Here is a 72,089-nt window from a genome sequence, read left to right on the forward strand (position 1 = left end):
TTTGATAAGGACCAAAAAACATATATATTAAGGGGAAGCAGATTACCTTTTTAACTAATGGTGCTGGAAAAACTGGATATCAACCTGCAGAAGAATGAAGCAAGATTCACTCCATACACAGGAATAAATTCAAGGTGGATTACAGACGTTGAGGTAAAACCACAAAATATCAGGATCATCATGAGAAAACTGGAACAAAGATAATAAGCAGGGACTACATGGACTATCACAAATATAAAAGTATACACACCCAGAGGAAGATAAAATAGACAAGTGGGACTTACTAAAGATAAAATCCTGTGTGCATCAAAAGACTTCATCAAGAGAGTAATAAGGGAGCCCACAGACTGGGAAAAGATAGTTAATGACATGTCAGAAAAGAGCTTATTACAAAATCTATAGAATCCTGCAAGTTTCCAATATGAAAAACTAACAAACAAAAATGAATAGCCCACTGAGGAGGTGGGCAAAAGATTGAACAGAGATTTCCAATGGAGGAAAGCCAAAAGGCCAATAAGCATATAAGAAAATGTTCCTGATCATTACCTATCAGAGGTTTGCAAACTAAAACAACTATGAGATACCACCTAAAACATACAAAAATAGTCCAATTCAAAAAGAAACAGAAAGAAACAAATGTTGGAGGGGGTCTGGTGAGATAGGAACTCTCATTCACTGCTGGTGGTGTTGTAGATACGTACAGCCACTGTAGAAAGTGATTTGTTGATATCTAAAACAGATGGAAGTCAAGTTATCATATGATTCAGAAATTCCACTACTGGACATATAACCAGAAGAAATAAGAAACAGACCACAACCAGTCATTGATCTTCAATGTTCATCACTGCACAGTTTACATCACACACACACACACACACACACACACACTGGCAAAAGCCTAAATTTCCATCAACAGATGAATGAATGGATGAACAAAACTCTTGTATGTACATACAGTGGAAATACTATGCATCCCTAAAACTAAAAAGTGATGAAACGATGAAACACCTCATTTCTTGAAAAGAATTGAAGTATATTATGCTGAGTAAAGTTAGTCAAGCATAAAATGGCACGTACAACATGAGTCCACTGAGGTTAATTCGAACAGTAGAACAGGCGTAAGGGAATGTGCACACAACACACAATTCTCAGACTGAGGACCAGATATTCTGGCATGATCCAGACCAAAAGCAATGATTTATGCATCATCAACAACAGATGCAGATAGAACCTATTCTGAAAGGCAGGGGAATTTGGGAAGAAAAAAATATGGCAATGAGGAGTCAGGGCACTAACCCACCTGAAGGGAAGGTATTGTTTATACCAAGCTGTCCTTTGAAATTTTCTGTTCAATTCTTTACTTCATCATTTATTTTATTTACCTTATGTGTTCTATGGTTAAAAGTAAGTTTCAGAGTCTTCTGACATCCACTTTGATCATTTTTGTTTTAATTTTCTTCAGCTACAAACGGAACTTATTCATGATCTGTGCAGTTAGAAAGATGCCTGGGGCCGACTTGGCAGCAGATCATCAATTCCATCATCTCTTCTCGCAGATACTGTCAAGTTGATTTCTGAGCATCCCACCTGGAGAAATCCATGAGTATCGTCACCGTTTGTGTTGTTGAAAAGGGGTAGTACTATGAAGAAGTCATTAACTTGTATGACTCTATCATGTTATCTTCAGCTTCTCTCTCACGGTCCTTATTTTCCAACTATTCATCCTTCCTCATTGTTTCCATTGTTTGTGTTCCAATTGCCAATAAGTATAAATGTATCTTGATTGCATATTCAATCAACTTCAGACTGAAAACTTTTGTAAAATTCTTCATTTCCTTCATCACTAACTTTAGTGGTTTGTGCATAAATTTCAATAAGAAGCATATTGACTGTATTTCTTTCTATGCTTACAGATATGATCGTATCACACAGTGTCTTTCAAGATAGATCTGAAACATCCCTTTTGATGAGGAATGCTATGTGAATCCTCTTGAAGTTACCATTGCTGCCAGAGTAAACTATGTATCTGTCTGATTTTAAATGGCCAATAACAGTCTATTCAGTTTACTACTGTGTATGATACTGATCTTTGTTCATTCCACTTATTTTTTTATGACTATAAGTTTTCCTGGCTTCATGTATTCCAAGTTCCAATTTTAAAAAAATCATTGTATTTGGGGCTGGTACAACTCTTATCACAATCCATCCATCTATCCATTGTGTCAAGCACATTTGTACATTTGTTGCCATCATCATTCTCAAAACATTTTCTTTCTGCTTGAGCCCTTGGTATCAGCTCCTCATTTTTCCCTCTTCCTCCTCACTCCCACCTCCCTCAGGAACTCTTGATAATTTATAAATTACTCTTATTTTGTCATATCTTACACTGTCCAGCGTCTCCCTTTACCCACTTTTCTGTTGTTCATCCCCGAGGGAGGAGGTTCTATGGAGATATTTGCAAGCATTTATTCTCATTTAGAGTCACACAGCCCAGACTCTACAAGTAAATGGAAGTCCCAAAGGCTTTATTTCATCTGAGTCCCTATGGTTGACTCTACTTTGAGAAGGCAGATCTTCCTTTGACATATTTTTAGTGCCTTTAGACTTGAAGAACTAATCATTTGACACTATCTCTGAAACTATTGTGCTGCTCTTCATAAGGTTTTCAGTAGCTAATTTCTCAGAAGTGGACATCCACTTCATTCTTCATAGTCTGTTCTGGAGACTCTGCTGAAACCTGTTCACTTTAGGTGACCCAGATTGGACTTGAAATATCAGGGTCCAAGCAACACACCAGCCACCAGAGTATGTAAAGTGGCAGTCAATAGCTTCCTTTAAACCAACAGAAAAAGCATAATCCTATGAGGTCCTGCATATATAACGTTAGTCTATAGAGCTATGATTAAATCAACTTTTGCTGTTTGATGCCACACACTTATTGAAGTGTTTGAAATGGAAATTCTAGGAAACTTAGAAGCATAATTCAGAAATTTAAAGAATAACATGTCCAAATATATTATTGAGGTTTTAAAATTCACCCCAAAACACCAAGAAAAATAATATGTTTGCCAAATGATAAAATTGTGTCATGAGATAGAGAAACAAATATTGTCTAAAATTCTAAAAATATGTCATGATCACTAATTTAATATCTTATTAAAATTTGCATGAATCTGTAGAGTTTTGCATAATCTATAGCATCATATTTAATGAAGTTTTTGTTGCTTTGTGAAGAAGGGGATTAAAGTAACTATGTTGGTTTTGCCAAGATACTCACAGCTCATATAAATATATTAAAATTAATCAAAACATAAAAGCATGCTTTAAAACAAAATTCTATTTTCTATTATCCAATCATAACAATTAAATATATAATATCTCAGGGAAATATATAGAAACTTATTTTGTATATGCTTCACAGGTAGTCTTTGACTCATAATAGGATTTCATTTTGACCACTTGTCCATTATAAGTTGGTTCTGATGTAAGTTGACTACCTTATTATTTTTAAAAATTAAAAAAATAATTTTAGTTTATTATTAACTTTATAAATGTTATCTTTGTTTGGGAGCTTGGAAATATTGCATCTGAGAATGATGACATCACCAAATTATGCATTGCAACTTTGTATTGCAAAATAATATATATTAGTTATATACAATATACAAAAAGAAGAAAAATGAAGTTAAGTGAGGTTTAGTGTAATTTCATATATCTTAAGTCAGGGAAATTTTGTATGCTTTTGTTCGCTGAATGGTGTAAAGTGTTAATTATTTGCCTACTTGTTGAATGGTTGCTATTTACCATCCAGATAAACCTCAAAACACAGTCAGTGGTCTGACTCTGAGTATTGCAAACTCTATTGAACTGTCAGATTTTGGTATATGTATATATATAATTGACTTGAAGGCAACTAACAACTGTAGTGTGTGTATTTTTGCATAACGTGTTTTTATGGAATAAATGATAATAGAGTTGTTGAGCATGAGGCATTTTAAGCTTCTATTTGTTTATAATAGATCTCTGTTCACTATGTAGTTTAAGTTAGATTATATTCTATGTAAATTGGCATTCTATGATGCTCACCCTTCCGACACAACTGCTGAAGCCAAAGAGGGTGAACAAGTAAATGTGGTGAAGAAAGCTGATGGTTCCCGGCTATCAAAAGAGATAGTGTCTGGGGTCTTAAAGGCTTAAAGATAAACAAGCGGCCATCTAGCTCAGAAACAACAAAGCCCACATGGAAGAACACATCAACCTGTGTGATCACGTGGTCCTGAGGGATCAGTTATCAGGCATCAAAGAACAAAAAATTATATCATTGGGTGCACACCTCCATGATATGATCGCTGAGAAGAAACGGGTGCATAAGCAAATGTAGCGAAGAAAGCTGATGGTGCCAGGCTATCAAAAGAGATAGTGTCTGGGGGTCTTAAAGGCTTGAAGGTGAACAAATGGCCATCTAGCTCAGAAGCAACAAGGCCCACATGGAAGAACCACACCAGCCTTTGCAATCATTAGGTGCCAAAGAGATCAGGTATAAGGCATCATAAAAAAAAAAATCTTACCATAGTGAATGAAGGGAGAAGTGCAGAGTGGAGACCCAAAGCCCATTTGTCGGCTACTGGAGATCCCCTCACAGAGTGGTCTAGGGGAGGAGATGAGTCAGTCAGGGTGCGATGAGGTACCAATGAAGAATACAGCTTTCCCCCAGATCCTGGATGTTTCCTCCCCACCAACTACCATGATCCGAATTCTACCTTGCAAGACTGGATAGAGCAGAGGTTGTACACTGCTGCATATAGGAGCTGGAAGCACTGGGAATCCAGGGTGGATGATATCTTCAGGACCAGGGGTGTGAGGGGCAATACTGGGAGAGTAGAGGGTGAGTGGGTTGGACGAGGGGAATGGATTGCAGGGATCTACGTGTGACCTCCTCCCTGGGGGACGGACAGCAGAAAAGTGAGTGAAGGGAGACGCCAGATAGGGCAAGATATGACAAAATAATAATCTATAGATTATCAAGGGCTCATGAGGGAGGGGGGAGCTGGGAGGGAGGGGAAAAGAAAAAGAGGACCTGATTTAAAGGGCTTAAGTGGAGAGCAAATGCTTTGAAAATGATTAGGGCAAAGAATGTACGGATGTGCTTTATACAATTGATGTATGTATATGTATGCATTGTGATAAGAGTTGTATGAGCCCCTAATAAAATGTTTTAAAAAATAGATTATATTATATAGGACAATTTTTGTTACTACAAACATTCTGAAAGTTGAGCATATTTTTTAAAACAGTATATAATTTAAGAAGAAATGTTAAATGACACATGGAATATTACTAGTTTAAACTATTAAAATGATTTATTTTTTAAAAGTTGGAAAAGTTTACTGATTTTCTTGTTAGATTAGTTTTTATGTGTGAAAATATAGCATATCAAGATATATACTTCAATAATGTTTATTTGAGAAAATATTATTCAATAACTTTCACTTTTCTGACTACTTGAATAACTTCTTTTTCACAGTTCAAAATAATATTTTAGATATTTGTCACTTATCAAATTGAAATAATACACATAAAAAAGAACAATAAAAAGGACATTCTGATCCTCAAATAGATTATACTTTATTTAGTGAAATCAACACATAGAAATTAAATACATTACACAACAGCATCACTAATGGAATAAAACTCTACATTGTATTGAATATGGGGGAAATTTACTTTTGATAATTTAAAGAAAAATGTAGACCAACTGCAAATGATTTTGTCAATACACCCTATTATAAGTTCTTGCTAAAGAATGAAAAATATAACAGAGTTATATCAGCCTTATAAAAAGACAACACTTTAATTAAGAAAAGTTATGAAAGACTCCTCTTCAACCTAGAAATACTTTCCCTATTCAGGTAAATAATTTAGCTTCTTAGAACTGAAGGATGCTGTTATTACTGAGCAAAGGACAATAGTTTATTAATCGATTTCAAAACTTTCTCGGAAAGATTGTTTTATTAAACTCTTTTCTTTATTATAAAAAGAAATGACTACTGTATTTCTAAGATTTTGTTTACTTGCTCTGAAATCAAAATAAGAACTCTTGTTGGAGACTAGTATTATTAGAGTGCTTCATTTGTCTCAAGTGTTAATTTTCATAATTCTGTGACTGTCAAAACTTCTGGAAAAATTATAATATTTTTATATTTCATGAATCATTAAAAATTTAGTCAGTGGTAGTTTATATGAACATTTAAAATTTTCAAATATAAATGAAATTTGGGTGATTTTTAATTAACATTTCAAATTAAATGATTTTTTCACAATTGTTAAACAAAGTGTTTTTCGTATTTAAAGCAGTAGCTCTTTTCCTGTACTCCCTATACAATGGTAAAACATATAGGTCTGTGGAACAGTTCAATTTCTCACTTTTTTTTTTTGGCTTATATGTTTATTTTTTTTCTACAACAACAACAACAACAACAACAACAAAAAGAGCCTTAGCAGAACTAAGGAATAGGAGTATGACTGCAAACCACAAAGCCAGCAACCATCCAACTACTCTGAGGGAGAAAGATTCGACTGCTTATCAAGATTTAAAGTCTCAGAAAACTTATATAAGGTTGCTATGAGGTAGGATCAAGTCTGTGTCAGTGAGTTTGTGTTCTACAAAAAGTTTGCTGCAAAGACTAATTGAGAACTAGTGTAGGACTTGGGAAACAATATATTTCTAGCTTTATAAGGTGTATACATAACAGTCAATGTAGTCTGAGTGGCTTAGTGGGTAGCATGCTTGTCTGTTAACTGAAAGATCAGCAGCACTCACCCACCAGTGGCTGTGCAGGGCCGAGAAGCTTTCTGTTCCCATAAAAATGTGTAGCCTCAGAAACTCACAGGAACAATTCTACTCTGTCCTGTGGGGTCGACTAGATAATAGTGATTTGGATTTTGTCTTTAGTATAGGCAATATTTAATTCTTTCCTACTTTAAAATTTTTATTGTATTCTTGCCAAAAGATTTAATTTACTACTTGCAGCCATCTTTATTTTTTGGAGCGTATTGTCCCATACACGTTTGAAAATTGGACAGTTAGTTAAAGAATATGAGAACTAGTTTTGCTTCATTTGTCTAGTTTTATAATCCCTTTTTCATCATAGTCTGAGCTGTCTAATAATTTTTAAAATGCCCTGATTCATGATAACCCATGTGTCAGAAGAGAACAATTTTCTATATGGTTTTCAAAGACAGTCAATTTTCTTTTCTTTTTTTTTTCAGATCCCAACTTTATTTATCATTTTATTAGGGGCTCATACAACTCTTGTAATTCATACACACATCAATTGTATAAAGCACATTTGTACATTCACTGCCCTCCTCATTCTCAAAACATTTGCTCTCCACAAAAGCCCCTGGCATCTGATCCTCATTTTTTCTCCTCCCTCCCTGCTCCCCAATTCCTCTAAAACTCCTGATAATTTATAAATTATTATTTTGTCATATCTTGCCCTGTCCGACATCTCTCTTCACCCACTTTTCTGTTGTCTGTACACCAGGGAGGAGGTCACATATAGATCCTTGTAATTGGTTCCCCTTTCCAACCCACCCTTCCTTTTCCCTCCCGGTATCTCCACTTATACCAGTGGTCCTGAATGGATCATCCGCCCTGGATTCCCTGTGTTTACACTTCCTATCTGTACCAGTGTACATTCTATGGTCTAGCCAGATTTGTAAGGTAGAATTGGGATTATGATAGTGGGGGAGGTGGATAGTCAATTTTCACAAGTAGATAGCCACACTTTTTAAAGATTGTTCTGGATGAATTTAAACCACCAACATTTATTTATTTGTTTGTTATAATCCTTTTATTGGGGGCTCACACAACTCTATAACAATCCATACATACATCAGTTGTATAAAGCACATCTATACATTCGTTGCCCTCATCATTCTCAAAACATTTAATCTCCACCCAAGCATCAGCTCCTCATATTTCCCCCTCCCTCACCACTTCCCTCACCATGAACCCTTGATAATTTATAAATTATACTATGTCATATGTTACACTGTCCAACGTCTCCTTTCACCCACTTTTCTGTTGTCCATCCCCCAGGGAGGATGTTATATGTAGATCCTTGTAATCGGTTCCTTCTTTCCACCCCATTCTCCCTCTTCCCTCCAGGCACTGGTCCTGAAGGGATCATCTGTCTTGGTTTCCCTGTGTTTCCAGTTCCTATCTGTACCAGTGTATATCATCTGGTATAGCCGGATTTGTAAGGTAGAATTGGGATCATGATAGAGGTGGAGAGGAAGCATTTAGGAACTAGAGGAAAGATGTATGCTTCATTGCTGCTACACTGTACCCTGACTGACTTGTCTCCTCCCAGTGACCCTTCTGTAAGGCGTTGTCCAGTTGCCTACAGATGGGTCTTGGGTCACTAATCTGCTCTCCGCCTCATTCACACTGATTTGATTTTTTGTTCTTTGATGTCTGATATCTGATACCTTCGACACTTCTTAATCACACAGGCTAGTGTATTTCTTCCATGTGGGCTTAGTTGCTTCTGATATAGATGGCCGCTTGTTTACCTTCAAGTCTTTAAGACCCCAGATGCTATATCTTTTGATAGCTGGGCTCCATCAGCATTTTTCACCACTTTTGCTTATGGACCCATTTGTCTTCAATGATCAAATTGGGAGGTGAGCACACAATGATATTATTTTTGTTTCTTTGATGCCTGATCATTACTACACCTCATGATCACACAGGCAGGTGTGCTTTGTTGCTTCTGATATACATGGCCGTTTGTTTATCTTCAAGTTTTAAGGCCCTAATGCTATATCTTTTTAAAAAATCATTTTATTGGGGGCTCGTACAATTCTTATCACAATGCAATCATACATCCATTGTGTCAAGAACATATGTACATTTGCTGCCATCAGCATTCTCAAAACATTTGCCTTCTACTTGAGCCCTTAGTATCTGCTGCTCATTTTCCCCCTCACTCCCCACTCCCAACTACCTTATGAACCCTTCATCATTCATAAATTATTATGTCATATATTACACTGTCCAATGTCTCCCCCTGCCTTCTTTTCTGCTGTCCCTCCTCCAGGGAAGAGGCTACACATAGATTCTTGTAATCAGTTCCCCCTTTCTACCCCACCTTCAGGCATCGCCACTCTCACCACAGGTCCTGAAGGAATCATGTGGCCTGGATTCCCTGTGTTTCCAGTTGCTGTCTGTACCTATGTACATCGTCTGGTCTAGCCAGATTTGTAAGGTAGAATTGGGATCATGATAGTGGGGGCGGGGGGGGGGGGGGAAGGAAGCATTTAAGAACTAGAGGAAAGTTATGTTTCATCATTGCTACCCTGCACCCTGACTGGCTCATCTCCTCCCCACAAACCTTCAGGAAGGTGTGTCTGATTGGCTACCAATGGGCTTTGAGTCTCCACTCTGCACTCACCCAAATTTTCAATGATAGGATTTTGTGTTCCTTGATGCTTGATACCTGATCCCTTTGACAGCTATTAGTCACACAAGCTGGTGTGTTTCTTCCATGTGAGCTTTATTACTTCTGAACTAGATGGCCACTTGTTTATCTTTGAGCATTTAAGACACCAAGATGCTATATCTTTTGATAGCTGGGCACCATCAGCTTTCTTCACCACATTTGCTTATGTAGACGTTTGTCTTCAGTGATCATATCAGGGAGGTGAGCACCCATTGATATGAATTTTACTTCTTTGATGTCTGATAACTTGTCCCTTCTACACCTTTTGATCAGCCAGACTGGTGTGCTTCTTCCATGTGGACTTTGATGCTTCTCAGCTAGATGATTGCTTGTTTATCTTCAAGTATTTAACAACCCAGACCAGACTCTGTCTTTTGATAGCCAGGCACCATCACCTTTCTTTACCATTTGCTTATACACACATTTTTTTTCAGCAATCGTGTCAGGAAGGTGTGCATCATAAAATGCCAATTTAATAGAACAATGTGTTCTTGCATTGAGGAGGTGCTTGAGTGGAGGCCCAATGTCCATCTGCTGCCTTAGTACTAAACCTATAAATATATGCAAATAGATCTACACTCATAAATATACTTACATATGGACATTCCAGTCTTTAGACCTCTGTAAATACCCTTTGTCACCTGGTTTTTTCCTCTATTTCCTTTTACTTTTCTCTTGTCCCACTATTATGCTCAGCCTTCATTTGGGTTTCAGTAATTTCTCTCAGTTACCTTGTCCTTGCTGAATCCCTACCAGGCAATTCACACCCTCCTTGCTACTGATTTTGTGATCACTTATTTCTCCCCTGTCACTGGGTTGATCAGCACCACCTCCTTGGCCCCACCTCCCCCTCTCCCGTATGTCCCCGGAACCATTGGTCCTCTTGTTTTCTCCTTCAGATTATTCATCCAGTCTATCTTATCTAGATATATTTGTAGAGATAATAGTATGCACCAAAAATCAAGTAATAGCAAGATAGGTGATGAGGGAGAACACAGCAATGACAACAAAAAAGGAAGTCAATTACCCAGAGAAGAATAAATTAATTAAAAGGAATTTTTTTTAAAAAAAGAAAGAAAAACCTGTAAATACATCAAGTTCTGATTTTTTTTTTTTTTATCTCTAGGCATGTCTGTCCTTCAGTCAGGTCCAATGGGGTATCATGCTTTGGTCCCAGAGTCTGTCCTTTGTACTCACTCCCTCTGCGGCTCCATGTTCTGCTCCCATGATTTCTCTGCCGCACGCTTTTAGTGGTTTGCCTCAGTGTCACAGGGTCATTCTAGGCTACTCCTGACCCTGAATTTTCAGTGTTGTCCCCCTTAGAGACCTGAGCCATCTAGGGACAGTGTGTCCCATAGTGGGATCAGCCATATTGTCCACTCTATTAGTTCTTCAGAGTGGGGATATCATCCTCCAGGCATGATGGGCAAGGATGTGCTCCACTCTTTCTTCCTCCCCCTTCATTTGCTCCCATGTGCTCTGATCAGACATGCTCCTCTCCCCTAGCAGCAGCTTCAGTGCCATCCATTCAAGTAAATTCTTCTGAGGTGAGGGGCAGTTGTCCACATAGCTGGTATTGGGGCTGAGCACTCAGGCCCCTCCACTGTCTCCCCACTCCTTGCGGGCACACTGCATTTATCTGGCACTGGCTTTATATGGGGTCTCTCTTTCCCTGTGGAGATACATACAATACCCTCCCCTTGGGTGGCTCAGTGCCCTATTCCCACATCAAACATCTTTTTTTTTCTTTCCCCTTACCTTCCTCCACCCCCATTTTAGTTGGCTACCATATGTACCCCTGGATTCGGTCTGGCCCCTGCCATACTACCTGGAACTCTGGAGTGTTTGTATACAGTAACTTGTTCCCTGTGCCCCTTTAGCATTTACCTTTCTGTTCTCTCTTTTTTATACACATATAAACTTAACTCAGCGAACTCATGTTATACTTGTGGTTTTGTGCTTGGCTTACTTCACTTAGCATAATTTCCTCCAGTTCTTCCCATGAGTCAATATGCTTCCTGTATTCATCACTATTTTTAGCGATGCATAGTACTCCATTGTTTGTATGTACCACAGTTTTTTAATCCATTCGTCTGTTGATGGAATTTTGGGTTGTTTTCAACTCCTTGAGATTGTGTACTGTGCCGCAGTGAACATTGCAGCACAGATGTCTGCCCGTGGTTTGTTTCTTGCCTCTTCTGGGTAGATGCCCAGTAGAGGGATTGCTGGGTTGTATGGTAATTCAATTTCCATCTGTTTGAGAAATCACCAAATTGATTTCCATAGTGGCTGTACATACCTACAGGGCCACCATCAGTGGATGAGAGTTCCTATCTCACCACAACCCCTCCAACACTTGTTGCTTTCTGGTTTTTTTGTTTTTTTTAATTGGGCTATCTTTGAGGGTGTTAGGTGGCATGTCAGATGTTTTGATCTGCATTTCTCTGCATGGCTAATGATGAGGAACATTTTCTTATATGTTTATTGGCCATTCGGATTTCAGGCTCAGTGAAACTTCTGTTCAGGTCCTTTGCCCACCTCCTCAGTGGGCAATTAGTTTTTCTCTTATTGTAAGCTTGCAAAGTATTCTAGATGTTAGTAATAATGTGTCATTGCTAAAGATGTTTTCCCAGTTGGTGGACTCTCTTAATGCTCTCTTGATGAATTCTTTTGATGTACACAGGTGTCTTATTTTCAGTATATCTCACTTGTCTACTTGTGACTCCTCTGTATTTGTATCCTTCCCTATTTCTGATAGCCTATGTATTCCCTGTGCCAAGGTTCTCAGGTTTGACCCAATTCCCGCCTTGATCGCCCTAATTGGGGTTTTATCTCAAGGTCTGTGATTCACCTTGAGTTTATCCTTGTACATGGAGTGAAGTAAGTGTCCTGTTTCATTTTTCTGAATGTAGATATCTATCTTTACCAGTACCATTTATTGAAAATGACATCTGCTTCCAATTTAATATTTTTGGGGCCCTTATCAAAGATCAGTTGCCTGTGTGCTGATGTTTTTATTTCTGGGAATTCAGCTCTTTTCCATTGGTCTTAATATCTCTCATGATGCCAGTGCCACATTGTTTTCACTACTGTGGCTCTATAGTATGTGCTAAAATCAGGTAAGCAAGCCCTCCAACTTTGTCCTTCTTCTTGAGGAGTTCTCTGCTATTTCTGGGCTTCTTCCCTCTCCACATGAAGTTGGTAATCTGTTTTTCCAATTCTTTGAAGAATGATGGTGGTATTTGTATCGGGATAGCATTGAACTTATATAGTGCCTTGGGCAAAAGTAACATCTTTACTATATTCAGTCTGCCAATCCATGAGCATGGGATATTCTTCCATTTGTTGAAGTCACTCTTGATTTCTTGATGTAGTGTTTTATAATTTTCCTTATACAAATCTTTTCTTTTTTAAGCCAGGTATATCCCTAGGTTTTTCAATTTGTGCTTGGCAATTGTAAAGGGTACTTCCTTTTTAATCATTTATTCTGTGGTCTTGTCTGATGTGTAGAGCAGTCCAATAGACTTCTGTTTGTTGTTTGGTATCCTGCCACTCTGCCATATTCTTCTATTTCTTCCAACACTCCACTTGTGGAGTTTAAGGGATCTTTTGAGGAGTTTTCCATCTTTTTCTATGTTCTGGAAGAGTTTGTATAGGATTGGTGTCAATTCTTCCGTGAATACTTGGTAGAATTCTCCTGTGAAGCCATCTGGCCTAGGGGATTTGCCTTGTCTATTTCTTCCTTTTCTATGGGTCTGTTGAGGTTGTTGACATCCATCTGGGATAGTCTAGAGAGGTATTGTGTTTCCTAATATTTGTCCAGGTCTTCTAAATTGTTGAATTCGTTAGAATATAGACCATCATGGTACTGTGTAATTATCCATTTGCTTTCATTAGGGGCTTTTGTAATGTCCCCTGTTCTATCCCTCATCCTTGCAAAAGTCGTTTGTTCCTTCCTTTCTCTGGCTAGGTTTGCCAATGGTCTATCAAATCTGTTAATTCTTTCAAAGAACCAACTTTTAACGACATTAATTTTTCCATAGTTTTCTTGTTTTCCCTTTCCTGTATCTCAGCTATGATTTTTTATTATATCTATCCTCTTGCTATTAGTAAGGTTGTTCTGTTGACTCTGCTCTAATTGGTGTTTTGTGTCAGCATATCATCCATGAGTCCCTTTTCTTCTTTAACGTGTGCATTTATTGCTATAAGCCTTCCTCTGTTAAATGCCTTTGTTGTATTCCCCCAGGTTTTGGTATGTTGTATTTTCATTCTCATTGGTTTTTAGAAACTTCCTGATTTCATCTCTGATATGGGCCAATACCTACTCCTTTTTCCATAGGAAATTGTTCATGCTCCAATTGTTTGTCCTTGTTTTCTTCACTATCCTTCTGTTAATTTCCAGCTTTATGGCACAATGATCAGAGAGAGATGTCTGTATAATGTCGATGTGCTTGACTTTACTTAAGCTTGACATCTGTCCCAGCATGTGGTCTATTTTCAAATATGAGTCATGTGGTCTTCAAAAGAATGTAAACTTTTTTGCATGTCGGTGGAAACCTCAGAATATCTATCAAGTCCAGTTGTCCAATTGTGCTATTTAGATCTGTAGCCTCCTTGTTGAGTTTCTTTCCCAATGATCTGTTTTTATCAGAGAGCAGTGTACTAAAGTCACTAACTATAATTTTTTGAGCCTGTGATCTCTTTTTTTCCTATTTTGGAGTGTTTGGTTTACGAATTTTGCAGGTCTCTCATTAGGTGCATATTTATTATGCTCACTGGTTCTTGGTCTATTGTTGCCTTGAGCATTATGTAGTGCCCCTCTTTGTCTCTTATTATGGCCTGTTTCTTGAGGTCAATTTGGTCAGATATTAAGATCGCTAGCCCTGCCTTTTATGCATTATCATTTGATTGGTATATTTTTTCTCCAGCTTTTAATTCTCAACCTATTTTTGTGTGTAAGCTTGAAGTGAGTCTCACCGAGGTAGCTGGGTTATGTTTCCTGAGTCACCCTGTTAGCCTCTACCTTTTAATGACTGAGTTCAGGCCATTGATATTCAGTGTTATTATATCTCTGTGGACTCTGTGATTTCATATTTTACCTTTTGTGATAGATGTTTTCCTATCTACCTATCTTATCTGCTTGTGTTGTGTGAGTGGTTTATGTTTGCCTTCTTTCCACTATTGAGCTGATGCTATCCTGGAGGTTGTTTCCTCTTTGTTGCCCTATGGGTGGAGTTGTTCTATGTGATGGTCTCTTATATGCCCTTGGTGTGTGTTGATCTGCCCATACTGGATCGGCAATGATCTTTTGTATGGCTGGATTTCTTTTTTTTTTTTTTTTTAATGTATTTTTTGAGGTTGTCCCTGTCTGTGAAGACTCTTACTTCTCCATCTATCTTAATAGATAATTTGACTTGATAAAGTATTTTTGAACTTGCGTTGTTCTCCTTCAATTTTTGGTATATGTTACACTAATCCCTCCTCTTCTAAATCGTTTCTGCTGATAGATCTGAACATACTCTTATTGCGGTACCTTTATATGTGAGTGTTTGCTTTTCCTTAGCTGCTTTTATGATCCTCTCCTTTTTCTAATAGTTAGATAGTTTGACAATTATGTGTCTTGGTGACTTCTTCCTGGGATTCAGTCTGCTGGTGTTCTTTCAGCCTCTTTTATGGTTGCTTGATTTTCATTTATTAAGCTGAGGAAGTTTTCCTCTAAGAATTTCCTTGCTATTTTGGCTGTTGACTTCTTTGTTGTGTCTTGTTCCGGTAGTCCTATTATTCTTTTTTTTTTTTAACATTTTATTAGGGGTTCTTATCACAATCCATACATATACATACATCAATTGTATAAACCACATCTGTACATTCTTTGCCCTAATCATTTTCTCTTTTTTTCTCCTTTTTTCTTTTTTACATTTTATTAGGGGCTCATACAACTCTTATAGTCCTATTATTCTAATATTGTTTCTTTTCATAGCATCAGATATGACTCTCAGGTTTTCTTCAGCTTCTTTGATTGTCTTATTTGACTGCTTTTCCAATTTGCTTAGGTCAGATTGATTGTCCTGCAGGTCACTGGTGCAATTCTCTGTCTCCTCAAGCCTATTCACAAGGTCTGTCAATTTGTCACTGGAGTTTGTTATTTCATCCCTTACCTCTTGTATTTCCCTTTGGTGCGTTGTCTTTATCTCCTCTATCATTTCACCTTTTTTCTGCATTGCTTCCCTCATATCCTTTATGACTTTCAGCAGCCTTGTGAAAATTTTTTTTGTGGCAGGTCAATATCTGCTTCTTCTATGCACATCGTTAGGTTCATGACTTCCTCAGGCATTGTTTTCTGTTTTTCCTGCTTTTTCATTGGAAAAGCTGTTAGAACTGGTTGCTGTTTACGTGTTGTTTTAGAGGAGCCTGGAGTAATCTTCCTGAGTCATAGATCCCTAGACTCTCTCTTGGGGGATTTGTATGAGTACTTCTATGAAGTACCTGCTGGTAGCTTTTCTGAGAGGTCAGGCTATTGCTATATCTTCCTGTGGCTTAACTCTTATCATAACTGTCCAGTATTCCATTATTTGGAATGTGTGTTGGATATTCCTCTCATGTGACACTGGTGGTTGTTGTGGGCCCAAGAGGGCGTCGCTTCCCTGGCTGATCTCTAAGTAGGCTTCCCAGTTCTTGGAGCACCTCAGCTGGTCTGTGGTGGTTTTCTCTCAACTGTGGTGCTGAGGAGGGTGTGCGCATATACCCTCTTTGTTGTAGAGCTCTGTAGCTGGCAGGGGAATTACAGTAGACAGAGAGATCGCCTTGGAGATTGGGTGGATGCTCCTGCAGTAGCATGGAGCCCCACACGTGGTGGTCAGGTGTTTCCCCCAGTCAATTGTAGGGCCTCAGGATTTATGCTGGAGATACCCCACTTTTTGTAGGGGGGAACTCCCTGTTGCTTGATGTGTGGTAGAGGACTGGTGTGAATTCCCCAGCTGCTTGCCAAGCCAATAAGAGCGGGTGGGAGCTCCCCCAGTTTGGCCTTCAGAGTTGCCCTAGGCAGAGCGGAGTGTCCTGGGGTCCCCTAGTGTCTTGAGACAGAAAGAGAGTGAAAGGAGAGGAAATGAAAGAAAGAGGAAGGCACAAACTGGGGGAATAATGCCAAGCAAACTGACACCCACTCACCTATGCACAACTAAAATGCACAGAGTAAACAAAGGTGAGAACAATAACCAAAAAAAAAGAAAGGGAGAAAGAAAAGAAAACAACTAAAAAGGAGAACTAAATCTGTTGAAGCTGTGGTAGGAAATAGAGATGAGCTAGAATGAGAAAAGAAAAGAACAAAAATGGTAAGAAGAGCACAAGGAAAGACAAAAGAAAGAGAAAAAAAGGAGAGAGAATGTTAAAAAGAGTTAAAGAAATAGCGGACCCTGTGCTGTGCTGTGTAGCACTGACTCGTCCTGTGTGCAGCAACCATTTCACTTTACTTGTATTAAAAAAATCAGTAGCCCTCAATGCAAACTCTAGAATAGCTGTTGCAAAAGATCATTTTAAAGTCTCAAAAAGATGGTGATGTCACTTTGATGACTGACTCAAGTCTTTTCAAACACCTCACATGGACAATTAAATAAGGAGACAAGACTTGATATATTTTATTTGTGTTGTTTGTAAATAATATTGAATAGAATATGCACTGGTCGAAGGAAAAAACACAGATTTAGAAGAAATGCAACTGGACTATTCCTTATAAGATAGAATGGTGAGATATGCACTCACTTTTTAGCAAGTCATTAAGAAATACCAACAGCTTGCAAAAAATATCAACATCATTTTGTAAAGTGTAAGAAAAATGAGGAAAAGTCAGTGAGATGGTCACAACACATACAGCAATGAATGCAATCTAGAACTGAACATGTACATGGCACGGGGTTGGGCACCTAGTTTAGTTTTCTAAATTACATTTGGAGACAATAAAAAACCTAATAAAGTAATTAATAAAAAACTTTAATGTGGTCTAGAAATTTTCCATTTAAAAGGCATGGTCTTGAAAGAAAATACACATGGCATATTTTTATACAGATACATACAAGCTATCATTTCAAATTAACTCAATTATTTTATGCATGCCATTTTAGAGGTCTGATATCTCTGATGGATATATATTACTTAGGAAGTGATGGTCACTCATTATTGGTTCTATTGATGTGAACCAAAATAGAATGAAGGAAATCCACAAAGCAGAGAACAAATGACAAGAGAGGACAAATGTCTCCATGACGTCCTTAAGTCAAATGCTCCCTGGCTGCTTCTACCAAACATGTGATCAGGGACACAATAGATGGATTCTAATAGAAAATATGGACCTGACCAAATTCTTAAAGAATCGGACCATTTAAGGCTAAAACTAAATCACTGCCATTGACTCAGTGGAACCTCCAGGGACAGAGTAGGGCTTCCTCTGTGGGTTTCTGAGACTGTCAGCTTGAAGGGAGGGAAAAGTCTCATCTCTCTCCCACAGTATGGCTGCTGTTGTCAAACTTCTGTTTGATAGCACTCCCCACACTATTGCTCCAAGTTACCCTAACAAGATCGAATCAAATAAACCTTTGAAGTCAATTTAAACTAAGTGATATGTTTGTTTATAGTTTATATAATAATCCTTGCACACTTTGATCTTCTAAAATGTTTCTTTTTAAGATTAAATGGACAAAAGCTGTGCTAATGCATAGATGAGAAGATTGGGGCTTGAGGAATTTAAGTTAAAAAAAGTGGGAAATAAAGATAATGAGAATTTTTCTCATAATGTGAAGAATGTAATCAATGTCACTGGTCACTATGGCTACAAACTGTCGAATGGGAATGGGTTTTCTTGTGTATATTTTACCAAAATAAAATAAAATATTGTTTAAAATGTAAGTAAAGGTTGTATCATAAAGGAGAGCTACAGTAAAAGAGAGCATTGTCACTGGTATCTGCTGGTGAAAAATTCTGGCTTCCATCTGTCTGTTGAAATTGGCATTTCTGTAACTCCTTCATCTTTGATAACTAGATGAATTACCAATAGAGAAAAACTGTGAATCAGAGCCAAAGGGGAAAAATAAAGAGAAGAATTGAAGGAAGAAAGCAAAAGCTATATTTACTGTACATCTCCAAATAGATGGAATTTTTTCCATGTTTGTGTGTGCATGCGTGTAACTTTAGAGGACTGACAGAATATAAAATATTTAAATACAGATAAATTCATGATGAATATAACTTATTAAAATAAAACAGCACATTATTAATGCACCATAACAGTATTGTTGTTATTAGTTAATTATTTACTAAAATATATAATGATACATTTAATTAATTAATTAATCAATTAATTAATTGAATCAGTTTCTTATTTGAGTGTGGATGCAGAAGTAACAAGAAAGGTTATTAAAGCAGAGATTTTTTTAAAGGCTGGTTTAACCCTTTAATATTTTTGGCAGATTTCCCCAGGGTTGGGTCTGCATTTGTGCATTTCAAAATATAACTTTGACTAATTTAAATGGAGCAAAAGAAGAGTGCACTCACCTACATTAAACTGACATTAAACAGCAATTTCAAGAGCTGAGCCTAATAGTACATACCTCTAATCCACTAAAGACCTGACCCGAATGGCCAGGAGCTTTTCAATTAAGTTTCATTGCTCTTCATTACATTACCTCAATATATGTCTCTGATGTGATTGTTTTGCTCCCAAAAGAGAAGTCAACTTTTGATAAGTATTTGGGGTAGCTTTGCTTTTTATATCATTTAATACTACTAAGAAAACATTAAGGTTCTAGCATCAGGTATTCAGTAATTATTATTTCTCCAATTCTTGCTTAGACGTTTTCATTAAATTGTTTCATCTTTCTATTTATGCCAAATCTGTCCCTGTAACTCTAGAATGCACATTGGCTATTTATTGTGACTAAACAGAGGGAGAAAAGTAAAGCAATCCAAAGTAATATGGTTATGTTTAAATTATCTCTTAGATCTTATGAAGATCTGTGTGCTGTTAACACATTAAGAGGTTCATTTCCCAAAAATATGTATGTGGGTCACATACAACAGAGGATACAAGTCTTAGTTACATGCTGATAGCAAATGCTATTGTTGAACAATATGTAGAATACACATTGTGTTATAAAACAGACCAGCTGATGAAGAAGTTAAATACATAGATATTTCTGCAAGATAGTGGTAAAATGTCGCAATGAAAATAGAGAAAGAACAGCTGGTGTGAATGAAATCAATGTGTACCTTGTTAAATAAAGCTCTTAGATGTTATACCACAATATCAGAAGTCAAGAGACAGAAAGCAAATACTATTCCTCCCATCTGTATGTGGTGAAATAATGACAGTGCTACTTATTGAGAAAGGTCCTGCAAGTTACTAGGTCAAAGAATGAAATTCACATCGCTACGATATTGAGCATATGCAAGGTAGGTTTTGCTAGAAAAAAAACATATTGAAATATACAATGTTGATATGTTATAGATTAAAAACTAAGAAATACTTTATATAACTGCCATTGTACTACATGTTTTTCCACCAACATATATATTATGATGTATGCAAATATGTTTAATCAAATAAAATAGGAAGAAATAAAGAGGGGGTAGTAAATACCACTTGAGAATATTAAAAGCTTCTAACTCAGAGGAGAGCATGGTCAATAAAGGTTTATTGTGAAGATTCAACTCCATTTTCAGATTTATTTGTTATTAGTGGAGAGAAATTATTCTTACGTACTTCATAACTCTTATATGTTTGAAATAGTTCCTAATAAATGTAACTCTATTCAAATTTTTGGACAACATAAGTTATAGGTTAAAAATAGTTGTAAATATGATAGCAGATAGCATTGGAATAAAGCCTGAATAAACAAATTGGAACTTCTCAAAAATCTGATATAAGAAGTGAGATAAATGAAGCAGTTGGCAATGAGAGCCTTATCTACATGGAGCAATGTTTTGCTTACATCTTAGCAAGAGTAAAAAGAAATCTCATCTGCATGAATGTTTCTTATATGATAAGGATGAACAGTCATGTATATTAATGAGATATTACTCTTCACATATCAACACGATCCTTCTTCAGTGACTTCTCCATTGCAGTTGTCTGCATGTGTGTACGGTCCTTGACACATGTTGTTAGGTGTTGCTGACTCCCACGTGTAGCAGTCCTAAGGAGACAAGAAGAACCACTATCTCATGGCTCCCTCCTGACCGTTGCTCCCTTTGAACCATTGCTGCAGCCCTGTTGGAATGTACATCCTTGAGGGGCTTCCTTTCTTTGTTGCTGATCTTCTACTTCCTGTGGATGATGAGCTCCTCTGGGCACGGTCTCTCCTCATAACATGTCCAAAGTCTGTGAGATAAAATCTTGCCCTCTTCATGTCTAGGGAACAATATGGTTGTACTTGTTCCAAGACAAATTTGTTTGCTCTCCTGGCAATCTGTTTACTTTTAATTTTCTTCCACAACACCCTAACTTAACTGAATAAACTCTTCTTCCGTCTCATGCAGATGAGACAATTGAAAACACCAAGACCTGCATCAATTGCACCTCAATTCACAGAGTGACATTCTTGTTATTCAATATCTTAAACAGGCCCTGTGCAGCAGATTTGCAATGTATCATTTGATTTCTTGACTAGTGCTTCTATGAGCATGGATTGTAAATACAAGTAAAAAGAATCCTTAACAACCTCAATGTGCTCAACATTTATTGAGATGTTGGATATTGGTCCACTTGTGAGAACTTTGTTTTCATTACAATAAATTATAATGCCTACCAGAGCCTTCATTTCTTGATCTTTATTAGTAAGTGCTTCAAGTCCTCTTTGCTTTCAGACAGCAAGGTTATGTTATCTGCATATCAAAGATCATTAAGCCTTGCTCCAATACAGATGCCCAATTGTTTTTCAAAAAGCCCAGCTTTATTTATTAAATACATGTAGTGGGAGAACAGATTAAATAAATATACTGAGAGAACTCAACCTTGTTTCATACCTTTACTGATTTTATATCAAGAAATATCTATTTATTCTGTTTTTCTTATGGATGAGATGCTTTCCCTCTTTAATTTGTCATTCCCCAAATAGTCAACAATATGATTTCAAGATTAAAAATGGTTAATAAAAAACATTTCACTTCAAAAAAAATTTTCACTTCATTAATAATGCCTAAGATATTTATCTTTACATATTCCATTACCCTTTTAACAACTTTCCATTTTCCTATATTAATACCCTTTGCATTCCACTTTCTGACTGTTAGTAGATACAAGCACTTAATTTTTAGTCATGCTACATTAATATAAGAAGGTTCAGATATCTTTACTCCATCCATATCAGGGTTCAAGTAGAAAGCAAATGTATTGAGAATGATAAGGGAAACAAATGTACAAATGTGCTTGATACAATGGATGCATGTATAGATTGTAATGAGTTGTACAAGCCCCCAATAGATGATTAAAAAAAAATAAACTCTGCTTGTGTTAGGAAGGGTTTTCTAGAGAAACAAAACCAGGACACTTATGATTATATATACATATAAAAGGATAGGTTTATACAGCGAGAAGGAATATAACAGCCAGTTTATCCACACAGCAGTACAGAGGGCTCAGTTCCACTCATTTTCGTGGAATAGTTAATATACTGAATGTCCTTTAACTCATATGGGCTGCCCGTCCAAGGTCAATGAAGCAGATTAAGCAGACAGCAGAGTCTTTCCCTCAGGTAAGACAGGCAGAGTCTGCCCACAGGCAGCAGGCAGCAGAATAGGTCAGCGACAGTTATAAGCATGGTAGTTTAATGAACAGGGCCCCAATGGGATCTATGGGATCACATACTCAAGCAATGTATGGTGACAGCCTCAAGCTCAGGCAATAAACATGCCAGCAGGGTGGCAAAGCAGGTCTTGAAGGAGCCCCAAGCTCTAGGAACACAATCCACAGATTGCCTTGGCCCACAGGTAGTCTAGCAGATGGTTGAGGCAAAGAACGGGCTAAAGCAGGAGCACACTTGTCCAATCACCAGGCATTCTGGCAGTCTTTATTAATCTCAGGTGCCGTCCAATCAAGCTGTGACCTGATTAAATTCCAACCACATATTCCTGTTGGCATAGTTGGCACAATAAATCTATCGCATTGTTTTAAGCAAGTAGGTCTTCTTCGGTCATTTTTGAATACCTTCCAACCTGAGTAGCTCATCTTCTGGTACTATATCTGACAATATTCCACTGCTAAGCATTTAGAAGTGGACAACCAATTTCTTCTTCATGATCTGTTCTTATTTTGTATTACCTGTTCACCTTGGGTAACCCTACAGGTATCTTAAACACTGGTGACATAGATTTTAGCATTACACCAATATGAAACCTACCACAGTACGATGAACGGACAAAAAAGGTGACTTAAAACATAAATATTTAGGTACTGTATGCATATGTGGGTGTATGTTTGACTACATGCTTCTAAATTATGTATAGTTCTTTTCACCTGATTATCTCGAGTTGTTTAGAGACTCATGATAAAAATATTGGTGTTTTGTTTTCTCTATAAAAGAGTTTAAAATTTCCACAATGTTAAAATATTATGGCAATTCAGAAGGACATTTCATCATATGGTGGATATGAAATACTAATCAAATCAAGATTTATGTCTTTATATAATTTGTGTGATTTTGGAGGGTCCTGTGAACTTTCTCATTGCTCACAGCCTCTGAAAACAAAAGATAAGTAATTAAATAACTTCTAAACTCCCTTGTGCTTTGAGAATTAAATGATCACTTCTTATCAATTAAGATAATTGGAGAAAAAAGTAAAAGGCTAGTAAGACATGAAAAGTCTTGCTTAGTGATTGAAAATGAGGCTTCAGTATATAGAAAGATATAATACTACTTTTGTTTTTGTTGTTGTTAAGTGATATCAATCCAGTTACAACTCATTGTAACTCTACATACAATAGAAAAACGACAACACCACTTGGTCCTGTGCCACCCTCAGAGTAGTTTCATAATTCATTGTATGGACTACTCTGCCATTTACTCTCTTGAGCATACTTCCCTTCCTAATGGCCTCTGTTCCAGGAAATTTGGAAGGCCCCGACTTGAGTTTCTGGACATGGGACTCCTAAGCACAGACTCTTCTTTCAATGTCTCAGTGAGAGAGGCTAAGAGAGGATCTAAATCCTTTTTTGGTTAGTTCACTGAAGCATGGACTGCCAGATGGCCTATATTAGACCAACTTGAGGTTTAAATTTTAGTAGTAAAGAATTATTTTAGTTAAAAACATAAAGTTGAAAGATGTACAAATGCTTCATTAAATTTTTGTGACAATTGTAACTGAATTTTGTATCTGACAATTTGAAGCTATGCAATCAAAATTCGGTAATTCAGACATCAAACTACACCATATATTAAGATTGTTATTACTAAATTTAAGTGGAAGAAGCAATGATAAATTGAGTGTACAATATATGTAGAAAAAATTATATGCCCAGGAATTGCTTAGTTAAACTTTAGCCTATGCTGCCAAAATTTTATTTTCCTAATTACACAAAATTACATATACATTTGCCTAAAAATCATGGATGTATTGCTTAAATTATTTTGAAAAAAAAGCACTTAGTTGAAAATCAGCACGGAATTTGCCATCTGTTTGCAGAGCAGCAATGTCAAGGCAAAGTGCTACCCTGTGGTACTTTTCCAAAACCCTCACTGAAATGCATGAGGCACATATGCTTGCAAATGTGGTTTAAAAATCAGAAGCCAATTAGTGGGCTCAACATCTCTAAACCTGATAGGGTTTTGCATTCCTTCCAAAATAAATATAGTTACAAAACTTTTTAACAGTGGTTCTCTTGCTAATAATAAATAAATTAGCATATATACATTTTGAGGATTACTTTGCCTTTTAAATATTATTCATATGCTAGACTTACAGTTATTTTTTTACTAGTTGTAAAACTTCACTTGTGGGCGGGGCTCGGATGCGGGCGAAGAGGCTGCTGCGGGAGCGGCCTGGGCCTGGCTGGGTGTCCCTGGTCCCCGCCCAGCCGCTGCTTCTGCCGCCTGACCTTAGAGCCCAGCCCCGGCCGGGCCCCGCGGGCGAACGCAGCCGCGTGCCCTGCCAAGTGGACTTCTACGCGCGTTTCTCACCGTCGCCGCTCTTCGTGAAGCAGTTCCTGGACTTCGGATCTGTGGATGCTTGTGAAAAAGCCTCATTTATGTTTCTAAGGCAAGAATTGCCCGTTAGATTGGCAAACAGAATGAAAGAAATAAGTCTCCTGCCAGACAATCTGCTCCGAACGCCATCAGTTCAATTGGTGCAAAGCTGGTATATCCAGAATCTTCAGCAGCTTCTTGATTTTAAGGACAAAAGTGCTGAAGATGCTAAGGCTCTTTATGACTTTACAGATGCCGTGATACGGATCAGGAACCGACACAATGACGTCATTCCCACGATGGCCCAGGGGGTGGTGGAATGTAAGGAGAGCTTAGGCGTGGATCCTGTCACCAGCCAGAACCTTGAGTACTTTCTGGATCGTTTCTACATGAGTCGAATTTCAATTAGAATGCTACTAAATCAGCCCTCTTGATTGTTTGGTAGGAAAGGCAGAGGCGACCCTTCTCATCAAAAGCACGTCGGGAGCATCACCCCAAACTGCAATGTAACGGAAGTTATTAAAGATGGCTATGAGAGTGCCAGGCGTCTCTGTGATTTATATTATGTCAGCTCTCCCGAGTTAGAACTCGAAGAACTGAACGCAAAATCACCAGGACAACCAATACAAGTGGTTTATGGACCATCCCATCTCTATCGCATGGAGTTGGAGCTTTTCAAGAATGCAATGAGAGCAACTATGGAATACCATGCTGACAAAGGGGTCTATCCTCCTATTCAAGGTCATGTTACACTAGGCAAGGAGGATTTGACTGTGAAGATGTGTGACCGTGGAGGAGGTGTACCTCTGAGGAAAATCGACAGACTCTTCAACTACATGTATTCAACCGCACCCCGGCCTTGTGTGGCGACATCCCGAGCATTGCCTGGTTTTGGTTACGGGTTGCCCATCTCCCGCCTGTATGCGCAGTACTTCCAAGAGGACCTCAAGCTGTATTCCCTGGAGGACTACGGCACAGATGCGGTCATCCACATTAAGGCCCTGTCAACAGAATCAGGAGAAAGGCTCCCGTGTACAACAGAGCTGCCTGGAAGCATTACCACGCCAACCATGAGGCCGATGACTGGTGTATCCCGAGCAAGGAGTCCAAAGACATGACCACATTCCGCAGTTCCTAGACACAGGTGGCACACCGGGACTGTCCAGATGTAGATTCTGTACTCTGTTCACAACTGCATCACGCCAAATACTTCCCCTGTCATTTTCACTATTAACCGTTTGGATAGACTGAGTGGAACCCAAATCCCATGTGTGCCTGTGACATCTCCTCAAGGATGAGACGACCTCTTTTCCACACTGACACCTTCTGAGTTAGTTGAACAGATTTTTAAACAGCTGTGTTTGGGTCAGCTCCCCTCTTTGTGGTGGACTTCAGAAGCACAGGTGTTTGGGGGTTTCTGTAGGAAGCTCTGTAGTTTTAAAATGTACTTCATGTTTGTAGCTGTCTGGGAACATTGTCTTAAGACTGCCAGCTAGCCATCTTTCCGTTGTTTGGGGCGTTCTGCCGATGACAGCTGAGGGCAGAGGACATTCATTCATGTACAGTTACTCACTACACGTGTATGAGCAATCCCTTTTTGAGTACTTTTCAGCATCCCCACGCATTGCTTTACCCCTGAAATCATGTAGCTGCTTTCAAACTCTCTGGAAAAGATTGTAACCCGTAGCTCTGTGGATCGAAGTCCAGGCCACAGATTCAATTCACTCCATCTGGGCAGGAAGTCAAAATGCAAGGGGGAATGTAACCTTAAAAACAAACCATCTAGCTGCCACTAAAATCGGAGGGGAGTCGTGGAGGACAAAGCACGGCTATGGAAGAAAGCTGGGGAGATTTTGAGAAATCGTTCTGCCAGATTCTACCACATTCTAAATACCGAATCAACGGCAAGGGGTTGGAGCCTGGGAGTTCACATTTTGGGAAGCTTCCTCAGGGAGCCTATGTGTTGCTTAGAGGACCACTCAATTAAAAAAACAAAATGAAGTGGAAAAAAAAAACTTCACTTGTTATATCCCACCTTTAAGAATCACTTTATTTATACACAGACATATTGAAGGGATTAATTTTCTGTAAATTACTAACATAATCTTCATAACATATGGTAGAGTTATTAGCCTTTCACTGCTATTCTATATTATTTCTCTTTGTCTTGATATCCTACTAACCTTCCTACTTCATATATCTCACCTTATAACCAAAACAATAAAAGAATACTAAAAAATCAGTGATTTTAAATCTGTGAACAGTGGACTTAAACAGGGCCTGGTCCTATAATATCCTCAGAATCATTGTTACATTTGAACTCATTGTTGCAGCCAATGTATCACTCTATCTCTCTGACTCTATTCCTCTTAAGAAAGCACTCATTATTTATTAAAACTTTAATTTTAGATATTACTTATGAAGTTTCATAACACATAGATGAGAAAAATAGATATAAAAAATCTTGAGTACATTGTTCACTATTCTATAGTTATAAGGCTCCAAGAATTGATGGAATATCAAATGAAATGTATCAACAAGCTGATGAAACATTTTAAGCATTCAGTTGTTTATTCTAGGAATTTGGAAGACCTGGTCAACTGACTGGAAGATATCCATATTTGTGCATTTTCCAAAGAAAAGTGATCCATAGGATGCTTAAGTTATGGAACAATAATATCTATATCACATCCAAGTAAAATTTTGCTGAAGATCATCCAATAATGGTTGTAACAGTACATTGACCAGGAGCTGTCTGAGGTTCAGCCCAGATTCAAACGAGGACTTGGAACAGGGGATATCATTGCTGCTGTCAGCTGGATCTTAGCTAAAAGTAGAGAAAACCAGAAAGATTTTACTTAAGTTTTCTTAACTATGCTAAGGCAATTGATTGTGTGTATCATACCAAACTCTTGATATCCTTGACAACAGTGAGGGTTCCAGAAAGCTTCATTGCATGTATGTAGAACTTGTACATGGATCACGAGACAGTTGTACAAACAGAACAAGGAAATACTGCATCTTCTCATCACACGTATTCAATTTTTTATTGAGAAACTATCATAGAAGCTGGAGTATATGAAGAAGAATGACTCATCCGGATTGGAGGAAGGCTTATTAAAAATCTCTGATATGATGATGTACTGACAGTGACTGCAACAATGGGTTGGGACACAACAATTGGGAGGATGGTGACAGCCTGGGCGTGGTTTCATTCTATTGTACATAGGTTGTTATGAGTTTGAACCAACTGCAGGGTCCCTAACAATGCCAACCAACTCGCATAAACTAAATGCTCATACTGAGTCTGGACAAACTTAGATATTGTTCTGAAAAGTACTAAATATACTGCCACTCAGAATGTCATTTAAGAAATTCAATTATTGAAATTATGAGTTATAATACATTTCAGTTATTTCCTTTTTGTATGTCGGTGTTTAAAAGTGTACCGGGTGTTTCTTGACCCAGTGAAATCTAAGAGAAATGGTCTCCCTCTCTGCTAGGACCCATATTTCTTGTTTTCAGAATTAGGTGAGCACATAAAAGTCTCCAGTAGTCTGAAAGTCCAAAGATAAAGCCTCACCCAATTGAGTCCCAAACTCATCCTTCACTGTTTTTCTTTTGGAATTACATGCATTTCACCTGAGTTCTCATCTCTGCATGTGACTGTACATTAGACTTAGCTTTCAGCTTCCAAGATTCCAAGAGAAAATAGAAAGCTAGCATTATGCAATATTTACATTTCCATACAAAAGTAATTATCTTGGCTATCATGTACAATGGAATTAGAACAGTTATTCTAAGTTTTCAGTATAAATATGCCTATGAATTTAATCTTAGTATAGTACATAAAGTAAAATTGATTGAAATTAAATATTCTATTTACATGTAAAAAAATCACAGTACATGTCTCTATCTCAAAGATATAATAGAAAATATATTGGTAAAATAAAAATGAATCTTGCCATTGTGTACTATATTTTCCTGGAATTAAATACTTTTTCATATGAACATTTGAAAGAAATAAATTAATGTCACTATCTTTGACATTATGCTTATGTTTTCAATTTATACTTGAAAGTTTGAAAACAGAGAAATAAATTATGTGGTTGCTCCACGTTAGTGCGAAGACTCCTCTGACACGGTAAAAATAACAACAGCATTAAGTTACTTAAATAATTTGTGGTGTTTGAAGAAAGCTCATTAGCACCTTGTAAATTTTCACATAGTCTGTGTTATAACTTCATTTCCAGAAGAGCTATCATAGCACAAAAACAAATCCCATGTGCAGTTAATAACTGAAATCTTCTCAGAATGATTTTGAATAGAAGATGCTACATAATAAAGAATAAATTCTCAGCTTGTTATATAGGGCTGGAACATTAATAAGAATTATGGTAGGTAAAGTTATTTCTTTTGTTTATTTGCCCACCCACTTAGAATATTAGTTTTATTCTACAGAGTTCCTGAAATTTATTAGATCATTCTATTGGAAGTAAAGCAAGTTTATTTTATGGTTTTATGTTATACTCCTTGAAATGCTCAATACAATTTTTCATGTACATATGGTCTTTGCTGGTTTTCTATTTACCATAAAATACAAAAGAAAATACAGTATTTTATAGTTATCTAACATTTTTAGTGTTCTGATTCAAAATATCGAAAATACATATACGCAAACACAGTTGCAGTGATCCAGCATTGATTCAGTGGCAGTGATTTTATTTTGGAGTTTTAATATAGATGGTGTGAGTAGAAATTGACACGATGGCAGCTGATAAATGAAAAGAAGAGCGATATTCATTTATTATTTGTCTAACTGCAGACTGATAAAAATCCTGCTGTCAAAGCTAGAACCCACCATTGGCACCAACAATCAGATATACCAGAGAACACACTCACTGGCATTAACACGTAGTAGCACTATGGAGTAGAGTAGAATTATCCCTGTGGGTTTCTGAGGCTATACATTTTTATGGGAGCAGAAAACCCCATCTTTCTTCTGCAGTGAGGCAAACTCGTTAGCAAACTCATAACCCAGTCTGGCACCAGAGGTCCTGTTGCAGGATATAGCCATTTGAAAATCAGACCACTTCAGATTACTGAGGAGACGGTGTAGCCGAGTCTCACTCTAATCACTGCTCACTCTGCAGCTTTACCTTTCCAGACCTTTACTCCAAGAATTCTGAAAAGATGATTTAGGAAACAGAAAGTAGGTAGAGTTGAGAGTCTGACTAAGCTGTTGTACATATTCTTGGGAACTCATATGGAAAGGCTACTCCCATGTTTACATATGGGTAAGGCTGATGAGTAACATTCACAGAGAATATAAATATCAAGAGTTCATTTACCTGTGAGAGGCTTGCTGAACATGAAAACCTCAAATTTGCCCTCTCATCATTTTCACAACTGCGGACAACCTCTTGAGAGAAACTGAAAAATAACTATTTGTGTTTGTGAAATAAATAGAAGAATAATAAGCATAACAAGAGAACACACCAGTCCCTCCTGCAGGAAGTAATGTCAGACTACTCACTGAGCCCAGCTAAGGGTGTGGTCTACACACTTGACTGCTAACCACAGGATCTATTCAAAGGCTTCAGCTTCTCTGCATGACAATGAGGCTGTGTACTCTCAAAGATTTACAGCTGCTGAAACCCTACATAGGGTCTTTATAAATTCCTCTGGCAACATCTTGGATCATCTGTTACTCTGTTAATATCTAGGTCTGTAGTTCAATCTACCAACTGTTGCTTGGGAGAAGTGAGGCTGTCTGCTCCTTTAAAGATCTAGTGAATTAGATACTCTAAGGGGCTGTTCTACATTTTCCTATGAACTGGAATCAACTCACTGGAAATGAGCCAGTTGGGAATCAACTACAGGGTAAAGGATATAGCTATACAGATAGATAAGTTTATTTTTACACTTTTAGATTTTATTCAATAAATATTCGATGCATTTTTCAAGTATTTTTATTGGTTTACGTATGTAAATGCTGGAAAATGAATAAGGAAGCCTGGAGAAGAATTTATTCACTTGAATTTTGGTGTTGATGAAGAATATTAACAATATCAAGAACTTCCAGAAGACAAAGGGCATTTCTAGAGGTCTACATGAAGGCATGTACATATGTAAACCTATTTATAAGGATAGGGAAATACATCTATTTACATATATTTATATGTTAAGTATCAAGGTAGCTGATGGACATTGGGACTTTACTCAAGTACTTTCTCAATACAAGAACACTTTATTCTAATTACCTGGCATTCTGTAAGGCCCACCTTCCCAACACAATCGCTGAAGACAAAATGGGTGCATAGAAATGTGGTGAAGAAAGCTGATGGTGCCCAGCTATCAAAATATATAGTGCCTGACATCTTAAAGACGTGAACACAACAAGAGGCCATCTGATCTGAGAAGCAACAAAATACACATGGAGGAAGCACACCAACCTGTGTGATCATGAGATGTTGATGGATCAGGTGTCAGGCATCAAAGACCCAGAACAAAAAAAATCATTGTGACTGAAGGGGAGGGCAGAGTGGAGACCCAATGCCTATTGGTAGACAAGTGGACATCCCCTTACAGAAAGGTCACAAGGAAGAGACAAGCCAGCCAGGGTGCAATATAGCACCTATGAAACATACAACTTTCCTCTAGTTCTTTAATGCTTCCCTCCCCACACTATCTTGATCCCAATTCTACCTTACAAATCTGGCTACACCAGAGTATGTATAGAGGTACAGAAAAGAGCTGGAAACACACAGAATCCAAAACAGATAAAACGCCTCAGGACCAATAATGAGAGTAATGATACCAGGTGGGTAAGGGGATGTTGGAGGGAGAAAGGGGTAATCAATCACAATGATTTACATATAACCCCTTCCCTGTGGGACAGGCAACAGAAATGTGGGTGAAGTGAGACATCGGTCAGTGTAAGACAAAAATAAATAAAAATTGATAAATTATCAAGGGTCCATGAGGAAGGTAACGTGGGAAAGAGAAGGGAAAAAATGAAGAGCTGATACCAAGTGGGGGCTCAAGTAGAAAGAAAATGTTTTGAGAATTATGGTGGTAACAGATGTACAAATGTTCTAGACACAATGTATGTATGTTTTGTGATAAGAGCTATATGAGCCCCCAGTAGAATGATTTTAAAAAGAAAAGAAAGAAGAACTGCCAGAAGAACATGAATCTGTCCTGGAGGAATACAGCCAGAAAGCTCCCTTGAAACAGGGATGCTGAGGCTTCATCCCAGGCACTTTGACATGTTACCAGGAGACAGCTCCCTAGAGGAGGACACGACGCTTAGTAAAGTAGGGGCTTGATTAGGGAAAAGGAGTGCTGCATGAGTTTGATTGACAGAGTGGATTTTATATCCAGTTATCTTTATGGATGTTTTATATACAACTGTGGTATGAAATACAATGAAAATTCTAGAAAGGAGATACAGGCTGCCGGTAAGAAAAAGTGTCATTGTGGAATTTATGTAGTACTAACCAGAAAGATAAAGATTGACAACGTAAACTGCTGTTATGTGGTGCTTTGGAGTGGGCTTCAATTCATAGCAGACCCTGTGTACAAGAGAACAAATTAGTGCCTACACTTGTACCGTATTCTCAATTGTTGCATCTGAGACCATTGTTGTAGCCATCGTGCCAATATCATCAGGAGTCTTCCTTCTCAATGAGGATTTTCCTCTTAAGATGAATTGTTAAGTAGTTTTCGCAGAACACAGTAGAGTCACTGAAATGATAGGTTGCATCTCGATGCAGAAGTTACTTTTGATCCAAAATGGAGTTTTTTAGCCTCACATTTAGAATAACCAGATACTCATGCGAAGAGACAAAATTAATTATGGCATGCTCAGGCTTACTGACCAGAAAGATATTTAGTTATATTTTATTGACTATGCCAAGACATTCCACTGTGTGGATCATAACAACTATTGATAAACCTGAGACAAATATAAATTCCTGAATGCTTACTTAGGTACATGTGGAGCTTGTATATGGATCAGGAAGAAATTGTGTAAACAAGGGAATAGTGCACAAGGGTTTCAAATGTGTCCATATTTATTCAATGTGTATGCTGAGCAAATAATCAGAGAAACTAGGTTAAATGAAGAAGAATGTGCATCCATATTGGGGGAAGGCTTATTAACAACTTTCAAAATGCAGATGACACAACCTTGTTAGCTGTGAGGAGCACTTGCTGATGAAGATCAAGAACCAAGGCCTTCAGTAAGGATTACAATTTAATGAAAAGAAAGCCAAAATCCTCACAACTGAACAAAACAGGTAACATCATGATAAGTGGAGAAAAAGCTAAAGTTGTCAATGATTGTGTCTTGATTGGACCCACAATTAATGGCTCTGGGTCTTTCATTTAGTACACACATATTAATTATGGTTATGCTTTCTTGTTCAATTGAAGCTTTCATAGTTACATAGAGACTTTGTCTCTCCTTGTGTCATTAACTATGACACCTATTATGTCTAAGATTAATATCGCCACACCAGCTTTCTCTGGACTGCTGGTAGCTTGATATATATTTTTCAACCTTTGATTTTTAGTGTTTATCTTTATATTTAATGAGCATTTCTTGTCAACAGCATATTAAAAGGTCATGTTTTTTATCCATGCTATTAGTCTTTGTCTTTTAACTGGTGATATCAGTTCATTTACATTCAGTGTTGTTATTGATAAGTATAGTTTCATAGATGCCATTTTGTTATATATTTTTATCGTGTTATGGTTTTTAGTTTTCATAAATGATTTTTCCCGTTGTGTTTCTGTTGTTAATTGGGTTTCTTCTTGTTACTCTTGTCTTCATCTAGTTTGCTTTGTTTACGTTTTAATTTTTCTTTTCTGTTTCCTTTTTTTTTGTAGTTTTCTTTCCAATTTCAGTCATTTTTGTATTTGGTGAATGGTTTGGTATCTTCCTCCTTCTGCATATAGTATCTGTTCTGCTCCCTCTATTCTTATTTATTTGTTTATTTTTGTCTTCGTAGAAGAATGTTATCTATAATTCTTTGTTTTAATGTATTTTCTTCCACTTCACTTGGAGTATTGTTTCAGTAGACTGTTTTCTCCATAATAATTTCTTTGCAAATATTTTTAGCTCTCTCTCTTGTGTTATAGATTATCTGTCCATAGACCTCCTTATAATATTTTTTGTAGATTCGTGTTTTTTATAAATTCTTTTAGTTTTTCCTTGTTTGTAAATGTTTGTATGTATCCCTGCTATTTGGAGGATAATTTGACTGGATGTAAGATTCTTCATTGGCAGTTTTTTATTTCAGTGTTTTGAATATATCATTCCATTGCTTTCTTGCCTGACTGTTTTCAGGGAAAAATCTGAACTCATCTTGATGGCTTGGCTTTTGTATGCAGTGATTCTGTTTTTGCCATGCAGTTTTGAGGCTTGTTTCCTTATCATTAACATTAGAAAATTTGATTATTTTATGCCCATGTGATTTCCTTTTATTGTCAATTCTATTGCATGGACTTCTTGCATAGTTATTTTATGTTCTGATATGATGTTAGGGACATTATCCCTTAATATTTCTTTTTAAAAATCATTTTATTAGGGGTTCATACAACTCTTATCACAACTCATACATATATCAATTGTGTAAAGCACATTTGTACATTCATTGTCCTCATCATTCTCAAACCATTTGCTCTCCACCTAAGCCCTTGGCATCCGTTCCTCATTTTTCCCCTCCATCCCCCCTCCCCCCACCACCCTCCCTTATGAACCCTTGATAATTTATAAATTATTATTTTGTCATCTTGCACTGTCTGATGTCTCCCTTCACCCAATAATCTGTTGTCCGTTCCCCAGGGGTGGGGCTATATGTAGATCCTTGTAATTGATTCCGCCTTTCCAACACACCCTCCCAGTATCGCCTCTCACACCACAGGTCCAAAAGGGATCATCCACCCTGGATTCCCTGTGTTTCCAATTCCTATCCATACCAGTGTACATCCTCTGGTCTAGCCAGATTTGTAAGGTATATTTGGGATCATGATAGTGGGGGAGGGAGGGGGAAGCATTTAGGAACTAGAGGAAAGTTGTATGTTTAATCTTTGAGACATCACACGCTGACTGGCTTACCTCCTACATGAGACCCTTCTGTAAGGGGATGTCCAGTGGCCTACAAATAGGCATTGGGTCTCCACTCTGCACTCCCCGCTCATTCACAATGATATGATTTTTTTTTCTGATGATGCCTGACACATGTTCCTTTCCGCACCTCCTGATAACACAGGCTGGTATGCTTCTTCCATGTGGGGTTTGTTGCTTCTGAGCTAGATGGCCGCTTATTTACCTTCAAGTCTTTAAGACCCCAGATGCTATATATTTTGAAAGCCGGGCACCGTCAGATTTCTTCACCACCTTTACTTATTCACTCGCTTTGTCTTCAGCGATTGTGTTGGGAAGGTGAGCATAATAGAATTCCGTTTAATAGAAGAAAGTATTTTTGCATTAAGGGAGTACTTGAGTGGAGGCCCAATGTCTATCTGCTACCTTAATACTAAACCTATTAATATATGCACATAGTTCTATTTCCCCATCCTTATATATAAATATATTTATATACACACATACCTTTATTTAGCCCTCTATAAATACCCTTTGTCTCCTAGTTCTTTCCTCTATTTTCCTTTGACTTTCTTTTTGTCCCACTATCATGCTCAGTGTTCATTTGGGTTTAAGTAATTCCTCTTGGTTACATTACCCTTGATCATGTCCTACCAGTCCTCCTACACCCTCCTCACCAATAATTTGGATCACTTGTTGTTCCCTTGTCCCTAGGTTTGTTAACACCACTACTTTTCCCCCCTTTTCCCCCTCTCCCATGTCACCCCAAACTGTTGGTCCTGTTGTTTTCTCCTACAGATTGTTCATCCAGCCTATCTTATTTAGACAGACCTGCGGAAATAATAACATGCACAAAAACAAGACAGAGCAAAACCGAGCAATAATATAAAACAAAACAACAACAGGAAACCAATGACAAAAATCAAAACAAAGCACAACAAGAAAAAAAAAAGCTTGTAGTTAGTTCAAGAACTGTTTATTGGTCTTTAGGAGTGTTTTCCAGTCCAGTCTGTTGAGGCACCAAGCCCTGGCCACAAAGTCCACAATCTGCATTCCCTGGGGCCCTCACTGCTCCACTCTCTTGCTGTTCTGTTGCACCCACTTAGTGCTATGCCTCGATGTGGCGGGATCAGATCAGGCGCAATTCCCACATTGTGTTTCCAGTGTTGTCCCCGGTAGGGCTATGGGTCATGAGGGACATCCTGTCTCATGGTGGGGCTAGCCATGTGGTCCTCTCTGCGAATTGGCTGCTCTGACTGGGAACAGTGTCCTCAAGACCTGGTGGGCCATGTTGTGCTCCACTCTCTCCTCCTCCCCCTTCAGCTGCTCCCTTGTGGTCTGATCAGACATGCCCCTTTCTGGGAGCTGTAGATTCTGTGCTGTCCTCTGAAGTAAGTTCTTCTGGGGGGAGGGTCATGTGTCCACATTGTTGGGATTGCGGTTAGCCCCTCAGACCTCTCCACCAGTTCCCTACTCCACGCCGGCATGTTGCATTCACATCTTGGAGCACTGGATTGAAGTCTAGTCCCTCTTTCCCTATGGAGATATGAACTATTACCTCCCCTTGGGTGGGTTAGAGTCCTGTGCCCCACTATCCATTCTTTTTAATTTTTTTCCTTTATATTTCATTTATTATTTTTTTCAGTAGTTTTTATTTTTCTTTCTGCTCTGGCACATAGATCAGGTGTATGTTGTTTGTTATGATGGTGTCCCATAGAAATCATAGATAATCTTCATCTTATTTTTGGTCCTTTTCTGGGACCTGACCTTTGTGTATGTTGTTTTTGAGAGATTTATCTTCAACATCATTGAATCTTGATTCCAATATTTGTATCTGATGGTTTTGTTCTATCACAATGTTATCAGGTTCTAATATTTTGATATTTGCTTTTTCCATTTCCTGTTTGAAGTGGTCGTATTATTTCTAATTTTTTTCATTCGTTTTGTCGTGTTCTTTTGATGTACATCTGAGTTCTTGAATTATGGCATTTGTTTCCTCTCTATCTGCCTCTTCAGGCCGTCATTTAAAGCAACTGGAAACCATTATTGTAATCTCCACTCCTTCTCCCGGAGCTCCTATAGAGCTCTGTGTGTGGGGTTGTCACTAATGCTATTTTCTCCCGTTTCCAAAAGTGTGTGGAGACACTATTACCTCTGAGGCATGGTGTTATTATTATTTCATTTGTTTTTTATGTTAGACCTTAAATGCTGAGGGATCTCCCCACATGTAATTTGAGTAGTCAAGGGAGGCCAGACAATTCTGCACTGGCCCAGCCTCAACAGGAGCTGAAGTCAGCAAGCAATTAAAGATGGGCTGGAAGTCCCAGTCTTTAAGCTGGTTCCCGTGTCACCAAGTCTTACCTTGAAATTGTTGATCAAATCAAAATTGTTGAGAAGTGACTAAACTGAGCATTAGTGACTTGATCGAAATCATCTCTTGCTGACCTGAAGGAGCTGAGCCCTATTACTATTTGGGCATAGGCCTGTGGGCAGGTAGATAGTATTTTGAGTCCTGGGCCCTAGGGGAAATGTACACCTTCTCCTGAACAGATGTCTCCGTTAATATGGACCCACTTGATTTTACACCTGCTCTGAGATGGTTAGTCTACTCAGTATTCTGAGAAAACCCTGCCACAATCCAAAACTGCCCATCCAGTTCACTGCAGACCCAGATCTCCCCAATTCAGCGGCCTGCAATGAGGGTGGTGGGGTCCTTCCAGTCCTGAGACTCAGACCCATGTTTCCTTGCGGCTAAGTTCCCACTCAGCTTCTCCTCTCTGATGCTGAGTGGGTGGATTTGCTGAGCAGTTGGAAACAGAGCTTTACTCACCACTGTGATCAGTTGTTCATTTTTCTCTGAGATGGTCTGCAACACAGAATCTTTTCACCACTCCCAATGTTTTTGTTGGGAGTGAGATTGAGTGACTCTGACTAAGCAGCCAGGTTCTTTTCACTACCAAACCAAACCAAACTCACTGCCGTAGAATCTCTGTTGTCTCCCAACAGAGTGTTTGTGGTTTCTGAGATTGTAACTGGTTACAGGAGTAGAGAGCCCAGTTTTTCTTTCTTGGAGCTGCTAGTGATTTCCAAAGGCCAACCATGTGGCTAGCAGCCGAACACATGACTATACACCACCGGTGCTGGAATTTTTCATGCCAGCTGCATAGCACATCCACAAACTCACTCTCTCCCTCCATCTTAGAGATCTCTGTGCTCAGAGATCTCCTGTAAAGTCACCTATATTCAGCACTATGCATCCCAGGTAAACTGTAGGATTATATAATGTCACATAAACTGGGAAATGTAAAAGATTTTTAGTTCATGTGACAATATTCTTATCAAAAGATAACTCTGAATGTAATGCAAGGGAGAATGCATTCAGATTTTGACATTGCTTTGTGCCAAAATATATCCTTTTCTATTAAAAATTGAATGAGAGAAATAAAATACATATTCTTTCTGTGAGCAAGCCATTGACTTTCTCTGAGTTAAATTTTGTAGATCATTTCTTCTGCATTTCTAGGAGTTATTAACATGTTGGAAATGAATGAATTATTTGAATTTAGAGGGCCCTTGTATGCTGATGATATAAATATAGTAGCTGTAGGAAATATTTTGCAATTTATCTAAATTTTAACCTACATGCATCATGGAATTAAAATGTTCTGGGTTTTTTTTAAATCATTTTATTAGGGGCTAATATAACTCTTTTTACAATCCATACTACATCATTTGTTTGCAGCACATTCATACATATGTTGCCATCATCATTCTCAAAATACCTGCTTTGTACTTGAGCCCTTAGTATCAGCTCCTCATTTTTCCTCTACCTCCCCGCTCCCCCTGAGCTCTTGATAATTTAAAAATAATTATTATTTTTATCATATCTTACACCATCCGTCTTCCTCATCCAGGTCTCCACTGTCTATCCTCCAGGGACGAGGTTATATGTAGACCTTGTCATCTGTTTCCCCTTTCCCCCTCACCCTCCCTCCACCTTCCCAATATTTCCACTCTCACCACTGTTCCTGAAGGGATCATCTGTCCTGGATTCATTGTATTTGCGGTTTCTATCTGTGCCAGTGTACATCTTCTGGTCTAGCCGGTTATGTAAGGTAGAATTGGGATCATGATAGTGGGGGGGGGGACGGGAGAGAAGAAGCTTTCAAGAACTAGAGGAAAATTGTATGTTTCATCGTTGCTCTACTGCACTCTGACTTGTTCGTCACCTCCCCACAACCCTTCTTCAAGGGGATGTCCAATTTCCCCCAGATGAGTCCTGTCTGGGTCCCCACTCTGCACTCCCCCTCATTCACAATGCTATGATTTTTTTTTTTTTTTGTCTTTGATGCCTGATACCTGATCCCTTCGATGCCTTTTCATCTCACAGGCTGGTGTGCATTTTCCATGTGGGCTTTGCTGTTTTTCCATTAGATGCACTCTTGTTTATCTTCCAGCCTATGGGACCCCAGATTCAATATATTTTAACAACTGGGCACCATCAGCTTTCTTCACTGCACTTGCCCATGCACCCGTTTTGTCTTCAGCATTCGTGTCAGGGTAGGCTGGTGTGCTTCTTCCTTGTGGGCTTTGTTGTTTCTTAGCTAGATGGCCGCCTGATTGTCTTCACGCCTTTAAGACCCCTGATGCTATATCATTTGATAACTGGGCACCATCAGCTTTGTTTGCAACTTTTGCTTATGCACCCTCTTTAGCCTCAGCAATCTAGTTGGGACAGGCCGGTGTGCTTCTTCCATGTGGGTTTTGTTGTCTCTCAGCTAGATGGTTCCTTGTTTATCTTCAGGCCCTTAGGACTTCAGGTGCTTTATCATTTGGTAGCTGGGCACTATCAGCTTTCTTCACCACATTTGCCTGTGCTCCCATTGTCATCAGCGATCGGGCCGTGCAGGTGAGCATCTCAGACTGCCGAATTGTTAGAACAAAGTGTTCTTGTGTTGAGGGAGTACTTGAGCAGGGGCCCACTGTCTATCTGTTTCCTTAATACCAAACCTATAAATATATGTACATAGAACTATTCCCCCTCATCGTATATAAATATATTTACATCTTTATATGTCTGTATTTAAATCTCTATGACTACCCTTTGCCTCCTAGTTCTTTCTTCTGTTTCTTTGTACTTTCCTCTTGTCCCACTATCATGTTGTGCCTTCATTTGGGTTTTAGGAATTCCTCTCGGTTACATTGCCCTTGATCCAGACCTGCCAGCGCTCCCACACCCTTCTTGTGACTGATTTTGGATCACTTGTTATTCCCTTGTTCCTGGGCTTGTTAACACCCTCTTCCTTCCCCCCGCCTCCCCTACCCTTATGTCCCCTGGAACTGTCATCCCATTGTTCTCTCTTCTGGCTTGTTTATTCTGCCTATCCCTTCCAGGTAGATATGCTATGTACTTTCACAAGACTGAGTACCACGAAGCAAAAACAGAAAGTAAAGCAATAGCAACAAAACCAACAACAACACACACATACACACATAAATGTATGAATATTTCAGGGTCTATTTGGTTTCCTTCACAGGTGCTTTCCTGTCAAGTCTGATGGGGTGCCATGCCCTGGCACCGTCTCTATCCCTGCGGACTTCATTGCTCTGCTTCCCCCACTGCTCTCCTGCATGCCCCCAGAGGCTGGCTTCGGTGTAGTGAGCTCATGGCAGGCACAATTCCCACTGTGTGTCTCTAGTGTTGTCCCCAATGGTGCTATGGGTCAATGAGGAATGCTGTGTCCCATGGTGGGACCGGCCCTGTGGTCATCTCTGTGCATTGCTTTTCTGAGCAGAAACATTGTCCTCAGGGCTTGGTGAGCCAGAATGCGCGTCACTCTTTTCTTTTTTTTCCCCTATGCCCCCTCGTTGGCTCCTGTGTGTTCTGACCAGACCAGTCCCTCTTCCCCTCTCCTTGAGCTGTAGCGTCAGTGCTGTCCTCTGAATTGAATTCTTCTTTGGGGGAGGGTGGTGCTGTCCACTTAGTTGGTAATGGGGCCGACCCCTCAGGCCTCTCTATCGGTTCCCTGCATCATGTCAGTGTGTTGTGTTCTTGTCTTGGAGCTCCGGGTTGAAGTCTTGTCTATCTTTTCCTGTGGGAACACAATCAACACCCTCCCCCTATGTGGGCTAGTGCCCAATTCCTCCGGCTACCCATACCTTTTTCTATCCTCCCTTTTAATGGGCTACCATATGTATCCCATATGTATCCCTGGATTTAGTCTGGCTTCTGACATATTACCTGGGCCTCAATCCAGGGATGTATGTATACAGCATCTTCTTCCCTATGCCCCTTTTAATTTTTTTTTTTTGAGCTTACCTCAGTAGACCCATGCAGTACTTGTCTTTTTTGTTCTTGGCTTACTTCACTTAGCATAATTTCCTCCAGTTCTTTCCATGCGGTGATGTGCTTCATGCATTCATCATTGCTTATTAGGGATGCGTAATACTCCATTGTATGTATGTACCAGAGTTTTTAATCCATTTGTCTGTTGATGGAAATTTCGGCTGTTTCCAACTCCTTGCAATTGTGAACTGTGCCGTGGTGAACATTGGGACACAGATGTTTGGTCGTGGTTTGTTTTTTGTCTCTTCTGGGTACATGCCCAGTAGGGGGATTGTTGGATCATAAGGTAGCTCAATTTACAACTGTTTTAGATATTGCCAAATCAGTTTCCATAATGGTTGTACAAACTATTGGTCCATCAGCAGTGGATAGAGTTCCTATCTCTCCACATCCCCTCCAACACTTGTTACTTTCTGATTTCTTAAATTGGGCTATCTTTGAGGGTGTTAGGTGGTATCTCATAGATGTTTTAATTTGTATTTCTCTTATGACTAGAGATCTGGAACATTTTCTCATATATTTATTGGCCATTTGGATTTCTCCCCTTGAGAAACTCCTGCTCAGGTCCTTTGCCCACCTCCTGAGTGGACAATTTTTTTTTTCTTGTTGTAGTTTAGCAGTGTATTGTAGATTTTAGTAATAAGGCCTTTATCTAATGTGTCTTTTGCTAAAGATGTTTTCCCACTCTGTAGTCTCTCTTATTACTCTCTTGGTGATTTTTTTTCGGTGTACATAAGTGTTTTATTTTTAGTATGCCCCATTGGTCAATTTGGGCTTCCTCCAGGTTGGTGTCCTTCCCAATTTCTGATAGTCTATATAATCCCTGTGTCAAGGTTCTCAGGTTGGTCCCAATTACCTCATTGATGGCCCTAATAGTTTGGGGTTTTACCTCAAGGTCTGTGATCCACCTCGAGTTTATTCTTGTGCATGGAGTGAGGTAAAGATCTTGCTTCACTTTTGTGCAGCTACATATCCATTTTTCCCAGCACCATTAATTGAAGAGGAAATCTGCTTCCCATTTGATACTTTTGGGTCCCTTATCATAGATCAGTTGTTTGTATGCTGATGATTTTATTTCTGGGTTTTCAATCCTTTTCCATTGGTCTAAATATCTATCATTATACCAGTAACACACTGTTTTGACCACTGTGGCTGTGCAGTAGATGCTAAAGTCGGGTAAGGCAAGCCCTCCGACTTGGTCCTTCTTCTTGAGGCGTTCTCTGCTAATTCTCAGTTTCTTCTCTCTCCATATGAAGTTGGTAATCTGTTTTCCAACTCTTTGAAAAAAGTTGCTAGAATTTGGATCAGGGTAGCATTGAACTTATATAGTGGCTTGGGTGGAATTGACATCTTTACAATATTGAGTCTGCCAATCCATGAGCATGGGATCTCCTTACATTTGTTGAGGTCATCCTTGGTTTCTTTTAATAGTGTTTTGTAGTTTTCCTCCTACAGATCTTTTGTTTTTTGAGTCAGGTATATCCCTATATATTTCAATTTGTGTTTGGCTATTGTGAAGGGTACCCCTTTTTTATCTCCTCTTCTGTGTCCTTGTCCGATGTGTATAGTTGTGCAATAGACTTCTGTTTGCTGATCTTGTAACATGCTACTCTGCCATATTCCTCTACTGCTTCCATTACTCCTCTTGTGGAACGTTTAGGATTTTCCATATATAAAATCATATCATCTGTGAATAACAATAGTTTGACTTCTTCCTTCCCCAGATGAATACCTTTGATTTCCTTTCTTTGCCTTATATTCTTAGCTAGGACCTCCAGCATGATGTTAAATAGGAGTGGGGACAGGGGACATCCTTGTCTAGACCCCCTTTTTCAGAAGAATTGATCTCATCTTTTCTCCATTGACTACCACATTGGCTGTTGGTTTTTCATATATAGCTTGTATTGTATTGAGGAATTTTCCTTCCATTCCTATCTTCCTGAGTGTCTTAAACATGAATTGGTGTTGGATGTTGTTGAATGCTTTTTCTGCATCTATTGGTATATCATGTGGTTCTTATATTTCTTTGTTTCAATGTGATGAATAATACTAATGGTCTTTCGTATGTTGAACCATCCCTGCATCCCTGGTATTAGTCCCACTTGGTCATGGTGAATTATTTGTTTTATATATTTTTGTATTCTCTTGGCTAGTATTTTGTGAAGGATTTTTGCATCAATATTCACTAGGGAAATTGGTTTGTAGTTCTCAATTCTTGTGGGATCCTTGTCCGGTTTAGGTATCAGAGTTATACTAGCTTCATAGAAGGAATTTGGAAGTTTGCCATCTTTTTCTATGGTCTGGAAGAGTTTGTGTAGGACTGATGTCAGTTCTTCCCTGAATGCTTGATAGAATTCACCAGTGAATCTGTCTGGTCCCGTTGTCTTCTTGGTTCATAATTCTTTGATAGCCTTGTCTTTTTCTTCTATTGATATGGGTCTGTTGAGGTTCTTGATGGCCATTGGGGATAATCTAGGGAGGGATTGTGTTTGTGGTATATTCTTGCCTTCTTTCCATTGTTGAGCCAGTTCTATCTTGGGGGCTGTTTTCCCTTTGATGGTCTCTGGGTGGAGTTGTTCTGTGTGGTGATCTCTTGTATGTGCTTGGTGAGTGTTGTTCTTCTGCCCATACTGGGTCAGTGAGGATCTCTTGTAGTTCTGAGTTCCCTTTAGCGTATTCTTTAAGGCTTTCTTGTTTGGGAAGACTCTCACTTCTCCCTCAATTTTGGTAGATAATTTGGCAAGATAGAGTAATCTTGGGTTTGCGTTATTTTCCTAAAATTTTCGGAATATGCTGCTCCACTGTCTCCTCTTCTTCATAGTGTCTGCTGACAGGTCTGAGCATATTCGTATCTGTTTGCCTTTATCTGTGGTTGCCAGTTTCCCCCTAACTGCTCTAATAATTTTCTCGTTTTCCTCAAAGTTGAATAGTTTAACAACTATATGCCTTGGTGACTTCTTTTGAGGATTTAATCTAGCTGGCGTTCTTTCGGCCTCCTGCATAGTTGCATGGTTTTCATTCATTAAGTTAGGGAAGTTTTCCTCCAAGCATTCTATCACTATTTTGGATGCTGTTTTCCTTGATATGCATTTCTCTGGCAGGCTGGTAATTCTGATGTTGTTTCTTCTCATAGCATCAGACATAGCTCTGTGGTTTTCTTCAGCTTCTCTGGTGTACTTGTTAGACTTTTTCTCATGTTTATTAATTTCTGCTTGTGAATCCTCTAGGTCACTGGGGTGGTTTTCTGCCTCCTCCATTCTCCAGGTGATGTCTGTGAGTTTGCTATTAGCTTTTGTTATCTCGCCCTTTAATTCCTGTATTTCCCTTTGGTGCAGGGTTTTTATTTCCTCTATCATTTCATCCTTTTTTCTGTAATGCTTCCCTCATGTCTTGTATGGCTCCAAGCAGCATTCCGAACATTTCTTTCTGTGGGAGGTCAACCTCTGCCTTTTCTATGACTGGTGTTAGTTCCAGGTGTTTCTCTGGCACTGGGTTTTGTTTCTCTTTTCTTGTTGAAACTGTGGAAGCTCTTGCTGTTTTTGGGTCGATTTGTTGGAAATTGGTGCCATTTTCATGGTGTCTCAGAGTGCTGGACTCTCTCTTTGAGAAGTTGGTGTTGGTGTTTCAGCTGGCTGCCTTTAGCCAACTATCTGGTGGGGTTGTGTTTCGCCTTTGTCCTGCTGGGGATTCCCTGTCGCCTTGGCCTATGGTTTGTGCTACAGTCACCTTTAGTTCCCCATAGGGGCTGTTTGCAGCTGTGCATGCTGCGGTCTGATAGAAAGTATTGGCCTCAGTGCAAGGGAGTGTATTTAGGGGATGGGTTGGGGGTTGGGTGCACTTTTTCTGGCTATGGACACTTCAGTCAGGTAGGCAGGTGGGAGAGGGGCCACAACTGGTGTGCAGATGCACTGCTTGGAGCCCAAAGGGTGGGACAGAGTGAGCAGAAGAAGGGCGAACGCCGTTAGTAAGCACAACGGCTTGGGTTCTTATGCTGCCGCTGCAAAAACTTCTGCCAGACTTGGGTCCTCTGCCTGGCACACCTGAAGCGGTGTGGTAGGATGGGAATCTCTGTGTGTGTGTGTGTGCCCCGCTTACAGGTGTGCGCGTGTATGGGCGGGGGTGGCTGGTGGATCTGCAAGGAGTGCAGTGATGGGGCGTGCACCTCTGGGCTGAGACCTCTGAGTAAGCGGCAGATCTGTTTGGCGGTTCCCGTGGAGCACTAAGTCAGGACCGCAGTCTCTGCCTTCCACCTGGCTGTGGCTCCGGGCGGCGCCTCCCAGGAGAAGAGGGGAGGGTCTGGCCCGCTGGACCACGAGGGGTGCCTGGGTGGGTTCCGAATCTGCAGGGGGTGCAAGGTATGCAGGCTGGAGCACACACTGAAGCTGGGCTCTGGTGGTGTTACTGACTGGTGACTTTGCTTGGAGTGCCGAGGCAGGCGCAGCCTCCGCCATGCACCTGGTTGCCCTGTGGCACCAGTCCCAACAGAGTGGGCACCCTGAGCGCAGCACCAGAAACCACGGGTGTCCTCACGGAGCCCTGGCGATCAGGTGGCGGGTCCACCTCTGGGTCTGAGGACTGCTCTGAGTGGTCTTGGGAATCTAACAGGCAGATTTGTTACCCCTACTCTGTCCCCAACTCTCCGCAATCACTGATCTCCTCGGCGCTCCAGGCGTGAGCTACCTATCTGGCGACCATCTTCCCGAAGTCCACTGTTTTTGTTTTCTTTCGAAACACACATAAGTCACAATGGTGCTACTTACACTAGGAAGCATCTTCACTCCTTTGGCCACAACGTATATTAAAAATGCATATGTATAGCAGGAGTTGTTGCTCCATGAATAGTGATTATTAACACTTTAGTCTTAATTTACTTCCCCAGTCAGTTTATTGGGTAGTTTAAGTGCTTTCTCATTATCTATTTTACCATTGCTTTTTTTTCTTACAATGAAACCTATCTTCTCAAATTAAATTAAAAAATATAAGCATATGCACTTCTCTCTGGTGAATTTTGTCTCCTATGTAGGAGCAGAAAATCTTATCTTTCTTCCACAAAGAGGTTGGTGGGATTGAACAGCAGACTTTGTGGTAGCCAGTCAGATGTGAAAGTCACTATGTCACCAAGTTTCTTCTGAAAGGATGAGGCACACAACAATTAAGTCACTTTTGTACAAATAGCCTACACAATCAAAGGCAGAATTTAGGATATTGTGGATAGGAGCCACAGCATTAGGCTTTTTTAATAGTACTCCATATATTAAAACTTTCCTTCCTTTTGTGTTAAAAAATTCTGCTAAATCAAAGGACACTGGCCTGATTCCTTTGTAATATGTCAGTGATAAATCATAGCAATTTCATCGGTGACATATTTGCTACTCCAAAAGCATGCTAATTTTTGGAAAATTAAGGCACTGTGAAAAGTTCCAAATGAACTGTCATAGCTCTCAACGAATAAGCATTCAACACTAACAAGATTTCACTGGCTTCTAAAATTATATGAAGAGATTGATACACTAGTCAACATTTCAAGATATGAAGATTTTAAAAAAGATATACTGAACCGTAAAGTGAAAAGACATAACCTTTGAGTCGACTGGCAGAAAGAAAGAAAAATAATACTCAAGAAGCATTATGACTTTTTTTCTTCCTGAGCATTATTTTAAACTTTTCTTCTCTTGATTTTTGTCAATCTGTTTTATAGGTTAGGTCTTCTAACTTTATAATCAAATACAGACCTGTCATATTATATCTTTTTGAAAATCTTTAAATCTTGGAAGAAATATAGCTAGAACACTTTTTAGAGGCAAGGTTGGTAAGACTTCATCTCCCATACTTTGGGCATTTTGTTAAGAGAGAAAAGTCCCTAGAGAAAAACATCATGCTTGGTAAAGTACACGGCTCAAGAAAAAAGAGGAAGGAAGGCCCTCAACAAGCTGTTGTGACAAAGTGGCAACAGCAATGGGCTCAGATCCATGAACAATGGTGAGGCTGGCACAGGAACTGGCAGTGTTTTGGTTCTGCTGTACATAGGCACCGGCACGTCGGAGCAGCCATGGCAGCACCTAGCAACCACAGCAACAATCCCCAAGAAAATTTACATTATAACAAATTATTCAACAATTAATATTATATGAAAAGACTTTGAGGATATTGAGAGTCTTAGCTCCACATAAAAATTAAAACTTTATCATATAAAGTGATATCTTAAATTGTAATATTATACTATATAACATGACATTTTAATTTGAATAGCAAGATGTTTACTGTGGTAGTCACCTAATCTGGTATCAGTTTAAGGATTAAGAGTGTAGGGGTGGAGTCTAGGCTGTCAATCTGGAGATAGCCAGTGAGACTTCTGTGTGAGCATGGTATTCTCCTTGGAGGCAGAAGACACTTCTCTCTCTACTGCCACTCCGTAGGAGACATTTGGAGAAGAAAAGCCACATGGATGCAACCAGACCTTGGAAGCCAGAGAAGCCAGAGAAAGACCCCTGCCAGTGCTTGAGATGCTTACAATGCCACTGGACCCAAAGACTTTCTACCCACTGGCTTATGATCGTCCTGCATTTGGCTTGATTGCATGTGTTTCATGAGTCTGAAGAGAACTTTGTAGATTGGTATTGGACATATGGGCTAATAATATCAGACTTATGGACTTGATCTGGACTGGATTGGGATGTTTTCTCAATGTTCAATTGCTCTTGTATATAAATCACTCTCTTATACACATATGTGTGTCCCTCGCTTTGTTTCTCTATTTTACCCAGACTAACACACTTACTAAATGAAAAAAAAAAAAAACCAACCAAGGAATAATTCTGGGAAGTAAGTTTATCAATGTAGTTTAAAAGTCACAACATATTATTGAATCTTTGGCCACATTTTTTATTAAATTAGTGGTTTATTTTAAAAAAAAGGCAACTATAGGTGAACCATAAAGAAGTATAAGCAGGAATTCTCTGTAAATATTGATTCATAAATCTATTCATTTAAATAATACTATCTGACAATTTGCTATATATTAGTCACTGTTGTAGTAATTTGGAATGTATCAGTGAACTAAAATAAAACTTCCACCTTCTTGTATTTATATCTACTTATATTGACTTCAAATCATCCAACAACAATTAGAAAGCAGCACATTGACAGGGAAGTGGCTGATAGAAGACCAAGATTTGTTGGGTACATCCTCAGAGAGCCCTCTGGTCATATAGGCCACATAATGGGATATGTAGATAAGAAAAGATTGCATTTAAGTATTTCAGAAGGAATTGTATTTAGAATTACATGTTTAGATGACTGTACTAGGTTAATATTGATTCTTCATACCTAGTGTTATAAACATAATGCTACAGAAATAAACTTTGAAACTTATGATTAGATAGAATTTGGAAGTCTATTTGTAAATACACTTCAGTCACTATAATTGAATTTGATAAAGAGGAGTTAGGACTTGCCAGAAAAAAATAGACAACCGTCTAGCATTATGGGAGGTAGCATTTCAACAAGGACCAATTGTGCAGAAGAAAGAAGTTCAAGATGTACAAATGTATTAACAAAAAAAGGCTCCAGAAATTGATAGAATGTTCATTGTAATGTTTCAGAAATCTGAAGTGGCACTGGAAGCACTCACTACTCCATGTGATAAAATTTGGCAAAGAGCTACCTGCCTGCTGACAGGAAGAGATCCACATATTTGCCCATTCCAAATAAAAGTGACCCAACAGAATGTTCAAATTATAGAATGATATCACTGATATCACACACAAGTAAATTTTTACTTAAAATCTTCCAACAACACTTGAAAGAGCATATTGACAAGGAACTACCAGAAGTTTGCCTTGGATTCAGAAAAGGACGTGGAACAAATTATATCATTGCTGATACTAGATGGATCTTGGCTCAAAGCAGAGAGTACCAGAAAGATGTTTACTTGTGTTTCATTGACTGTGCAAAGGCATTCAACTAGGTTGATCATAATAAACTGTGGATAACCTTGGGAAGAGTGGAATTCCAGAATAGTTCCTTGTATTAATGAAGTAATTGTACATGGATCAAGAGGAAGTTGTGCAAATAGAACATGGGGATACAGCATGGTTTAAAATCAGGAAAGAAATACCTCAGAATTGAATCCTCTCCTCATATTTGTTCAATCTATATGCTAAGCAAGTCATCAGAGAAGATGGGTTATATGAAGGAGGGTGTGGCATCAGGTTTGGAGGAAGGTTTATTAACAACATTCGATATGCAGATAACACACCCTTTCTCAGTGAAAGTCAAGAGGAATTGAAGCACTTGCTAATTAAGATCAAGGATTATAGACTTCAGTATGGATTACAACTCAATGTAAGGAAGCCCAAAATCCACACCACTGGACCAGTAGTTAACATCATGATACACGAAGAAAAGGTTGAAAGTGTCAAGGATATTTACTTGGATCTACAATCAAGTCTCATGGAAGCAGCAGTCAGGAGATAAATTATGTATTGTGTTAGGTAAATTTGCTACAAAAGACCTCTTGAGAGTATAGAAGAGCAAGAAGGCTTCTTTGAGAACTAAAGTGTACCTGAACAAAGCAATGGTGTTCTATATGCCTCATGTCTTTGTGAAAGTTGTAGAATGAATAAAGATGATCCTAGAGTAGATGCTTTTGAATCACGGTACTAGAGAAGAATACTGAAAGTGCCATGAACTGCTAAAAGCACCAACATATCTGTATTGGAAGAAGTAAGGTCAGAATATTCCCTAAAGGCATGGCCTAACTTCTTCTTATATACTTTGGACTTGATGTCAGGAGAGATCAGTCCCTAGAGACGGACATCATGTCTGGTTAGCTGGACGAGTGGTGAAAAAGAGGAAGCCCCTGGATGAGATGGATTGATACCATGGCTACATCAATGGGCTTGGGTGTCAAAACATTTGTGAGGATGGCACAGGATGGTACACCATGTAGTTTGTTGTGTGTAGGGTATCTATGGGTGGGAGCTGACTCTAAGACACCCAACAACCACAACTTGTGCTTTTGTGGGAAAATACACACAAATATCGATTAATTTAATGTGTGAAATAATTCTAGTACTAATTTGAAATTAATGTAGATAAAGGGATGCAGCCTTCACTATGGATTACAACTCATTGTAAATAACAAAATCCTCATAACTGGGCCAATAGGTAACATCAAGATAAATGTAGAAAAGATTGAAGTTGTCAAGGATTTTGTCTTGCTTTGATCCACAATGGAAGCAGCAGTCAAGAGATCAAAGGTGAATTGCATTGGGGAAATCTTCTGCACAAGATCTCTTTAACATGTTGAAAAGCCAGGATGTTACCTTGGGGACAAAGGTGTGCCTGACTGAAGCCCTAGTATTTACAATTGTCTAATATGCATGAGAAAGTTAGACATTGACTAAGGAAGGCAGAAGACGAATGGATGCGTTTCATTTGTGGTGGAGAAGAAGAATATTGGAAGTACCATGGACTGCTAAAATGACAAACTGATCTGTCTTGAAAGAAGTATGGCCAGAGTGCCGACTAGAGCAAGGATAGTGAGACTTTGTCTTACAAACTTTGACTATGTTGTCAGGGAGACCAGTCCCTGATGAAGGACATCATGGTTAATAAAGTAGACAGCTGTGAAAAAGAGGAAAGCCCTTAAGGGGATGGATTGACACAGTGGCTGGAACATGGATTCAGGCAAAGGACAATTGTGAGGAAGGCACAGGACCAGGCAGTGTTTCATTCTGTGATGCATGGGTTTGCTCTGGGTTGCAGCTGACTCAATGGTAGCTAACAGCACCACCACCTGTTAGAAATCATGACAGATCAAGTAGACCAGTAATTAATTCACTTTGCTTAATATTTTCAATATCAAGATAAAAAAGAGTAAATTCTCCATGAATTTGAGGATCATTCAATACAATATATAACCATCACTAAAATATTCTAACTTGTTTTTTATGTTAAATATGCTTCCTGTCTGTTTTTTTATAAGGCTTGTTTTCAATCTGGTGACAAACAGATTTTATGTAGATGTCCATAAATTATCATGTAAAAACAAGTAAAAAACTATTTCATCTAAAAAAGTTCAAAATATGGACCAAATTTTTGAAAGAGCAAATAAAAAGTACATTTATGAAAGTTCTGTCAAAAATGGCTACCTGTTTATTTTAGTCATTGAGAAAAGACCAAATAGTTTATCACAGACATTTTAGGATAAAGGTATATTTACAATAGGTTTAATGAAGCATGTTTTATATGAGATTGATATATCCATAACACTCTGCTCACACATGTCAAATCTGCTGTTTTACACTTTCATCTCTTGGTTACTTCATGCAGAGATTTTATGTTATTACCCCAGAAGTTTCACTGCTGCACACTAAGAAATCTCTTGAAGTTGTTTTAAGAAGACAGAAGTAGGATACTTCAAATAGGAATTTTACTTGACAGACCAGATCAGACCTTGCATAAGTACATCTACAAAACCTCCCCAAATGATTAAAATGTGCATCCAGGCTGAGATTGTGAGGTTTCAAAATCTTTCTGTCTTTTCATTTACAATTATTCATTATTTTCAAATTTTCCATCAGTTATAACCAGCATGATGTTAATTTATCATGTTGTAACTAATTTTATAATTATTATATTACTTTTTAGCATTTATTTGGAAGTGAACAAGAATTTTAAAATGTAATTTGGCTGCTTTTGTGCTTAGTAAAAGTGTCAAACATGATTAAATAAACAAAAACTTGATAGCTATTCTCAGTGTCTTGTTTGGGGTTCTTGCAGTTTGGGAGATTCTTCTAGGGAATCCACAAAGACCAAAACTATCCTTCTGATAATACTGATCTCATTTGTTTGGTTCACTCTAGTTTTCTCACATATTTAGATTAAACTTTCTAGCGGCCATATGACATCTAATATCACAAATGTTTGAATGCAGAATCAGATCTGTGAGATGCACCTATGTCCTGGTAAGGAAGATAATGGGTTGCCAAATGCTGTAGTGTTAGAAATCCTCATATCAAGCATACTTTATTTTACAAAGTATAACTATTTAAATAACACCATATAATTTATATTAACATATGGTGTATTTCTCATTGATATTTTATATACCTTTATCTTTGGGAAGTTGTCCGATAGTTACTTTGTGAAATGAGCGAATATTGGCATCCCTCCATTCCTCCCACAAAAATCATCATCACTCTCCAATCTAATTGCTAATTTATTTTACATCTTTCATCCATTCTAGTAATACTACTCTTAATAAACCAACTAATTCAAAATGCTGCTTAACATGTTTACCTTCAGTAATGATGCCTACTAAATGCATGTTTTGATACATTTATGATAAGCATAATACATTTTGTAAGTAACTTTGTTAACGGAAAATGTTCAGATCTCAGACAATGCCATTACCTTTTTCTTGGAGATTTCTTCTTAAGTCAGTTCCAAGGTATATAATGTAATGTTTCGTGGTAGGCTTCTAGTTGTTTCTTCAAAGTTATTTTTATCTTCATTTCAGTAATAGAGTTTTAACAGAAAACATGACTGCCTAGTTCAAGACTGCTTTTTAAAGAAGTCTTATTTTTTGTTTTGAGTGTTTTTTGAAAGGACCCCTGGTGGCATAGTGGTTACACGTTGAGTTGTGATATGAAAAGTCAGCAGCTTGAAACCACCAGTTGCTCAGGAGAGAAAGATGGGGATTTCTACTCCCATAAAACAGTTACAGATTCTGAAAATCCGGTGTATGGGAGAAACCAGCCTCCCACAACTAATCACGAGTTCAGAAAGTGCCATTGTATGGTTCAGACATATAAAGATTATAATGGAGTCATAGAGAATGAGATAGGAGAGAGAAAGAGTAAAATCAAGAAGTCAGACACATTTCATGGTAGCATGCTCACCTCCTGGATGGCCATGTTCTCAACATCCAGGTCTGCAAAAGCACAGACTGAGATGGCAAGGGAGAGAGCAGGAGAGAGTGATTTATTGCTAACCAAGGCTTATAGATCTTTAGGGGAGTGCATGTCTTCTAATTACAGGTAAAGACATACATCTTGGGAAGGGGTTGTAACATAGGCAATAAAAGCAATAGGAGGGGATATACAATTTGCAAAAGGATAACAGGAAGGGGATGAGCTAGGGGTGTACACATGATAGGAAAGCAAGGGACTGCAAGACGGGCAGACCATAGATTCATGATGGCAGCCTAACCTTAATCACCTTGAGTGGGTTTGACCTCCCTGGGCTCTCCTTTAGGGAAAGAATCTACTACTATCTTATCAGAAGGGAGTGGGCCCTACTTAGGGTGGCACAGACTATACAGTCTGCTTGCTCTAGATGGCTGATAACCCTTAGAGAGAATAACCCCTGATCTACTTATGTTGATCTCCAAGTGTACAGTCATCCACCATGTGTAACAAGGAGCTAGGTTTGGCATATATTTTGGGGAGACAATTTGGGGGAGATCTTTCTGTTTCCCACACTGGGGGGCAATTCTACCCTGACTGTGGTAGTTATATAAACTGGTGTCAATTTAGGACTTGAGAGGATTAAGAGAGAAGGGGTGGAGTCTAGTCAATTGGATCATAGCCAATGAGGCCTCTGTATGGGCATGGCCTTCTCCTGAGAATTCTGGGAACTCCTGTATTTCTTCTTTGGAGGTGGGAGACTCTCTCTCTGTTCATTCTCTTAGAGGCTCTTTACTGACAAGGCTGACTCCCTGTGAGATATACCTAAGGAAAAGGCACATGGACCTACCCTGATGAATTCAGAGCCCTGAGAGCTGGAGATGCTACATAGAGACCCCTGCCAGCACAGAGATGCTTGTACCACCACTGGATCCACAAAACTTCCCATCCACTGGCCTGTGATCATCCTGCATTCAGCATCATTGCATGTTTTTTGTGAGTCAGAAGAGGACTTTATAGATTGGTATTGACATATGGGCTCATACAGGACTTATGGACTTGACCTTGACTGGGCTGGATGTTTTCTCAATATTCAATTGATCTTGTATGTAAACCTCTTATATACAACTCTATGCTTCTATCTATATACGACTCTACATTTAAGCACTAACTCTATGCCCATGAGTGTGCCATGCACATACTTTCTTTAAAACCAAACTCATTCTGTGTCTATATCATTTCTTTTCTGCATGGTTTAGAATTTGTATGTGCAATGTCCTAGTAATATGGATGATCCACGGGTTTCCTAAAAACGAAGTAACCTGGGTACTTCCATGAATTATTTAGGCTACAATGGGATAAACTGTAATATTAGAAAACAAAAGATTGTGTTTTAAGATTTCTTTGTTAGAGAAGCTTATTATTTTACTAAATTTTCATATAATAAACATGTAAAGCACAAGAAAGCACATCTGAACAGTATAAAATTTCTAAAAATGGTTATATATAAAATGAAATTTCATCAGACAGCAGTCATTAGAAGTGTGTTTGTGCCACAAACACTAGTTGCTTTTAAGGGAAAGTCCTCAAATTATTATAAAATGTCACAATTAGAATTGTGAAATATGTAAGTAGATATCATAGAAAGCTCAATAAAATTCTGACCACAAACATATAAATGCAAAAGATCTATTAAGATCTTAATGATTATTAAATGAAATTTCATTCCATCCTCTCACTGAGGTTTCCATAAACTCAAAATTTTAAATCACATTTTGCTTGAAGTTTTTCTAATATTCTCAAGAATATTAGTTATACAGGTAATTATAAACATTTATAAAAATCATCCTGAAATACATGGCTATCAGAGACTTACTGATATTTTTTTCTTGAGTTATTAAAATTGAAATTGCAAACCTACACCCAAAAGAAAGTTGATGGTGATTTTCATCCTTGGATATACTTATATTTTAAAATATAAATAATGTATATGTTTACCTATATGTGCATATTTGAAATGGATATTAAATTCCTTTGCTTTGAAATATGGCCATGCTGAATATAAAACCCAAAGAATCTGTCAATTATCTTTATTTGAAATATGGATTGCACAAGGGAACAAAAGTATTACTAACACTGAATAAAATTTCTATCAAAAATTCCATAAGGCAGACAGATGTAATTCCACTCTGTCAATGACATGATAACAGAAAGAAGCAGGGAAGTGACAGGAATGCTGAGAGCAATCATCAAGAAGATGCAATTGGACAAAATCTGTAAATAAATCAAGTTAAATGCATTTCTTCCAATAGGTGCTGCTAATCATATCACTAAATAATTGCTTTCTATCTTTGCCACATGGGGTTTCAGAACATGATTTTGTTTCTCTTCGCTGTCCTAAGATACTATAAAATTAAAAACCATATAAAACATTTGGCTGGATTTTCATTAGATGGCTTGTAGAGGAGAAAAGCAGGCTTTATTATTTCTGGTTTGCAGATAGTACAACTTAGATGCAAGAAGGTAAGTGTTCTGGTGAGGCACACGTACAGGTACATGGTAGCGTGAGGAATAGTGCCCAATGCTTGCTCTAGCATTGTCAGCAAATCTCTTTAATCACACTTGGTTAAAATAACTAACATTTATAGATGTTTATCCACTCATTGACAAATTGTAAATTGTTCTAAATCATTTGCCTTAGATAAAGTGATTCAATCTCACAATCTCACAACAGTGCTGTGAAAATTTTAAAAAAATGAAGGGACAGAAGCACACAGCTCCTAAGTTCTAGGGGGCAGAATAGGGGAAAATATGCCCGATTCAAATGTATATATCTTGACATAGTAGTATATGATGATGAGAGGTAGGTTGGCCTCAAGAGAAGGATCTCTTTCACAATCATTGAAAGTATAGACAGACTGGTTTTTAGGATGGATTAAATGGATTTGAAAGAACAGAAACATAAAGTCAATAGTAACAGTTGAATATCCAAGTCTAAGAGTTTAAACATTATTTTTTCATAAAGAGAGCACTTTTGGACCTTATTATGTCTTGCTATGATGTCATTATACCCAACTGTCCTGTTTCCGGTGGGCTACTGCAGGGAGATAGGTGGTCATTGCTGTTGGGTGCCATTGAGGCAGTTCTGACCCATCGGGATGATGTGCCCAACAGAGTGAAACGGTGTCCTGTTCTGTGCCATTCTCAAAAACATTATCATGTCTGATACCAATGCTTCCCTCACTTTGTCAATCCATCTCCTTGACTCCCTTCCTCTTCTTTACTGACCTTCTGATTTACTAATGATTGAAAAGAAAAAGTAACCATATATGATACATTGAGTGAACATATCTGCATAGATGATTAATTCTTATGCTATCAGAAGGCTATTGTATATTATTATAGTCAGAGGATAGTTAAAAATAAAATTTAAAATCATTACAGAAGTATATGGAGACATAGTCTATCAAATGTTATCTGTACATTAAATTATTTAAAAATATTTTGATTTCTATTCCAATGACATTGAGGAAAATGATTTAGAATAAAATTATTTTTAGAAAAGATGTAAGCCCTTACAGAAGGGCCTCTGGGAGGAGATGAGCCAGTCAGTGTGTGATGTAGCAACGATGAAAAAATACAACTTTCCTCTAGTTCCTAAATGCTTCCTCACCCCCCCCTCCCTCTATCATGATCCTAATTCTTCCTTACAAATCTGGCTAGTCCAGAGGCTGTACACTGGTACAGATAGGAACGGGAAACACAGGGAATCCAGGGCGGATGATACCTTCAGGACCAGTGGTGTGAGTGGCGATACTGGGAGGGTAGAGGGAGGGTGGGTTGGAAAGGGGGAACCGGTTACAAGGATCTACATGTGAACTCCTCCCTGAGGGACAGACAACCGAGAAGTGGGTGAAAGAAGATATCGGACAGGGTAAGATACGACAAAATAATAATTTATAAATTATCAAGGGTTCATGAGGGAGGTGAAAAATGAGGACGTGATGCCAGGGGCTTAGGTGGAGTGCAAATGTTTTGAGAATGATGAAGGCACTGAATGTACAAATGTGCTTTGCATAATTGATGTATGTATGGATTGTGATAAGAGTTGTATGAGTCCCTAATAAAACAATTAAAAAAATAAGAGAAGATGTAAGTTTATGCTATCCGAAGAGTAAAATATCGTACATACTCGAATATAAGGCAACCCTAGTATAAGCCGAGGTACCTAATTATTAACTAGGAAACCAGAAAATCTGGTTGACTTGAGTATAAGCCTAGGGTGGGAAATGCAGGATGTGAATTAACACAGAAACCAGAGGGGAGTGCCACTTGGGTGCTGTCAAAGCCATCTGCATATGTATGCACACATTACTATATCTGTAGGTCCAGCTAGATAAGATAGGCTGGACAAACAATGTGAGTAGAAAATAATGGGACCAATGGTCCTGGAGGGACACGAGAGTGTGGGAGGTAGGGGAAGAGAGAAGGTATTGGCCAACACAGGTACAAGGGAAAAGTGAGTGGTTCAAAACCAGTGCCAGGGAGGGGAAGGGAGGACTGGTAGGGAGTGACCAAGGGTGAGGTAACTGAGAGGAATTACTGAAACCAGAATGAAGACTGAACATGGTAGTGGGACAGGAGCAAATCATGAAGAAATAGAGGAAAGGAGTAGGAAGCAAAGGGCATACATAGAAGCCTAAATAAACATGTACATATTTAAATATATTTATGATTATGGGGGAAATAGATCTATATGCATATATTTATATGTTCAGTAGTAGGGTAGCAGGTGGGCATTGGGCCTCTTCACGCACACTCCCTAGATACAATAGCACCTTGCCCAGCTAAATGGTCATTCCATGATACCCACCTTCCCGACATGATCACTGAAGACAGACGTGTGCATAAGCAAACGTGGTGAAGAAAGCTGATGGTGCCTAGCTTCAAAAGATATAGCATCTGGGGTCTTAAAGGCTTTACGGCAAACAAGCGGCCATCTAGCTCAGAAGCAACAAAGCCCACAGAGAAGAAGCACACAGCCTAAGCAAATACAAGGTGTTGAATGGATCAGGTAGCAGACACCAAAGAACAAAAACCATCATTATGTGATCACCTTCCTCACATAAACACTGAAGACGAATGTGTTCATAAGTAAGTGTGGTGAAGAAGGCTGATGGTGCCCGGCTATTGAGAGATATAGCATCTGGGGACTTAAAGGCTTGAAAGTAAATAAGCAGCCATCTAGCCCAGAAGCAACAAAGCCTACATGGAAGCAGCACACCAACATGTGTGATCATGAAGGGCCGAGGGGACCAGGTTTCAAACAACAAAGGTGGCGGGGGTGGGGATGGGGGGGGAATCACATCACCGTGAATGAGGGGGTGCGTGATGGGGACCCAATGCCCATCTGGAAACAGCTGGACATCCCTTGCAGAGGGGTAGTGGGGAGGAGATGAGTCACTCAGGGTTCAGTGTAGCAACAATAAAACAAAAAACCTTCCTGTAGTTCTTGAAGCATCCTCCTCTCCAATTATCATGATCTTAATTCTGCCTTGCGGACCTGGTTAGACCAGAGGATGCACAGCGGGGCAGCAGGGATTTGGAAACACAGGGAATATAGGATGGATGAACCCCCTTAGGACCAGCGGTGATAGTGGTTACACCAGGAGGGAAGGGGGTGTAGAAAGGGAGAACCGATCTCGCGGATCCATATGTAGATGGGCAATGGGAAGGTGGGTGAGCGAGAGACACCGAGCAGTGTAAGATAAGATAAAATCATAATTTATAAACTATTAAGGGTTCATGAGGGAGGGGTGAGTGGGGATGGAGAGGGAGGGGAAAAAAAAGGAGAATGAGTTGACTCTAGGAACCCAAGTGGAAGGTGAATTTTGAGAATGACAAGGGCAACGAATGTATAAGGGTGCTTTGCTCAAATGATGTATGTATGGATTGTGATAAGAGTTGTATGAGCCCCAGTAAAATGATTTATTAAAAAAAATGTGTGTGTCAGGATTGTACCCTCTGCCCATACTTATTCAATCTGTGTACTTATTCAATCAAATAATCAGATAAGTTGAATTATATGAAGAATGTGGCATCAAGATTGTTGGACGGCTTATTAATAACCTTCAATATGCAGAAGACACAATCTTGATGGCTGAGCATCTTCTTTTAAGAAGTCCATGGAAATATTCCGTTATGCTTTAATTCCAATTTTCTGGAAACTTTTTAAAGTCCCCTTACATACTACAATTGTTTGTTCTATGTATATATTAGATAGATAGATTGATAATAGATAAACTATCACCACATTCATTCTAATACAAGGTTCCCTCGAATACAACAAGCAACAAACATTACCCAGTTGTGCATCATCCTCATGATTACCAGTATGACTCAATTAATTATTTTGGTTATTTTCCAGCTCATTTCACTGAGTAGTTCCCTTGTTATTTCTAATTGTTAATTTTTGAAAATTTGATTTCCTTTTCCACTGATTGATCTTTATGTACTGGAATTCCCCAAGTGGAGTTTGTGTTATACTGGGATGTCTAGAGAAACAAATCTAGTGATTCTCATCTATGCATAAGAAAGATCTTTATATCAAGCAGTAAATTTCATAGCAAAAAGGAATTGTAGCCCAATCCAACTCAAGTGTACATATCAATGCCAGTCAAGACCCTTGTCAGATTATTAAGCCAAAGGCCAGTGCCATTGAGAGGCTGTGGTAGTTACATAACTTTACATCAACTCGAAGATATCAATTTATGCCACAACCTGTTGGTGCCTCTTTTGAGGCACAGCTTCTTATAAGGACGGGCTGGGGAATCTCCCTCTCTCTGCCTTCACCTTCCTGCTTGCTGACCCTGACTGCTGCCAGAGCCCTGTGATGCTTCCACCACCATTGGATCCACACAGCTCTGTACCCACCAGCCTGTGCTATTCCTGCAGTCTGCCTCATTGCTTGTGACCATGTACATCTGAAGTGGGTCTGACAGACTAACGCTGGACTTATATAGGACTTGAGCTTAACTGGGCTGGAATGTCTTCTTGATATAATTACTTCTTGAGCTAAATCTCTGTTTTACAAATGTATGAGTGTCACTTGAATTGTTTCTCTAGTCTACCCAGCCTAATACAAGTAAAATGAGAAGTAGGAAATTACAGTTTGGTTGGGGAAGAGTCACGTGGAACCAAGCTGGTGAAAGTAACGAACTAGAGGCAGAGAAGGTCTCAGTTTCTCCACAGAGAAAGGTCACATCCCAAGAAGGCACCAAGCAGCTGTGACCTGCTTAAAACTTAAACTTCACCCCTACACCTTCATACTGGGTAAATTTGACATAAAACTAACTGCCCCAGACATCCAGACATGTATCTATTTAAGAGTGAATTTATATCGGGAAAGTGATATAAAACTAACTACAAATTGAAGAAAAATAACGACCTTGGCTATAATTTTGGCAATATATGGATATCTAATATTTTGATCCATTCCAAAGAAGCATGTTGGAGATGAGTTGAACAATGAAAATTCAACCCATTGTGTCTGATTTTGTTTTCTGTTTTCACCATAGATATGAGGATCTCCATACACACCATATGATTATTTATTTATTTCTGAATACCTAATTGAAATAGACACATTCAATAATAGACAGAAAACTCATTTGAGCTGTGGAAACATCACTGTAAGAGAATCCAAATGAAAACTCTGAAACTTCCACCCTTTGTCAAAAAGAAAACAAAACAAGCAATGCTATAACCCCAGCAGCACTATATAGAAATCAGGAGCTGCTATAGAGAAATTATGTAAAATCCACACGATCATGTTGTCACAGTCTCATTTGGTTGTTAGTTGACATCATCAATAGTCATTGGAAATGAATACTAGGTGATGACCCTAGTTGACATAATCGCCAACCATCACAATATGTGACCTTTACATTAAGGAAAACCCCTTCCAGGCAGTACTGATGAAAGTTAATAAAACAGCTCTATGAGGATAGTAAAGCAGAGCTAATACTTACCTAAGAGCTCTTGTGGTTCGTTTGGCTGTGATCCGTATGAGTGATAATTCCAAACCACCAGCAGCTCAAAGAGAGAAAGTCTGGGTTTTCTATTCCTGTAAATAGTAACAGTCTTGAATAATGGTTGGCAGCCACTGGGAATCAGCATTGACTCAATGGTGGTGAGTTTTTATGATTTGCCTACACAAAGACTCTATAATGGACAAGCTGCTTAGATATGGTCCATCAAATTGGCCAAGAGATCTTAGAGTAGCACTGTTCACTCACTGCCACCAAGTCAATTCTGATTCCCAAGGACCCTGTGCTTCTGTGGGGTTTTGAGACTATAATTCTTCATAGCCTCCTCTTTCTCCTGACAAGTGACTGGTGGCTTTGACTGGTGATCCTGTGGTTAGCAGCCCAAATGTAACCCACTAAGTAACCAATGCTCCCATAAGTCTAGGCCTTTTCCTATTCAATCCTTTTCGGTAGCAATTCAATGCTCCCAGAGTTTTTCTTGTCATTTGGATAATGTGACTTAGCAGGTCCACTATTGTACCATAGACATATTTTTTCAGGCAATTACAGAAAAAAATCACAGAATGAGGTCATTAGAATCTTAACATAAAGTTATTCCTTTTCTTGTAAACAAATGTTATCCTCTTGAGAATAAACTCTGGCTTACTTTTTTTTTTCCTTTTTGCCCTCTAAAAAACCCAGCCTAAAGCATTTCTGCTATTAAAAAAAAAAGCATTTAGTTGGGGGCTCTTACAGCCTATATCACAATCAATCCATACATCCATTGTGTCAAGCACATTTGTACATATGTTGCCATCATCATTTTCAATACATTTTCTTTCTACTTGAGTCCATGGTATCAGCTCTGTTGTTGCATGGTACCGCTGCATTGACTCAGAGTTACAGCAATGCAGTGTACAACTGAGCAAAACACTACCCAGTCTTATATCATTTTCACTATTGTTTCATTTCAGTCCATTGCTACAGCCATTATGACAGACCATCTCCTGGAGGTTCTTCTTTGATGGCCCTCTGCATTACCAAACATGATGTGCTTTCTAGGGACTGGTCTTTGTCGGTAATATATGAAGTACAGGAATTGAATCTCACTCTCCTTCTTCTAAGGAATATTCTGGTGATTCCTTCAAGAAATAATTATATCTTGGTATATGACTGAACAGTTGACACTTGACAATTAAAAATTTACTATTACATATGTAACCTGATGTATGCATACTTTTGAAATTAAGGATAAGTGGTTCAGTCACTTAACATCGCCTTAGATAATTCTTAAGTATCTTATGGGCACATGAAAATTTTCTTTTAATTACTGTCTGTGACAAAAAGTGAGCTTGATTATAAACTACATAATATTGAGACACTGCTCTCAAATTGATGGCTGCAGCATAATAATCTCATTCAAGTATGTCATTCCATGTGAGAATTAAATTAAATCTGAATATCAATTTCTGGGGAATAGATATCTACAGTCCAAGAATGTGATATATAAAATACTACATAGCTCTTTGTTCCTTTCTCTTGGCAATGTTTTTTTTTCCTTTGCAGTATAGAGTTCTTGTATATCTTTTATTACATTCTAGCTGTAGGCTTTAGGATAAGAGACTAAAACTGTAAACACCAGTTAGGTATTGAAGAAGCATTGGTCAATGATAGAGTATAAGAAAGTACACGGCTGCTGCTGGCAACAAAGAACCCAGATTCCCTCTCAGTGTCATCAGTTTGCATAATCCATATCCACCTTTCATATGCTAGAAAATCTTTTCTCATATGCCAAAAATATGTCAAATGGACCAAAACCCCAAACAAAAATAAAATAAACCAATCTCACTGCCATCCAGTCAATGCAGACTCATAGCGACCTTACAGAACAGGGTAGAACTGCCCTATCAGTTTTTGACACTATAGGAAATCCCTTTTTTCTCCTGTGTAGTGGTAGGTGGTTTCAAGCCATCAACCTTGTGGATCACAGCATAAAAAAAAGAAATCACTACACCTCAGGGTCATCAAATAAGTTTTTGCTTGTTTGCCCATTCTTTCTTTTTACAATTTTAATTTGTTTGCTTGGTCTGCATTTCTTCTAACAACTAACCAAATAAAGGTTCCAGAGGAACAAAGGTTAATACTGTGTGTGTTCAAAAGTATGGATAAGTACAAATCTGACAAATTTGTAAAACCGATGACAGGAGTAATTGACAAAACCATGCAATAAAACTAGATGTTCAAGTCATGTGGTGCCCACACAAGAGATTTTCAGAGACAAATATAGAAGGTTATTATATGTAAGAAATATCATTATTGAAAATTGTTACTAAGTTTCCTACTGAGCTTATGATATGCCTGTATGTTTTTGCAGAGAGTAAACAATAATTCTAGCAGCACCGACTCAGACCCCTGGGGTCTTCCTCTGGGATTTATTTAGCACCGTTTTGCTTTTGAAGAAAGGTAGTTTTTCATAGCCAAATCTAAAACAGAGATAAGCACTGAAAAAATGAAGAATCCAAAAATATACAGTGATTTCCTGGAAGCCTGGGAAGTGAGTTGTGCTGGCTATGCAAGAAGCATTTCCTTTGGCGCCCTTTTGTCTTAAGGCAGAAGGACAGCCAGGGTTCGAGCATGACTTCGGAGAGATGATGACAGGGGCTGTGCTGCTGCCAGTGTTTATTTCCCTTCACAGACTCACTGTTCAGATGATGATATGCAGCACTCAGCCAGGGACTAGTTTTTCCCCATTCTTTGCATTTTTCACTTAGCTGAGCATCATTAAATGGAAGAAGAGATGTCAGCACTGAGAAGTCAAGCCTCCTTGAATACTTAGCTGTAACAAAACGTTCAACAATGAAGTGAAGCACTTAGGAAAGACTGTCCTCTGTACCCCCAAATGCAAATCTCATCCCACTGAGTTGCATCCGGTTTAGAGGCAGAGGTATAGAACAGTGCTTCCCCAAATGGATCATACACCTACATGAATGGCTGGGTCTGGGATGATTTGAGGGGGAGGGGTTGTGAAAGCAGATACCTCTGATTTATCATGACCATCCTATCCACACCGGATCATGGGGGCATTGCTGAGCCTGGCCGCATTGAGTTTTATTGAGTCTGGAATCGGGCAACTTGATAAAAGCGACAGTCCAATATACGTGTATGCTTTGGGAGAATTTTTCAATTTGTTCCAAAGTTGTCTGATCAATATATGGCACCAAAATTATTTTAGCCATATGGCCCAAAACTGAGAATTTTAGAATTTTATCTTTTAGGGGTGGGCACTAGAGCAAACCACTTCCTTCTAGTCTTTTGCCACCTATATTGTTATTGACCACACACTTTTTTAAGAAGTATTATCTTATTTTACAATTTTATCCCACACCCTCATGGCAGGGTAGAACCGATTAAATAAGTGGATTTTGGTTTTGATTTTTGTCTCTCAGGTTTCTGCCTTGTTATAAAAAAATTGAATGTGAAATAATTTAGATGACCATTGTTATAGATTGAATTGTGTACCATTGAAATGTGTGTTGAAATACTGAACCGGTATCTGTCAATTTTCAGGACCCTGTTTGAAAATAGGATTTGTATCTGTTAGTGAAATCACCCCAAAGTATCATGGGACCTAAACATAACCACTTAGTCATCTGCACAAAATGCCTGCTTTCCTTCGTCTAAAAATTCATCAATAAAAAGCACAGCCTCCATTCACCTACATCTTACAACATCCCAGCCCTCAGCCACTGCATGCTCCCATGTCAGTTTTCTCAGACAGTGAGGTCAGGCTTAGAGTGTGAAGGAATAAAGGGCAAACATTAGATACATTTTCTTTCCTACCATTTAATCTTGCCATTTTAAGATTTCCACTTTCATCTTCAGGAGTAAATCACTTTTTCTTTTTTAATGAGAAGAAGTAAAATGGGGGACATTCTGCCCCATTCTTCATAAGCCACCACATCCCAATGTCTTTCAAAGATATTCCCTGTCTTGATTTTACTAAGTTCAGGCTATTAGCTTTTACCAGGGCATTCTCCTTCACACTTGTGTGAATCCATTGGTCCATGAGGAGCAAGAGTTACAGTGTAACATTTTGCCCTAGTACTTCCAGCAGGAGATACAAAAAAATGAAGGAATTGACAAGGGATTGGTAGTTCATAAAAGCCCATTTGCTGTTGAAGCCAAAATAAAGGAGGGTAGACAGTAACACAGGAAATCTTTGGATTGGAAGTTATAATGGGGAAATGCTGTACTGAACCTAACTTAAAATCAATGACATTCTTTTCAAAAGATGGATAAGTCATGTATGTGCAGAGATGGATGCAGGGATCTTTCTGACTGAGCTCATGCCCCACATTCATTTATAGACTGCGATCCTTAAAAACCAAGCATTAATCTTTGGTTGGTAACCATATGCCTGTGTGGAAGAAGCACCACATGATGATTTACATCAGAACAGTAATGCAGACGTTCTCTTAGGATTCAGTTATTTGCTTATTATTTCTTCTCCACACTATTTATTTAAAATGTATAAATATATTTTTATAGTGAAATATGCATTTACAAATTTCACTCTCAATCATAATTTCCTTTTTTTGATGAGATGAAACAGACAATAGGTAAACAGAGAATGTAAAAAGAACTATGGGTGATAAAAAATAAAGAAAGAAATATTTCCCTGGCATTTTGTCAACATTGGCATTCAGTAATCCTTGGGGGAAACTTGACTTCTGAATTCAACTTAATAGGAAATCCCCCATGAACCCTGTCATGAGAATAAGTATCACAGACTTTGACACAAGTGCAGACGTGCAGGATCATTGCTGCACAAATTCTATAGCAATGAACCTTTTTTTTTGCCTTCACATAAGAAATCTAAATTTGTTGATCATTAATTATGAATGTAAATAAAGAAATCGAATCGGATAGTCTCACAAACCATAATATTATCTAGGGTAGAGGAGATAGAAAATGATATGTATTCATTTGGAATCATTTAAATCATGTATAAGAACATGATGTATTAGACTACTCAAATGATTGCTTCAGTTTAGTGGAATAATGATTTGTCCTAGAGCATGGAATAAGCACACCAGCCCGTGTGATTATGAGGTGTTGATGGGATCAGGTACCAGCCATCAAAGACCCAGAGCAAAAAATCATAATGTGAATCAGGCGGAGAATGCAGAGTGGAGGCCCAAGAGCAATGGGGCATCCCTTACAAAAAGGTTGTGGGGAGAAGATGGGTCAGTAAGGGTGCAATGTAGCACCGATGAAACATACAGCTTTCCTCTTGTCCTTTAATGAATGCATCCTCCCACCACTATCATAACCCTACATCTACCTTACAAATCTGGCTAGACCAGAGCATGTACATGGGTACAAATAAGAGCTGGAAATAAAGGGAATACAGGACAGATGAACTCCTCAGACCAATATTAAGAGTAGCCATACCAGGAGGGTAAGAGGAAGGTGGGGGGAGAAAGGGAGAACTGACCATAATGACCTACCTATATCCCCCTCCCAGGGGGATGGACAACAGACAAGGAGGTTGGGGGGAGACCTCAGACAGAGAAAGACATGAAAAAATAACAATAATTTGTAAATTATGAAAAGTTCATGAGTGAGGGAGGGGAAGGAAGGAGACTTAATGATGAGCTGATATCAAGGGCTCAAGTAGAAAGAAAATGCTTTGAAAATGAAGATGGCAATATATGTACAAATGTGCTTGAGACAATGGATGGATGTTTGGATTGTGGTAAGAGTTGTATGAGATGCCAATAAAAAGATTAAAAATAATAATAATTTGTCCCAGAATAAAACATAATGAGTGGGAGGAGGAATCAATGCAGTCATTTTAAATACTCAAAAGATATGATGCTACTCTGAGTAATGTATTTTAAAACAATGAATGATAAAGTAATTGTCTACAATAGTTTTAAATAGCGGTAAAGCTGTAAAGCCACCTCGCATAGTTATTGTGCGCTGCTGTCCTTAGATTGATGGAGTTGGTTCTTCCTCATAGTGACACTGTTTGCAACAAAAATTTTATTTCACACCATTGTCACAAGTTTTGCTATGCTCGAGCTCACTGCTGCAATCACCTGGTCAATCCATGTTTTCGAGAGACTTCCTCTTTTATAGAGAGCCCTTATTTTACCCGTCATTTCCAGGATTGACCCTGCCTGATCGCATACACAAAGCACATAAGATGGAGACTTTTAAGTGGTATTCTTGCTTTATTTTTTGAAAATAGAGTTGCTTACTCTGCTGACAGTTCCCGGTCTATTTGGTATTATTTCCCAGCATCACAACTGGAAGTCCTGAAGGAGGCCTCAGTCTTCCTTATTCATCGCCCGGCCTGCAGTGCACCTGAGGCCATTGAAGCTGCCACGGTGTGTGCCAGGCACAACCCCTCCCTCAAAGCAATGCCTCTGCTTCTTCTTAACACTTTAAAGATGTCTTTCCCAACCTATCTGCCCACTGCAATTTATCATCGTATTTATTGATGGTTGTTGTCACAGACATTGATTGTGAACCCAAATAAAATGAAATCATAAACAATTTCATTATTTTTTCTATCATGTATACATGTTGCTTAATGTCACATTTGGTAGGATTTTAGTTTTCTAATATTGAAATATGATTCATACTGAAGTCTGTCTCTTTAATCTTACTTGGACAGAATTTTAAGTCTTCTTTGCTTTCTGCAAGCAAGTTTGGAAATAACAAGCTTTTACTATATCTTCCTCCAATCCTAATGCTGCATTCTTCTTACAATTCAGCAGCATTGATCTACATGATGTTAGGGAGCAAACTAACAATTCCTTTGATATTTTGATAGTAGAAATTAAATATGTGCTGAGCTGTATATTTGACAAAATGATTTACTTCATGCGAGAATGAAAATTTACTTAAATTTTCAAAACATAAGCAATTGGAAAGTAAATTTGTAATCGACTCTCATATGTGTTAAGAATAAAGGCTAGGAGAGCTGACCTCTTCATGTAAAACAAGTTAATTTCATGTAAATTTGATGATATTGGCAGAAAATATGAGATTTCTGGGTCATAGAAAAAGGGAGTTTATTACTATTATTATTATTAACAGTACTCAGAAAAACAGCAATTTTCCTGTGCCAGTTTCCCAACCCCAAATTTCTACAGCATGCACAGAAAGTCCCAGGTGCCACAGAGGCCTAGTGTAACAGAAGCATGCTGGACGATGGAATCTGAAGATTTTATAACAGGCACTAAGCATGTCCTCCCATTGCTCTGAAGGGAGACAATCTTGCGATATTCTGACGCTTTTACTACACATTCATGCTCAAAGGGTTTTTTTTACCAGAGAGAAAAAAGTACAGTCTGACTCTCTTAAGAAGGTCTGCAGCACTGAGAGAGGCCCCTTTGATAATTGTCAAACAACAACACTTGCATTTTATTCATTATATATTACGTGTGTTAACTATACAGTAAAAACCTACTTTTATCTTTGATATGTACAAGTCTAAAATCATCTATTTAAAAAAAAATCTTATGTTACACCTGTAGTATTCAAAATGTCTTCCCCCAAATCCCAGCACAAGGTAAAATTTCACATTTTTTATTATTAATTTGCCATCATAATATTTTGAAGCAACAAATACACTGCATATATGTTATATACTGCATGCATATTTGTGTGTTACTGATAAACATAGCATAATGGTTTTTAGCCTCAAGAATTAATGTATGCTTATTTGAGGGTGATAGTTCCCTAGTGGGAATGTATGTGAGGCACAAAAAAATTAGTTATAACCATTTAAATCAATTGCCATTCAGTTCTGACCACAGTTTTACTTTTAATCTGATAATTTTATTGTTTGATTTGTCAGGTACTCCTATTACTACAATAACATGTTATTCTGATAATGCTGAACAACTGGGTATGTTTATTACTAGTTTTATAGTTTACTTGTGAAAGTGTTGAGGTAAAAAGATTTTTCCATTTTGTCCAATCTGCAATCTTATTAAGTTTGTGTGTAAGAAATAAACTCTCATTTTAAAAAGCTGACACAAATCCCATAATTCCTAAATCACTTTAGATGATTGTTTATATATTATGTCAATTTCACATAGCCACCAAAACATGAAAATATTTCTTCATGATTTTTTCTTCCACACCAAGTATATTAAAGTATAAAACCAAAACCCAGTCTCAATGGCAGTCTGGGTTTCCCTTGTGGTTTCCCGAGACTGTTACTCTTCACGAGAGTAGACAGCTCTGTCGTTCGCCCACAGAGTGGCTGGGGCTTCCGACTGCTATGTTAAATATGAAAGTGTACAAGACCCAAATAACTGACAAAGTTAAACATTGCTGATAAAGAAGCTAAATGGCAGGGGAGTTTTTGCCTTAATTTCTAAGTATTTTAATGTGTTACAACATCTCTGTGTTCTTCCTTTATTTTGCTTACAGGTTTGCTATAGTTGTACCGTCGGTCCATTCTTCTTGAGATAATTCCTATTTCTTTTCAAATAGTGACCTTAAGCAATGCCCAACTTCTGTTCATGTCTCATCTCAAAATGTAATCAAGAGGAACATGCTGAAAAAGAGCATGCTGTATCATTAGAAAGCATTATTAAAAGACAAAAAATAATCAGTCTCCATCTATATCATCCAATGCTCTTTAAAATTTTTATTTATTAAAAAGAAATAGAAACATATAAGCATTATTTTTTAGATTTTAGGAATAATTTTTCTTCCTATAATTATTTATACACTGAAATAAATCCAAGTTGTATTTTTAAGGTATTATTTTGGGGTGGGGCTCCTCAGAAACTTTTTTCCCATCTTCTCCCTGCAGTCCAGAGATATATACATAGAAGTTTTCACCTATCTCTGATAATGGCTGTTTACCCTTTTCTCCAGCTTGATTTTGATGAGCTGTTTTCAAAGGAAGAGAGAAGAGGCATAAAAGAAACGGTTTAAACAAAGAATCAGCATAGAAAAAGATGAAAAAGCCATGGAGAAAAATCTGACAGGAACTACTGTTAGAAAGTGTCTAAGCTGTCAGAGCTGACAGTGTTGTGAATCCCTACAGAGCACTGGATCCTCAGGAATGTTAATAAGCGGGATAGTGTTAGGCTTATCAAGATCTTAGGACTTTTCCCTATGGCAATAAGTCTGGTTAATGCTCCTTTTCAAAAACGTGACTTAATTTATTTTACTTGAATTTGGAACAGAATTATACATTCAAAATCACTACACACTGCATATGTACAGTTTAAAGAAACCAGATAAAATAAACACTAATATACTTACCATCCAGCTATAAAAATCGAATACCATCAATCCCTTCAAAGCTCCTTATGTGTACCACACAGAAAATTTAATATAATGGAAAGACTATGAAGACAAAGAGGCCTGGTCTATGCCAACTTAAGCCTACCTAAATCTATTCTTTGCTATAAACTCTCAAGATCTAGAAGGTTTATCATTGAAGTTCCTTTGTAAGAGGAAACTAAAGATACACTTGACTGATGAAAGACAACAGTTTCCTAAAGTCTGAGAAGGAGTCTATTAGAGAGCACAAAATGATTATTTCTTTGGACCTTATTGTATATGCTAAATACACACATTATTAAGTAAAAGAGATGACTGTATTTAGAAAAGTAGGATGGCATAGCATAGATAAAGAGTCATCCCTCGAAAGTGAAGATTATGTTCATGATATTTTGACTTAATTTTGATTTTATACCCAAATAGTTTTGATTACAGAAATTTTAAACTAGTATGCCTTTGTAGAAAAGGAAATGTTTCAACTCCAAAATTGACCGAGAGTTACTGATAGAGGAAAAAAGGATAAACAACTAAATGGTTCAGGTTTATCCTATTTAAAAGTAAAAATACCTGCTTTATCAAAAGTACATATTATGCCTAATCATTAAGTGCCATATAAACCAATAGGCGGTACTTTTGTTGTTGTTGTTGTAAGCGCTATGTGGTAGAGTAGAAGTACCCCGTATAGTTTCCTACGCTGAAATATGAAACTTCCAAATAATTTCTCCCTAGGAGCTGTGGGTGGATAACAGCATTTTGATAAGCAGCTGTAAGCCTATGCCATTGGTACATTAATCATTGAAACTTATGACAGGTGCTATTAGGGCTTCTTGTAGAACAATATAAAGTCAAAAACCAAACGCACTGCAATCTAGTCCATGCTGACTCATAGCAGCCCTATAAATTTTTCAGAGCTTGTGCATTTGTATAGTAGTGACCGCTTCCAAGTTTTCCATTGAAGAACAAATCCAATTGACTTTTTCTGACTCAAGATGGAGAAAGGTGGCAGGAAAACCCAACTCATTCAGGAAATAAAACATGGCCTGATAGATAGTTGTTTAGACATGTACTTTTCTCTCCATGTTGTTATTACTGATGTTCCTAGGGCCTCTTGAAACAGTTCAAAGTCATACTCCTCTTCTGTCCTGCTCCATCCCACAATTTTCATGAGTGTCCCCATTTTTGCAGTCACTCTGTTAATCCAGCTCATCATTGACCCTCTACTTTATGCACTATGATGTCTTATTCCATTGACACACCTTCCTGAAACATATTCAATGTATATAAGCTACAGTCTCACCAACTTTGCTTCTAAGGAGAGCTTGGGAAGTATACCTTTCATGATATATTTGTTTGTTCTTATGGCCGGGAATGGTAATTTCAATTCTCTTTCACATATCTTCATTCAAAAGCATCAATTCTACTGTGGTACTCCTTATCTGTTGCTTATATTTGACATACATATTTTTGCATGGTTTGGTTGCACCACATCTGTGTCATCAAAGTGACATCTTGGCTTTTCAACACTAAGAGGTCTTGTTCAGCAGATTTGTGTAATACAATATCATTTGATTTCATTTCTTGGCTCCTCTTTCCAGGAGCATTAACTTCAGATCCAAGTAAAATGAGATATTTTGCAATTTCAATCTTTTCTTGATTCACTGTGATATTGTCTATTGTTCCAATTGTGACGATT

The 72,089-nt window shown here is 38.3% G+C and overlaps 1 pseudogene; it reads left to right on the plus strand.

Annotated features, from left to right (window-relative positions):
* Positions 1-24,669: 24,669 nt before the first annotated feature.
* On the plus strand, positions 24,670-25,814 carry LOC142443451 (pyruvate dehydrogenase (acetyl-transferring) kinase isozyme 1, mitochondrial pseudogene; annotated as a pseudogene).
* Positions 25,815-72,089: the final 46,275 nt, after the last annotated feature.

Source organism: Tenrec ecaudatus, chromosome 3 (assembly GCF_050624435.1).
Source record: "Tenrec ecaudatus isolate mTenEca1 chromosome 3, mTenEca1.hap1, whole genome shotgun sequence".
NCBI lineage: Eukaryota > Metazoa > Chordata > Mammalia > Afrosoricida > Tenrecidae > Tenrec > Tenrec ecaudatus.